The sequence below is a fragment of the Lactuca saligna genome, chromosome 1 (assembly GCF_052625555.1).
Source record: "Lactuca saligna cultivar CGN05327 chromosome 1, ASM5262555v1, whole genome shotgun sequence".
Lineage (NCBI taxonomy): Eukaryota > Viridiplantae > Streptophyta > Magnoliopsida > Asterales > Asteraceae > Lactuca > Lactuca saligna.
This window is the reverse complement of record NC_136417.1, coordinates 73425899-73497987: the sequence shown is the minus strand read 5'-3', so window position 1 is coordinate 73497987 and position 72089 is coordinate 73425899. Positions and strand designations below refer to the sequence as shown.

The following is a 72089-nucleotide window of genomic DNA, read 5'->3' as shown; positions in this document are numbered from 1 at the left end:
TCAATTTAGAGACAATAAACATAAAAAATGAGTTATTGATGGAATATTACTTAGAAGGATTAATCTTAACCAAGTGGTATTATATGTTACAAGGGTTTTGTACATATAAAGAACGCCAAAATCCGAGTTATAACGAAGAAGTTATGGTCCGTCGAAGTTTTACGGTAAAACCGGCACCACACCAAGAGACATAAATAGTGTATTTATGATAGAGGACTTTTTGGCCTTAGTGATCTAAACAAAAGTTGTAGTATATGTTAAACCGAGAGCGTGCATAAAAAGAACGCCCAAATATGACTTCGTATGAGGAAATTATGAATTTCTAAGATTTGGCAAGGCAGTGCATGGCCCGAAACTCGAATTTTAGATCGAGCGGTTTTTGTTTAACATCCAAAATTTCAAACCGATTTAAACTTTTTAAAAAATGTCAAGTTCATCAAAACATTACAACTTTGTTTTCAAAATATTAATTATCAGAGTATTTCCCAGAAACATAACATAACAAGAGGAGTTATATGATCATGCCTTTGCCTTGCCGCGATCTCTTGGTGTACCTGAAACAATAAACTGAAACTGTAAGCCCGAAAGCTTAGTGAGTTACCCCCAAAATACCGATACACATACAGTCCACATAATCATGTCAACAATAACATATCATTACAACTGAACAAAACAGCACACAACGGGTCCACAACCCTACAGACTGTAATACCCACGATCCCACAGTACGAGTCTCCTTTAGCACGTAACTGGAATGCTCCCGAGCCCACAGTACGAGTCTCCCTTAGCCCATAACTGGAATGCTCCTAGGGTTTGTTGGCTACCACACGAAGCAGTACAACATCGACCCATCCCATGTAACGAACACTTAAATTACAAGAATCGAGCATGCAATAATCATATAACATCACCGGTAGTCCTACAGACCTACCTACAGGCATAACCACTAACATGCAACACGAGAACATACTCAACATCTAACACAGCTCAATTTTACATATCAAATGGGCCGACCTTGGCGCCTTAGACCCCTTAGTATAGTGAGGATAACTCACCTCATAAATATCATCTCGGCAAATAAATCACAGCTCTCCAATCTCTCGTCAAAGACTCCACCACCTATTACCATAATACGGACATGTTCATAAGTCTTCATCCTCACAGTGTACTTCATAACCCAACTAGTTAACCCTGGTAAAAGTCAAAGTTCTTAGTCAAGGTCAACATTCCATGTTGACCTTAACTCGTCGAGTACCCTCGGCTACTTATCGAGTTCCTTGAAATCCTTACCCACTCGCCGAGTCACCGGGGTGACTCGTCGAGTTCCCATGATTCTCGATTAAGGCCTTATGCCACCCGTCGAGTTTCCTTTTAGTAACACGTCAATACACATGCATTCCTAACTTGGGGAAAACTCATCCGACTTGCCGAGTCTATGGCAATCTTCATCGGACTCGCCGAGTTGTTCATCCAACTCGTCGAGTTCACGGGTATCTTCATATGACTTGCCGAGTCGCCCTTGCGACTCGCCGAGTTCCTTCAGTCCTTAAGCCATATAGACCCATTTTAAGCCATGCAATGGCTCCAAATTACAGATCTAAGCTCCTAGGGCATGCCTTTCGTGTAAAGTTGCAAACTTTATGTGCATGCATGGTTAAAAAGGTTCTTAATGCCAAAACTAAGCTCTTAATGGGTTTCATGCATAAGGGGGGCCTCATTCACGACCAAGATAGGAACTTTATGAATCTAGAACTCGGTAAAGGTCCAGATCTGAAGTTACAACTTCAGATCTAGCTCATGCCTTGCAATATCACCTTATTCAAACCATAAAAACCCTAGATTTCCACCATATGAGATCTAGAAGGGAAAAGAGATAAAGATGTCGACTTGATACCTTCAATGGGTGCTAACTGAGGTAGATTTCGGATTTCCACTCCTTCCTCGCTCCTATCCCCTTGTTCTCCAAGTTCTTCCTCCCACAAAGCCCTCCTTCCAAGCTTACAATGCACAAGAATGACACAATACACGGTTTGGGTTTTCTATGAGCTCTTACTGACTGCAAGGAGGCCAAATGAGGCTTATGCCTCCTTAAATAGAGTGCAGAACCCGGGACATAGGGTTTCTTCTGCCAGCTCCTACTCGTCGAGTCCCTTTATGGACTCGGCGAGTAGATCACTAATTTCGCGATCCCGCGTCGACGCTACTCGACGAGTCGGGCATCCTTTACTCGTCGAGTAGGGCTTAAAAACTAAAGAAATCCTTAATTAATTTAATACCTGGGAATCGGTGCATTACAACTCTCCCCCACTTGAACTAGACTTCATCCTCAAAGTCCTCTGGAATAAACAACGTTGGGTAGTGCTCGCGCATCTCTGCCTCCGGTTCCCATGTCCAATCAGATCCCTTCCGGTGTTCCCACTGCACCTTCACCAAAGGTATTTCCTTGTTCCGCAAAATCTTCCTCTTCTTTTCTAAGATGGCCACAGGCCTCTCCACGTATTTCAGGTGATCATCAACCTGTATATCTGTTGGATAAGGTGTCTAAGTCCATAACTTATTTGGTATATACTTGACCCGACCCGGCATGGTCCATTTGGGTTGCACTTCACCCAAACTATTTATGGATAATTTTATGAGAATTGTATACTTACGATTTATTAATATATTATAAGTTATAATATATTAATATAAAGTCATGTTATTAATTAGTTTTAATCTTGAATTAATTATGAATTAATTTAAAAAGGAAGACTAATTAAATCATGGGCTATTATATTTATATGGTGTAGGCTAATACTCATTTGTTAATGGGCTAAGCTTATATGGAAGTCCATGGATGATCCATGGAGCTTTTAACCCATGGATCCTTGGAAAGGAAAAGACATGGGTTATTAGGGTTTCACCCTAACCATGCATACTATATAAACAAGCTTATGTTGCATGAAATAGCACCTTAGTGTGTGTGTAAGGTGTGGCCGATTTCTAAGAGTGTGTATACTCTCTCATAAAGTTTTCCAAGTTTGTGGTCATTTGTGATTTCCATTTGAGGCATTCACATTATTGGTGCTTGGCTCTCAAACTCCAAAGAATCAACACTCATCAAAAGGTATGTAATTCATCTAGTTCCTTTTATGTTTAAAAGTTCCCCATGCCATGCTAGATAAGTTATAAACCTTGGAAAACAAATTTTGCATGTATTTAGACAAACATAGATCCAAGGTTTATTAGGGTTGTATGTACACTTAGGAAGTGTTAGAATGCTCAAAATCCAATATTGGTATCAGAGCCTAGGCTTGTTTGTTTGATACTTCATGCAAAATAGTGAAAAAAGTCGATTTTTTTGTTGTCTGCCTGATGAACTCCCCGAGTCCATGGGGGGGACTCGTCGAGTTCATGTGTAAACTCATCCTACTCGCCGAGTAGGTTCGTGCACTCGACGAGTAGGAGCCTCATAATGCAGATTTTCGACTTTTGCTGCTGGAAATGGACTAGAAACATTACCCTAAACTGTTTTGGTGTTTTAAAACTTGTTTTAGTTGGTGTAATGGTTGTTCTAATCCATTTACAATAGCCTATATCAAAATTTCATGCTTTGTATGTGTTCATATAATTCTTGAAACTTTGATGATCATGTTCATGTTCTTATGAATTTAGAAGATGATAGGAATTATTTGTTGAATTGTTTAGGGTTAATTCTTGATCATTTATGTGTTTTAATGGAGTCCATAATTTGTCCTCAAGTTATGGATATCCAAAGGTCACTTCTTTTAAACACACATTTAAACACATAAGTTACATAAAAATGAAGAGTCTTCATTTTTATGAACCTTTAATTCATAAGTTATGAAATGAAAAGTTTTGGATATTTACAAAACTTGCCCTCAAGTTTTGGAATTTGTAAAGTTTCACACACTTTAATAAACTTTAATTCCAACCCTTAGAGTTTTAATAGTTAATATTCTACACTTATACTATTTATAACATTAATGGTTAATTATTATATATATGTATAAGAATAAGTCGTTCTACCATTAGTAGGCCTCATTCACGAAGCCGGTCAATAAGCGGGGTATAAGGTTGTTGCCTATCAAATGGCAGCTTAATGGGTGTCCACTCTCACCCACCACTTCCTTGATCGGTGGAGGGTCGTTAGCCGAACGGGTAGGACAATGACTTTAAATCCTCATTAAAAGTATAATGATTATTATAAAGTAACTAAATATTTTAATTCCCAATCTTAGTTACTTTAGGAAAAATGTGAACATGGTGCTAGTCCATGGAATTCACACTTCGTACCTTACCAAGTCGTTGGTGGAGCGTGTGTGGTTAACCAGCACACTAACTTGGACTAGTAAGGATCACGAAGGGTGACTTAATGTTTGTCATAGATCAATGGAGCATGTGTGGTTAACCGGCACATTGATTAGGTGATAATATTAAGGGCACCAAGTGAATTAGTATGGTTATTCACACCTTGTTTTGTGATCTTTGGCATCCCAGTTACAAAACTTGAAGGGCACAATCGAGATTAAAACATGCCATTGAAAAGTTCAATGAATCTAAAAAGAATCTAGGAATTTCAAATCCAATTAAAACCTAATAATTCAGTTCGTTTTTCATGGTGGAAATTGGTGAATCGTCATTCACCTACCTTTCAAATATGTTATTACTTAGATTACTGCATCCCTCTTCTAAGTATAATATATTGTGATTGGATCCTAGCCTTAATATTACATTTGGGTGTCTTATTAAGGACTCTATATATCTAATCTAAACTTGCTTTCTTCTTTCAGATGTCTTCCAACACCAATGCTTCGGGCTCTAACCCAACTGGCTCTTTCTCTCTCATGAATCTTTGTGGGAGAGTCATCTTTGATGGTTCCAACTTCATGGACTGGAGTAGGAACATCAAGATGGTTACTCGTTATGAGGACTAGGAATATGTCCTCGATAAGGAGTTAAAGGAGCTTGATGAGTCCATTGCTACTCCTGAGGAGATCGCTGAATTCAGGACACATGAGAGAGATGCTACTAAGGTAGCATGCATCATGATGGCCATAATGACAGCCGAGCTCCAAAAGTCCTATGAGGACTTATACCCTTTTGAGATGCACCAAGATCTGATGGAAAGGTACCATCAGAGTGCTCGTCAGGAGCGGTATGAAATAATCTCCTCCATGATAACAACCCGCATGAAGTATGGTGAATCCATCACGGGCCACAAGCAAAAGATGCAAAGGTATGTGGATCGTTTGCTCAAGCTGAATGTGAACTTCCCTGAGGAGTTGGCAATTGACATCATTTTGCATTCCTTACCTTCTTGTTATGACCAATTTCGTATGACATATCATATGAATAAGGAGGAAGTTACTCTTAGCAAACTTCAAGGACTCTTGAAGACCACTGAAACCGGTCTTAAGGGTAAGTCGGTTGTTACTCTACTACTCCTACTCCAACATCTACCCTTGTTTTGGCTATCGGGCAAGGCAAAGGGAAAAAGAGGAAGTCCCATTCGAAGGGTACCAAGAGAAAGTCTCTTGAAGGCTCCTCATCAAGGACCAAAAGCAGTTCTGTCACTCCTTCTGCCATTCCCAAGGATGCTGATTGCTACTATTTCCAAGACAAGGGGCACTAGAAGCGAAACTGCCCTAAGTACTTGCAGGATCTAAAGGATGGGAAAGTGAAACCCACCCATGCAGGTATTTACACAATATTGTCTAATTACTCACCATATTATTGTTGGATTAGTGTCTAAGGCTGTAACTATATTTGGTAAGTACTTGACCTGATGGTGCATGTTCCTTTTGGGTTGCCTTCACCATAGCAACTTGACAGGGTGATTTTAAGAGAATATATATTATTATTAATGTATTATAAGGATAATATGTTAAAGGAATAATAATATCATTTGATTAATATAAGTCATAAATTAATTAGGAATTAATTTGGTGACTTAAAGAGATTAATTGGATAAAGGGGCATAAACTGTCAAATGTGTGAAAGTTGTATTTTGAGCTGATAACCCTTATGGATATGGGTTGGATGATTTTAGGAATGTGGATCACCTAGAAATCGTCCAAGGCCTTATCTAGAAGGGATATTGGATTGCTTTGAGGCTAAGTTATCCAATTAGGGTTTTAGGGTGAAACCCTAGGAGCTCACTAGTATAAATAGACCCTTGGGGTTGTGGAAATCGGACACCTTGTTATTGGAGTAACCCTAGAGCCGATTTCCCTCTTCCTCATCTCTCTTAAATCATCTTCTTGCTAGTTGGTGTTTGTAAGCCATTAGAGGAGTGACATTTGTGACTCTAAGCTACAAGAAGAAGAAGGTTTCAAGCAAGTAACTCAAGGTATTATTCTAGATCTGTTTTTCATATGTCTTATTGTTAGTTTTTCCATTAGATCTAGCCATGAAAGTCTTGGATATATTGCATGTTTAATTAGAGAAACCTAGATCCAAGCTATAGGGTTGTATGTGCACATAGGGAGAGTTCTTATGTCTAAAACCCATCAGTGGTATCAGAGCCATGATTGGTTTCAATTGAATGTGATGCTTAACTGTTTTGCTTGCTGGAAATTGTTTTTCTTCACCTCTGTCCGACCCAACTCGGCGAGTCAGTGTTTGGACTCGGCGAGTTGGCCCTACTCGGCGAGTCCGAGCGTCAGACAGAGGATAATTCGGGATTTTATTGTTGTTTTGTCTTGGATTGATACCTAAATCATTTTATTATGTAAAAAAATCCAAATTTTAACTTAATTTAATGATTATCCTTGACATAAATATAGATAATTTCAAATCTTTTAAATATTGATTATTTATGTGATAAATATGGACTATTTAAGATTATTTGGTAATTATCTAATGACTAAAATTGGATTAGCTCAAATATAGATAATTATGAAATTAATTGTTTAATTTGAATTATTTGTTATTTGATCCCTATTATTTTGAAAAGGTTCAATATCTATCCCGAAGTTTTGAAATTTGAATTTTGTGATTAATAGTTTAATTTAGAAGAATTTAAATTTCAACCCCTAGAGTTTTACAAGTTTAAAATTCAACCCTATACTATTATATTATTAAAAGCTTAATATATATATATATATATATATATATATATATATATATATATATATATATATATATATATATATATATATATATATATATATATATAAGTAAAATTAAAATGCTAGTCTTACCGTTAGTAGGCCTCATTCACGAAGTCGGTCTATAAGGTGGGTATAAGTTTGCTGCCTATAAAATGGCGCTTAATGGGTGTACACTCACACCCACCGCTTGCTTGACCGGTGGAGGGTCGTTAGCCGAACGAGTAGGATAGGGCAACTCTCTCTCCTCATTAATAAGTATAATGAATCTATAAAGTAACTAAACTATTTTATAAAATTCCCAATCTTAGTTACTTTAGGAAAAGTGAATTGATGCAATCCCATGAAATTGCACTTTGCACCCTTGCTAAGAAGTTAGTGGAGCGTGTGTGGTTTACCGGCACACTAATTGGTTCTAAGAAAAGGTGGCAAAGGGTGATTCATTGTTTATCATAGTTCGATGGAGCGTGTGTGGTTTACCGGCACGTCGAATAGATGATTGTAACAATGAAGGCACCATGTAGATTTGCATGGTTATTCACAAACTAGAGGGGCATATTGAGATTTAAACATGCTATTGAAAGGTTCAATGAATCTCAAAGAAAATCTAGGAATTCTCAATAAAGCTTAAGGTTATGTTTTCAAGGTGAAGAATTAGTAAATCGTCATTCACTTACCTCCAAATTATTTGCATGTTGGATTACAGCATCCCTTTTCTAATATGTAAATAATGTTGTTGGGTCCTAGCCCTAATTTTTCATTTTGGGTGTTTAATTAGGGATCCAATTCTAATCAAACTTTTTCCTTTCTATTTGTAGATGTCGAACGCAAACAACGTTGCTGCTAACTAATTCACGTTAATGAGTCTTTGCCAAAAGGTGACCTTCGATGGTACGAACTTTAGCGAATGGATAAGATACATTCGCACCATTGCATGCTACGAGGACAAAGAGTATGTCCTCAACGAAAAGCTCGAGAAGGTCAACCCGGAAATCGCTACTTCCGAAGAGATGGCTGTCTTTGAGACACACGAACGTGATGCAACGAAAGTCCATTGCATCATGATAGCCACTATGAACCAAGAATTCCAAAAGTCCTATGAGGACATGTATCCCTATGAAATGCATCAAGACTTGATGGAGAGATACCACCAAAGTGCAAGGCAAGAGCGCTACGAGATCATCACCAACATGATCACCGCTAAGATGGGAAATAGAGAATCGTTAACCGTGCACTTGCAAAAGATGCAAAGATATGTCGATCGTCTTTGCAAGTTAAATGTTAACTTTAGGGAGGATTTGCCCATCAACATTGTTCTTCACTCCTTGTCTTCATGCTACAACCAATTTAGGATGACCTACCACATGAATAAGGAAGAGGTCACCCTAAGCAAACTCCAAGGACTGCTGAAGCAACCTAAAGGACAAGTTTGTTGCACCAACTCCCGCACCAACCACTGCTCCTGTTTTGGCTATAGGGCAGAGAAGGGGCAAGAAGAGGAAGGCTCCGTGAAAGAGCCACCGCAAGGGAAAGTCCCAAGATGGTTCCTCTTCTAGTGGGACCAAGGTTGATCCCGCTAAGCCCAACCCTAACTCGAAGGAGGCCGAGTGCTATCATTTCCACAAAATAGGGCATTGGAAGAGAAGCTGCCCGGAATATCTGCAAGCCATCAAGGATAGAAAGATCAAGCCATCTTTTTCAGGTATATACACAATTAAATCTAACAATTCACCTCATACTATTTCTTGGGTTCTTGATACAGGATGTGGTTACCACATTTGTTCTAATTTGCAGGGACTAAGAAGAGATAGAGATGTGGAGCAAGGAAGAATAAATCTAATCATGGGGAACAGAAGATCGTCACCTGTCACCAAGATTGGAGTGTATTCTTTAGTGCTTAGTAATGGATTAGGTTTAGATTTAAATAATTGTTGCTACGATAGATATGGCAAGAAACAACATTTCATTTCATGGTTTGTTTATACAAGGATTTAGATATTCGTTTAATAATATGAATGGTTCTATTTATGCTTATCTAAATGGTGTTTTATACTTTGAAGCAATGCCTTGTAATGGAATTTATAAAACTGTTCTGGTTGTAGATAACCTAGGAAATGATGTGTTGTGTATAGATTCTTCCAATAGTATGGATAAAGCATCTTTGTGGCATTGTCGTCTTGGACATGTCAACAAGAAGCGCATAGCACAACTCCAAAAGGATGGAGTGTTGGAGTCATTCGACCTTATGGAAGATGACGTGTGCGAGTCTTGTTTACTTGGAAAGATGACCAAGTCACCCTTCTCTGGCACTTGTGCTAAGGGTGAGGGTCTATTGGATATCATACACACCGATGTGTGTGAACCCTTTAGATCCACCACAAGGGATGCGAACTGCTTTTATGTGACTTTCACCGATGATTATAATAGATATGGGTATATCTATTTAATCAAGCACAAGTTAGAAACCTTTGAAAAGTTCAAAGAGTTTAAATAAGAAGTGGAGAATCAATTGGGCAGGAAAATCAAGATGCTTCGATCCGATCGAGGAGGAGAGTACCTAAGTCTTGAATTCCACGACTACCTCAACGAAAGCGGAATGTTTTTGCAATTAACGCCACCTAGGACACCGCAATTGAACGGTGTGGCTGAGAGGTGTAATCGAACCTTGTTAGACATGGTTCGTTCCATGATTAGTCGTGCTTCCCTACCTATCTCATTCTCGAGGTATGCCTTAGATTCTGCCGCCCATATCCTTAACTTAGTCCCTACAAAGAAGGTTGCCAAAACACCTCACGAGATGTGGACAGGGAAAGCTCCCTCGTTGGCTGAGGATGTTTACATGGCTCAGCCAGAGGGTTTTGTCGATCCGAAGCATCCAAATAGAGTGTGCAAGCTTGAGAAGTCCATTTATGGACTGAAGCAAGCATCTCGCAGATGGAATCTTTGCTTTTGCTGAGAAAGTCAAAGAGTTTGGATTTGTACGAAGCGAAGATGAATCATGTGTATATGTCAAGGCCAGTGGGAGTATAGTTAGCTTCCTCGTTTTGTATGTCGATGACATACTACTCATAGGAAACGACATCCCAACTCTGCAGGAAGTTAAGTCCTAGCTCGGGAAGTGTTTCACTATGAAGGACCTGGGAGAGGCTTCCTATATTTTGGGAATAAGGATAGTAAGAGAAAGAAGTAAGAGACTAATAGGACTTAGTCAGAATACTTACTTAGATAAGGTACTAAAACGTTTTAGTATGGAAAACTCGAAGAAGATAGAACTACCAATACAAAGTAATACCAAATTGAGTAAGACTCAAAGTCCGAGTACCGAAGCCAAGATAGCTGAAAGGAGCCGAGTACCTTACGCTTCCGCAGTTGGCTCGATGATGTATGCTATGACTTGTACTCGACCTGATGTGGCCTTTGCTTTGAGCATGGTCAGTAGATATCAAGGGAATCCTGGAAGAGCGCATTGGACCGCAGTCAAGAACATTCTTAAGTACCTTCGGAGGACCAAGGAATGGTTTCTAGTCCTCGAAGGGAGTGATGACTTAAAGGTGCGAGGGTATAGTGACGCCAGTTTCCAGACCGATAGGGACAACTACCGTTCGCAGTCGGGATGGGTCTTTACCCTTAATGGAGGAGCGATGACTTGGAAAAGTTCCAAACAGGAAACTGTAGCTGATTCAACGTGCGAATCAGAATACATTACAGCGAGCGAAGCGTCAAAAGAGGCAATATGGTTGAAGAACTTCATTGGCGATCTCAGAGTTGTGCCTGCTATAAAGGAGCCCATGGAAATTTTCTGTGATAATGAAGGAGCGGTTGCCTTGACCAAGGAACCGAGGGATCATGGTAGATCTCAGCATATCGACAGAAAATATCACTTTATTAGACATCAAGTAGAAGAAGGACACCTCGTGGTTAAGAGGATATCATCAGAAGATAACCCAGCAGATCCGCTTACGAAGGGACTGAGAAGGGTTAAGCACTTGCAGCATGCTAGGAGGATTAGGCTGAAGGATGATATTAGTTTAGATTAGATAGTTTTAGAAACATGTAATAGATAAATGTAATTGACATTTGATGATTAAATAAAAGAGTATTGTTTATAAGTAAAGTTACTGTCTTATGTTGATTGTTTAGCTATTGTTTCACTTTGCATGTTTTGACTTCCAAAATAATTGAGTTTATTAAGAATAATCGAATTATTTAAACAGTCCACAATCGTTCATATGTTGGAAGTAGGTATGAATGAAGATTGTCATGAATTGGTGTGTAGATTGTCTAAATGGTATTAGACACAGCAAAGGTTTGCTGCAACGTTCATGAGTGCTTATGAACAAGTTTTGAGCATTGGAATAAACCCGCACTTGCTAGAATCACTTTGGGCTGATCGCAAGACGATAATATCATATGGTCTTAAAACCTAGATATATGGTTTATTATTTACTAATTGGTTGTACATTGATAATGCGAAACCGCATCAGTAAATTGATGTCATAAAACACATTGTTGTGTATAGTTGATTAGTCGATAAGTAAATGCATATAAGTCGAAGTTTATCTGTTACTTATATCCTAAGAGGGTAAAAGCGATATCACGGCCTCTCGATGATTTGATTTGACTTATGTGCCGGGCCCGATCAGGACTGAATGATGTGTTCAATTAAGTTCTATGTCGAATAAATCTGAGATCGAGAAAATAATTGTTGGACGACAAGTATGACAATAGTCTGCACGATATCAAAACAGAGGACTGTACGATCCCTTATCTAAAGGACAGGTTATTGTTAAGATCAGAGTTGATAGCGTCTTTGAGAGCTACGATTGCTAATCGGATTGTGTTTGTGTTTATAGTATGTTAGATTAGTGTCTAAGGCTGTAACTATATTTGGTAAGTACTTGACCTGATTGTGCATGGTCCTTTTGGGTTGCCTTCACCATAGCAACTTGACAGGGTGATTTAAAGAGAAGAGATATTATTATAAATGTATTATAAGGATAATATGTTAAAGGAATAATAATATTATTTGATTAATATAAGTCATAAATTAATTAGGAATTAATTTGGTGACTTAAAGAGATTAATTGAATAAAGGGGCATAAACTGTCAAATGTGTGAAAGTTGTATTTTGAGCTGATAACCCTTATGGATATGGGTTGGACGATTTTAGGGATGTGGATCACTTAGAAATCGTCCAAGGCCTTATCTAGAAGGGATATTGGATTGCTTTGAGGCTAAGTTATCCAATTAGGGTTTTAGGGTGAAACCCTAGGAGCTCACTAGTATAAATAGACCCTTGGGGTTGTGGAAATCGGACACCTTGTTATTGGAGTAACCCTAGAGCTGATTTCCCTCTTCCTCATCTCTCTCAAATCATCTTCTTTCTAGTTGGTGTTTGTAAGCCATTAGAGGAGTGACATTTGTGACTCTAAGCTCTAAGAAGAAGAAGGTTTCAAGCAAGTAACTCAAGGTATTATTCTAGATCTGTGTTTCATATGTCTTATTGTTAGTTTACATTAGATCTAGCCATGAAAGTCTTGGATATATTGCATGTTCAATTAGAGAAACCTAGATCGAAGCTATAGGGTTGTATGTGCACATAGGGAAAGTTCTTATGTCCAAAACCCATCAATTATAACTCTTGGGTGCTTGATACAGGATGTGGTATTCACATATGTTCAAATTTGCAGGGCCTAAGAAGAAGTGAGGATGTGGAGCACGGAAAGATAAACTTGATCATGGGGAATAGGAAGGCTTCGCCTGTTCCAAGATTGGAGTTTATAATTTGTTGCTGAATAATGGGTTAAAATTAGATTTGAATAAATGTGTGTACTCGTCTGAAATGGAGAGAAATATTATTTCCTTTCATGGTTTGTACAAACAAGGTTTTACTTTTTCATTTGATAATGAATGTGGTGGTATTAATGCTTTCTTTAATAATGTGTTTTATTTTAAAGCATTACCTTGTGATGGTGTGTATGAAACTATGTCGGTTGTAGACAACTTAGGAAATAATGTATTGTACATTGATTCTTCTACTAGCCTAGATAAAGCATCATTGTGGCATTGTTGTCTTGGACATGTAAACAAGAAACACATAGGCCGACTCCAAAAGAATGGAGTCTTGGAATCATTCGACCTTAAATCGGATGATAGTTGTGAATCTTGTCTACTTGGAAAGATGACAAAATCTCCCTTCACTGGCACTTGTGAAAGGGGTGAGGGTTTGTTGGACCTAATACACACTGATGTATGTGGACCATTCAAAACCGCCACAAGGGATGTTAATCGGTATTATGTGACGTTTATTGATGATTTTAGTAGATATGGTTATGTCTACTTGATCAAACATAAGTCAGAAACCTTTGAAAGGTTTAAAGAATTCAAACAAGAAGTAGAAAATCAATTGGGCAGGAACATTAAGATGCTTCGATCCGATCGAGGTGGTGAGTATCTTAGTACCGAGTTCCTTGACTATCTTAAGGAGTGTGGGATTCTCTCACAATTGACTCCTCCCAGGACACCACAGCTAAATGGTGTAGCTGAAAGGCATAATCGAACTTTGTTAGACATGGTTCGCTCTATGATGAGTTGAGCTTCGCTACCAATCTCTTTTTGGGGGTATGCCTTAGAGACTGCCGCCCATATCCTCAATCTAGTCCCTACAAAGAAGGCTACCAAAACACCTCATGAGATGTGGACTGGGAAGGTTCCCGATTTAGACCACATCAAGATTTGGGGTTGCTAGGCTTTCGTGAGGTGTGAGACTCATGATAAGCTCAAACCCCAAAGTGAAAGGTGTATTTTCATCGGCTACCCACAGAAATCCTTCGGTTACCTCTTCTACAGACCCAATGAGAATGTGGTCTTTGTAGCAAGAAGATGGGTCTTTTCGTGAAAGAGAGTTTATGAGCCAAGGAGACAGTGGGAGGCAAATTGATCTTGAAGAAATTCAAGAATCAATTGGTGAAGGAACCTCATACACTAGCAATCAACCTGAGGAGGAAACTCCTGTTGATCCAGCCGATGAGTCTGTACCTCCGAGGCGTTCCACACGGGTTAGGAACACACCTGAGTTTTATTACGGTTTTCACATTACTACGGGAAGGTGATACATTTATCAACAATAGTACAATGGTAAATTTGGATGAACCTAGCAATGTTAAGGAAGCTATGGCAGGTCTGGAGTCTGCTAAATGGAAGGAGGCTATGGACAGCGAGATACAGTGCATGTATGACAATCAAGTTTGGAACTTGGTTGACAATGTACCGGGTCGTAAAACAGTCGGGTGCAAATGGATCTTCAAGAAGAAGACCGAAATGGAAGGAAAAGTTCACACTTATAAGGCTCGACTGGTTGTGAAGGGTTTTACTCAGACTCAGGGTATTGATTATGATGAAACCTTCTCACCGGTAGCAAAGATTAAGTCTATTAGGGTTATGCTAGCCATTGCTGCATTTCATGATTATGAAATATGGCAAATGGATGTCAAAACCGCTTTTCTTAATGGAAAGTTGGCTAAGGATGTGTACATGAATAAGCCAAAGGGTTTTGTCAGTGCAGAATACCCTAATAGAGTGTGCAAGCTTGAGAAATCCATTTATGGATTAAAACAAGCATCTCGTAGCTGGAATCTTTGTTTTGATGAAAAGGTCAAAGAGTTTGGCTTCTCGAGAAGTGAAGATGAGTCTCGCGTGTATGTCAGAGCTAGTGGGAGTATAGTTAGCTTCTTGGTACTGTATGTAGATGACATACTACTTTTAGGAAATGACATCCCAACCTTGTAGGAGGTTAAGTCCTGGCTTGGGAAGTGCTTTGCTATGAAGGACCTAGGGGAAGCTGCCTATATCCTAGGGATAAGGATATTAAGAGAAAGGAGTAAAAGACTAATTGGACTTAGTCAGAGTACCTACTTGGATAAGGTGTTGAAAAGGTTCAACATGCAGAATTCCAAGAAAGGAGATTTACGGATCCAAAGCAATGCCAAACTGAGTAAGACTCAGAGTCCGAGTACAGAGGATGAGATAGCAGAGATGAGTCGATTACCGTATGCTTCCACTGTAGGCTCGATCATGTATGCTATGACTTGTACCCGCCCTAATGTGGCCTTTGCTTTGAGCATTGTTAGCAGATATCACGGGAACCATGGCAAGGCTCATTGGACCGCGATAAAGAACATTCTCAAGTACCTACGGAGGACTAAGGATTGGATCCTTACCCTTGGTGGGAGTGATGACTTGAGAGTATTAGGGTACAGTGATGCTAGTTTTCAGACTGATATGGATAACTTCCACTCTCATTCGGGCTGGGTCTTTACCCTAAATGGAGGGGCAATCTCTTGGAAGAGTTCCAAGCAGGAGACGGTGGCTGATTCGACTTGTGAATCAGAGTATATAGCAGCGAGTGAAGCAGCGAAGGTGGCGATATGGCTGAAAAACTTCATCGGAAACCTTGGAGTTGTACCAGCTATTAAGGAGCCTATGGAGATTTTCTGTGACAGCAATAGTGCGGTTGCCTTAGCCAAGGAACTGAGAGATCATGGCAGATCCCGACACATTGACAGAAAATATCACTTCATAAGACACAAGATAGAAGAAGGACTCCTCGTGGAAAAGAGGGTATCGTCAGATGAGAACCCTGCAGATCCCCTTATGAAGGGACTGACGAGGGTTAAGCATTTGCAGCATGCGAGGCGCATCGGGCTGAGGGACGATATTAGTTTTACAGATTAGATAGCCTTTTCCGAAACTTGTAAAATGTAATCGCCATTTGATGATGAATAAAATTTGTGATTTATTTATGAGTAAAGTGTTGCTATCATTGTCAATTATTTACTATTGTTTCAGTTTTGCATGTTTTGACTTCCAAAATAATTAATTTATTCAAACCTCCACAATCGGTCATACGTCGGAAGTAGGTATGAATCAAGATTGTCATGAATTGGGTTTGTAGATGGTTAAAAGTGTTTAGACATAGAAATGGTTGCTACAACATTCATGAGTGCTCATAAGTTATGAGTATTGGAATAAACCCATGCTCACTTGTATCACTTCATGGAATTTATCTCGAGTGATCGTGAAACGATAATATCATATAAGTCTTCAAACCTAGAGATATGAGTTGTTACCTATGAGTTGGTTGTGCATTGATTGCACGTAAACGCATCAGTAACTTGATGTCATAAAACGTGCCTTTGTGTACAATTCAACAAGTAGTAGAACAAGCATATGAGTCGAAGTTTATCTGTTCCTTCTAGAAATAGAAGCGATATCTGAGCCCCTCGATGATTTTGTGTTGACCCATGTATCGGGCCCGGTCAGAACTAAATTGATGTGTTCAGTTAAGTTCTTTGTCAAACAAATCGGAAATCGAGAAACAACTGCCAGACAATAAGTAAGACATTGTTCCATGTATTTGTCCGGTTGATATCATGAGAACAGAGGACTATATGATCACTTATCTAAAATGACGCTTCATAGTTCAACAGAGTTTTCGAGAGCTACAATAGCCGGTTGGTTCCTGAAGTAATATAGGCAAATACAGTTATTAAACTTATCCAAGTGGGAGTGTGTTGGATAAGGTGTCTAAGTCCATAACTTATTTGGTATATACTTGACCCGACCTGGCATGGTCCATTTGGGTTGCACTTCACCCAAACTATTTATGGATAATTTTATGAGAATCGTATACTTATGATTTATTAATATATTATAAGTTATAATATATTAATATAAAGTCATGTTATTTAATTAGTTTTAATCTTGAATTAATTTAGTGATTAAAAGGAAGACTAATTAAATCATGGGTTATTATATTTATATGGTGTGGGCTAATACTCATTTGTTAATGGGCTAAGCTTATATGGAAGTCCATGGATGATCCATGGAGCTTTTAACCCATGGATCCTTGGAAAGGAAAAGACATGGGTTATTAGGGATTCACCCTAACCATGCACACTATATAAACAAGCTTATGTTGCATGAAATAGCACCCTAGTGTGTGTGTGTAAGGTGTGGCCGATTTCTAAGAGTGTGTATACTCTCTCATAAAGTTTTCCAAATTTGTGGTCATTTGTGATTTCCATTTCAGGCGTTCACATTATTGGTGCTTGGCTCTCAAACTCCAAGGAATCAACACTCATCAAAAGGTATGTAATTCATCTAGTTCCTTTTATGTTTAAAAGTTCCCCATGCCATGCTAGATAAGTTATAAACCTTGGAAAACAAATTTTGCATGTATTTAGACAAACATAGATCCAAGGTTTATTAGGGTTGCATGTACACTTAGGAAGTGTTAGAATGCTCAAAACCCAACAATATCATCCAGCGGTACTACCGCCTCCTGGTCCATGATGCACTTCCGTAATTGGGAAACATGGAACGTGTTGTGAATCTGGCTAAGCTCTTCCAGAAGCTCCAACCTATAAGCCACCTTGCTAACCCTGGCAATGATCCTGAATGGCCCAATATATCGAGGGCCCAATTTTCCCCTCTTCCTGAAGCGGATCACACCCTTCCAGGGCGAGACCTTCAGAAGCACCATGTCACCTACCTGGAATTCCAACTCAGATCGGCGTCTGTCGACGTAACTTTTCTGCCGACTCTGAGTTGTCTGTAGTCTCTGCCTGATCTGCTGAATCTTCTCGGTAGTCTGCAAGACCACCTCCGTCCGACCCATCAACTTGTGACCCACCTCACCCAAACAAACAGGGGTGCGACACCTCCGCCCGTACAACAGCTCGAACGGTGGGGCGCCGAGACTAGAATGATAGCTGTAGTTGTAGGCGAACTCCACAAGAGGTAGGTGAGAATGGTAACATAGCTTCATACTCGGTATCGGGGCAGCCTGACGATAATCCTTTGTATAGTGCCGCTCTTTGCCACACCTGTGGCACCCACTACTGGCTCGACATATCCCGGAATGAACTCTGCCGCACTTCCCACACGAGCGGCTCTGCTGACTCCCAGTCCTCAAATCAGCGATCTTAGGCCGCTTCCACAGGTCATCTTAGACTGCTCTGCTGACTCCCACAGGTCATCTTAGACTGCTCGGAAGCAAACTCTGGGCAGAACATCGCCCGCTCAGTGAACATCCGGGTGATCTACATCACCGAGTCTCAATCCTATCTCAAACTTAGAAACACCTATGCCCAATATTCCCGCTCAACCCGCAGAATGTAACAGGCGCGGAACATATCCCTGAACTGCTCCCAAGTAACAACAGCTCTCTGATCATCAGTGTATGCCCCAGTCACAAGTCTCCACCAGTCCTTGGCCCCAGACCTAAGCAGGTTCAGAGCACACCTGACCTTCTGGTCAACAGGACACGAGCAGGTGAAGAAACACCCCTCCACATCTAAAATCCATCTCATAGCCTTGATGGGATCCTACGTCCCATCAAAAGTAGGGGGCTTCATGTTATCGAAGTCCCGGTACTGAAAACCCCTACCAACTTCTCCCCTCGCCGCAGATACAGCTGATGCAGCTGCTGCGGTGGCTGTCTCTGCAAGGGCTGTGTAGCGCTCATCAAAATACTCGACCATGGCAGTCTTAATCGACCCGAACATCTCCGGCAACTCGGCCTGGAACAACGCAGCAACCTCATCATGCAGGATCGCTCGGATCCTGTCATCCATCTCATCTGGCCTCATCTGGCCGATCGTCTCGGGTGTTGTCAGCTCCCCTTGTTCGCCCTCTCCTGATCCTGATCCTAATCACGAATCGGATCCAGTCACAAAGCGCCTGGTCATCACCATTCTGAAACATAACACAAGGTATCAGACAACTCATACAAATAACTAGGGACCGATCCCCGACAAAACCCTAGGGGTTGTGATTTCCTTGTTACGTGTATGGATCCTGTGCTTTCAGTAGTACGGGCCCATACTACCTTCCACACCTACCCATATTTGTCCCAAGTATCATCACAAGGCCCTAACAATATACATAATCATATCGAGCACTCAAGCCTCACTCCTAAAAGAAGGCTAAATGCCTCGAAGTCGGCGGACTCTTCCCAAACAACCTATCCAGCCACAAAACTTCCACCAACCCTGCAACACTAGAGTATGCTAGCCATACATAATGCTGGACCCTATAGAATTTCAAATATTCAATCCTACCCTAAGCTCCCAATCAAACAAGAACAGAACATAAGGCTAAATCAAACATTCTCAGGCTATAAGATCTTAATTATGTATAAATGTGATGCCTACACTAGATATCTATAGTAATGATGTCAATTTCATGTAATGGAAACCCTAGGCTAGTAGGCATCATGTATCAGGCAATCCTATCATGCAATTCCCGAAGATACCTAGCCTAGTACTAGCATGTTGTTCTTAACACATCACATAATCAAACAACTGCATGGTATTTTGGAGTCTACTTACTGGCTCCGGCTGATCGTACACCCTGCATCCTCCGTTACTTATTTTGAAAACCATTTAAAGTCATTTTGAAATCTTTCCTTGATTTGAGACTGGATTCACACGAATGTTCCTCCAATTCACTCAAACCAAGGCTCTGATACCAACTTGTAACATCCGAAATTTCAAACCGATTTAAACTTTTTAAAACATGTCAATTTCATCAAAACATTACAACTTTGTTTTCAAAATATTAACTATCAAAGTATTTCCCAGAAACATAACATAACAAGAGGAGCTATACGATTACGCCTTTGCCTTGCCGCGATCTCCTTGTGTACCTGAAACAATAAACCGAAACTGTAAGCCCGAAATCTTAGTGAGTTACCCCCAAAATACTGATACACATACAATCCACATAATCATGTCAACAATAACATATCATTACAACCGAACAGAACAGCACATAACGGGTCCACAGCCCTACAGACTGTAATACCCACGATCCCACAGTACGAGTCTCCCTTAGCCCATAACTGGAATGCTCCTAGGGTTTGTTGGTTACCACACGAAGCAGTACAACCTTAACCCATCCCATGTAACAAACACATAAATCACAAGAATCGAGCATGCAATAATCATATAACATCACCGGTAGTCCTACAGACCAACCTACAGGCATAACCACTAACATGCAACACGAGAACATACTCAACATCTAACACAACTCAATGTAACATATCATATGGGCCGGCCTTGGTGCCGTAGACCCCTTAGTATAGTGAGGATAAGTCACCTTGTAAATATTAGCTCGGCAAATAAATCACAACTCTCCGATCACTCGTCAAAGACTCCACCACCTATTACCATAATACAAACATGTTCATAAGTCTTCATCCTCACAGAGTACTTCATAACCCAACTAGTTAACCCTGGTAAAAGTCAAAGTTCTTAGTCAAGGTCAACAGTCCATGTTGACCTTAACTCGTCGAGTAACCTCGGCTACTCACCGAGTTCCTTGAAATCCTTACCCACTCGCCGAGTCACCGGGGTGACTCGTCGAGTTCCCACGATTCTCGATTGAGGCCCTATGGCCACCCGTCGAGTTTTCTTTTAGTAACACGTCGATACACACGCATTCCTAACCTGGGGAAAACTCATCTGACTCGCTGAGTTGTTTATGCAAGTCGTCGAGTCTATGGAAATCTTCATCGGACTCGCCGAGTTGTTCATCCAACTCGTCGAGTTCACGGGTATCTTCATATGACTTGCCGAGTCGCCCTTGCGACTCGCCGAGTTCCTTCAGTCCTTAATCCATATAGACCCATTTTAAGCCATGCAATGGCTCCAAATTACAGATCCAAGCTCCTAGGGCATGCCTTTCGTGTAAAGTTGCAAACTTTACGTGCATGCATGGTTAAAAAGGTTCTTAATGCCAAAACTAAGCTCTTAATGGGTTTCATGCATAAGGGGGGCCTCATTCACGACCAAGATAGGAACTTTATGAATCTAGAACTCGGTAAAGGTCCAGATCTGAAGTTACAACTTCATATCTAGCTCATGCCTTGCAATATCACCTTATTCAAACCATAAAAACCCTAGATTTCCACCATATGAGATCTAGAAGGGAAAAGAGATAAAGATGTCGACTTGATACCTTCAATGGGTGCTAACTGAGGTAGATTTTGGATTTCCACTCCTTCCTCGCTCCTATCCCCTTGTTCTCCAAGTTCTTCCTCCCACAAAGCCCTCCTTCCAAGCTTACAATGCACAAGAATGACACAATACATGGTTTGGGTTTTCTATGAGCTCTTACTGACTGCAAGGAGGCCAAATGAGGCTTATGCCTCCTTAAATAGAGTGCAGAACCCGGGACATAGGGTTTCTTCTGCCAGCTCCTACTCGTCGAGTCCCTTTATGGACTCGGCGAGTAGATCACTAATTTCGCGATCCCGCGTCGACGCTACTCGACGATTAGGGCATCCTTTACTCGTCGAGTAGGGCTTAAAAACAAAAGAAATCCTTAATTGATTTAATACTTGGGAATCGGGGCATTACATTTTGGCCTATGTGACCTAAATGATTGTTGAAAATCTCTTTAATAGGAAGTCAACGATAAAAACTCAGACGAAAATAGAGTCCGTATGAAAGAGTTACGAATTTTTTGCGGTTATTAACAGTATAATCTCCTCCTACTGTTAAATTTAAGATCGCTCGAGAATTAGCCGACGACGTCAAAATGAAATTTGTAGATCTTATGTTTACCTACGTGTAGATATAAAGAACGTCAAAAATGGAGCTTGTATGCGAAACTTACGGATTTTAGAAGTCGGAAGTGTGTTGTGTGAAAATGGGTGACGTGACACAATCTTGGTCATTGCTTTCTCCCCAAGTCTTGCCACCAGATGGTGACATGTGACACCATGTTCGGCTATATTTCACCCGTTAAATAGAACCTCTCCCACCTTAATTTTCTTCACACATTTCCCATTCTTTCTTCTCTCTACACTCTCTCTAAACTTCCCAAACCTCCCCATGCGCTAGAAGAAAGCCCCGAAGCGCTTGACGGCTCCGAGAAGTAGAGTTTTCAGCTCGGAAGTTCTGCCCCTGCAGAGCCCGACTTCTAGCCAAACCCCCTCGTAGGTAAGATACACCTACCTAATTTTTAATATAGCTTTTATTTAAATATAGTAATGTTATTAGGACCTTATAATAATTATTTGAGCTATTATTATGCGTTATATAAGTGTCGTTATAATATCTTTTTAACCACTGCGGTACGGGGAATCCGGTTTGAAGGGCCGCCTTGGTTATTGGATTTCAGAAGTGCTATATGCCAAAATGATTGTGCCCTCCGATGTTTCATGTCTGGCCCCTATCTATACATAATGGGTGAAGAGTATTGTTTAACGCTTGTATAATAGTAATAATAGCTAGACTATTAATTAGTCTCGTTGAACATTAGACTAAACTCTAGTGGAAATGATACCAGGTTTTGTCAACGAAAATTTGTTTTAAAGTAAACGAAGTGTTGTCCGAGTACCGAGTCACCACCTTTGCAGGTCAGTGCATAGTCCATTTCATGAACATGATTTTAATACAAGTATTAATTAAAATATTAAATATATTTTAAAGAGTTTATGTGTGAGCCCCTTTCATGAACATGATTTTAATACAAGTATTAATTAAAGTATTAAATATATGTTAAAGAGTTTATGTGTGAGTGTATAGTACCTTTCATGAACATGATTTTAATACAAGTATTAATTAAAGTATTAAATATATGTTAAAGAGTTTATGTGTGAGTGCATAGTCCCTTTCATGAACATGATTTTAATACAAGTATTAGTTAAAGTATTAAATATATGTTAAAGAGTTTATGTGTGAGTGCATAGTCCCTTTCATGAACATGATTTTAATACAAGTATTAATTAAAGTATTAAATATATGTTAAAGAGTTTACGTGTGAATGCATAGTCCCTTTCATGAACATGATTTTAATACAAGTCTTAATTTGTTGAAACATAAAAGTGACCCTCTTGAACTAAGATACCGCAACCATCTACCTACCGCAACGGTTCACCATCCGCGATCATCTCAAAACCCGGAGTCAGTTCTTCTTCAGCATCCGAAGTCCATCGTTATGTTTTTCTTATCTTTATGTAATATACTCTATTATCCAGCATGCCTTGCACGACTGCTTATAGAGTAGTTGTTTAGTTCTGAGACTCTATAAATAGAGACTCCTTCTGATGTATTAATACAACTTCTTACTACTAAATTTCTTCTTCAACCATCTCTCTTATCACTCGATGACTTGTGAATTATTCTGAATAGATTTCTCCAAGTTATTTTCTTCATTTCTCTATCTTTCTATTCTTCTTACTCTAAATTGCTACTGAAACATATCAAACTATAATCTCTCTCCGGAGCAAGTCTTTTAGACTTAATCACTAAACTTGATCTTCCTTATTAACTCGGAGTGAATGCATTCCTTGTTATGAATCAGTTTAAGTGTATTCTTGATATAACAATTGTTGTCATTTATATTTCTTTACTTTCCGCAACTAAGTATCTAACTATCTAACCATATTATTGTTGAGATTTTAGATCCTTTGAGGTTAACTATTCCGCAATATACTTGTTCTAACGTTTGTTCAAGTGTGTCTCCAAGTTTTTCTCTCAACAATTGGTATCAGAGCCAAAGTGGTTGCTTTTTGAATATCGGAACTCTGATTTTTCATTAGGCCTTTTATATCACTAAAGCTCATTTCTTCAAAAAAAAAAAACAAAAAAAATGGCACAATCGTTATCTCTGAATGTCTCCAATAGTGTTGGTGGTTCTAACCGAGCTCCAATGCTGGTAGCAAATGAATATCATCACTGGTCACAAAGAATGGAGAGGTACTTAAGAAGAATGGGAAGAGATGTATGGCAATCCGTGGAAGAAGGACCACACATTCCAGTCCTTACACCAGTCCAAACTGATGGCGCGGCAACCAGGCTAGGAGGAGGTCAACCTACCATGAGCCGTTCCACCAAGGATGATGTCGATAAAATGGAAAATGATGTTGTTGCTTTTTATGAAATTTCTTGTGGTGTTGCTCCTGACAACTTTGATATTATCATAAACTGCAAGTCAGCAAAAGAGATCTGGGATGTACTCAAGAACCTGTACGAAGGCTCAGAACAAGCACAAGATAAGAAGCTCACTACCGCACTCAATGACTTCAACAACTTCAAAGCTCATACGGGTGAAAGTTTGGAAGACTCTTTCAAGAGGTTCAACCTGATAGTCACAAAGTTATCAAATGCTGGTACCATCCGCAGCAACCATGAAACCAATCTCCAGTTCCTTAATGGTTTAGGAAGACATTGGACTACGGCTAAGATGATAGTCCAAGGCGACAGGAAGATTCACTCTTTATCACTCTACAAACTCTATGGAGATCTCCAAGCACAAGAATCCACTCTACTCAAAGAATGTGCTAACTTCGGAGGACCGCTTGCTCTCATAGCACAAGCTCCACCGCAGTCACCATACTCTTCATCGTATGATACCCCACCGCAGTCATACGAAGCAGATTCTGAGTATGATTATGAAGAAGAATTTCAGAAGGCTATTGCTCTGGTTAGCCAACAATTCAACCGCATACCACCTTATTCTTTCCGCAAGAATCAGCAATTCAACAAACCTCCATTCAACCGTAACTTCGGTCCTTAGAACAACCATTCTCGATATCCCAAAGGCTCTCAGAACAATCAACCAAAGGAGGTACCACAGTCTCCTCAGAACAATGACTCCGATACTCAATCAGAAGACAAGACTGATGTTGTGATTTGCCACAAATGCAATAAAGAAAATCACTTCGCAAAAGATTGTAAGGCCAATGTAGTCAATGACAAAGCGTTCTATCTTAGAGTGGCTCAAGAGTTGGAAGAAAAAGAAAAGGCAAGGGCATATGTGGCTCAAGTTAAAAGAGACCATCAAGTTTGGTCATCAGGAGATGAAGAAGAGACCATCAGCAGTGTTAAAGGAAAAGGGAAAATTTGCATGCTGGCCACTGCGGATGATGATGGGTCAGCAATGTTGAACAAAAACTACTGCTACATGGCAAAGGATGGGACTCTAAGCATCATCGAACAGGTAAAACTCATGATCCAAACTTTAAATTATAGTATGCATGACTGTCAACCATACATAGATGATCTTAATGACACTTGTGCTGCCGTCCTTACACACTATAACAAAGCCTTAGATGAGAAGAACATTGCGTCCCAAGAGATGTTCTATGTGAGAGGACGACTGGATAACAAGAGACTTAAGATGGCAATGTTAGAGAAGGATTTAGAGTTAGAGAAAGATTCTAGAATGCTAAGTGAAACCCAATTAGAGATAGCTTTGAACTAGAGAGATTTAGCTCAGAGAGAAATTGTACGCTTAAATCTCTTAATTGAAAAATTATTTAATGAAAGTGAGGCTATTGAAAATTTGGTAAACAATGGAACCGTGGACAATACATATAATTGGGGTTGGTCAAATGGGTATCCTACAGCAATGGATTTCTCACCCTGGTTCAACAAAGACAGATTGTATGTCCCTCCTGATAGAGAATTTCATTTCCCTGTCAATGACAAGACTTTTCCCGAAGATATCAAAACTCACTTCGGTAGACTGCACAATTTAAGCAATAATTGTGTCATTGAGGAAATTGTGTCTGAGGATTTTGGTCACACATGTGATCAAACTCCTATCAGTGGCACCACCCATTCAAATTCTCAAACTTCATCTGTAGTTGATGAAGAAATTGTTGTTGAAAGCCCCGAAGTCTCAAAGGACTTTCCATCTTTGTCCTCAGACCACAGTGTTCCACACTGTAGTCAAATGTCCCAGAAGTGTCCCACCGCAGTTTCATCTAAAACCTACTCTGCGGTAGTTAAATCATCTCTACCAAAACCATCAGTTCAAGGAATCACAACTCTTCAGCCGATTTTTCATGAGTTACCTATAGAAAATTTTGAAGTAAGCCAATGCTCTCAAATTCCAGAATCCTCAAGTTCTGATGATTCAAGCCCACGTTTTCAAAATCATTCAAAAAAATTCAGGAAACCGCAGTTAAATAACAATGACTGCGGTTCACCAAAATCCTTGGCAAAAAGCGCTTTCAAAGAAGAAATTAGATCTCGAAGCACAAGCAGACAAAGTTTTTCAAAAAATAAGAATTATGTGAGAATTCCAAAATCTAAGAGTCCAGAAAAATTTGTTTTCACAAACTACATTTCAAAAAACTCTTCTTTCATGGAAACAAGCAAAAAAGGAAGTTCAGTTTCAAAAGTCATTCCTGCTACTTCTGACATAACCCAAAAAGGTGTCAAACTTGTAAGAAACTACGTTTTTCAGGTCTATTCCTCAAATGACCCTAATTGGAAAGGAATTTTACCCACTCCAACACTTCTAAAATCACATCAAACTTTCAACAAATGGAAGGGAATCTTACCAAATCCACCTAAAGGGACTCAAAGATTTACACGTGTTAAACCTCATTCAAAACAAACTTTTCAGAAACCAAACAACATGCATGTCAAATCTCACAGTCCAAAACTTCGTTCAAAACAAACTTTTCAGAAACCAAATGTCAAATCTTTCAGAAGTTACCCACCTCGGACCAATACCAAGTCCAATTCACTCTATAAACCGCTGACCAAGCATAGTGTCAGATTCAATGAGAAACTCTCTTTTTGTAAATGTCAGTGCAGCTGTCAAAAGGTTTTATCTCATGTCAAGTCAAATCAAAGTCAGAAACCTCGTACTTTTCAAAAAACTCGCAACAATCCAAATCTGAACAAACACCCAGGACTAGGTCTAAAAGTTGACAAAAGACCTGTCCATGCAACCTCGGACTATGCATCATATAAAAATACATCAATTGTCCCTGACTCCAAACTTATTTGGATGCCTAAACTAACCGTGTAATTCTCAGGCTTTGTGCAAGGAGGAACAAGAAGAAGAATGGTTAATTGACAGTGCCTGCTCCTTGCACATGACCGGAAGGTTAGAGTACCTTCGGGATTTTAGGCCTATATGCAATGGTGGAAATGCCACGTTTGGCAACAATGCAAACGGTGTCATCCGAGGTTATGGTGTTCTCACTACGGGGAACTTTTCCATTCAAAAGGTTGCTTATGTAGAAAGCCTTAAACACAATCTTATTAGTGTTGGCCAACTGTGTAAAGCAAGACATCGTGTTGAATTTGACGATTAATTCTGTTATATAATGACGGGTGATCGAAGCACTTGCTTAATCAAATCTCGCTCCGAAGGCACGATGTATCCTCTGGATGTTTCTCTCATCATTGGTAAACCACAGTTGTACTTCCTGTCCAAAGCTGTATCCAAAGTCAGCTGGCTATGGCATCGCAAGCTTGCTCATCTCAACTTTCGGTACATCAACAACCTCGTCACTGGAGAACTAGTCCGCGGTCTCCCCATTCTCAAATTCAGCAACGATACTTGTTGTCCAGCTTGTGAATGCGGTAAACAATCAAAAGCAAGCCATCCTCTGATAATGGATTCTTCTATCTCTGAACCACTGGAGCTATTACACATTGATCTCTACGGTCCCTCAACCGTAGCCAGTCTCCACCACAAAAAGTATATACTGGTTATTGTTGATGACTATACATGCTTCACATTGGTCTTCTTTCTTAGACTCAAATCATAGACACCGCAAATCTTCATTAACTTCATCAAAGAAATCGAACTTCAAATCAAGCTTCTAGTTAGACGCATCCCCAGTGATAATGGAATTGAGTTCATTAATCATCTTCTCAACAGTTTCCTGGTTTCCAAAGGCATCTCTCACAACTTCTCAGCACCCTATACATCGCAACAAAATGTTGTAGTAGAAAGAAGGAACCGCACACTCGTTGAAGCAGCCAGATCCATGCTTAACTTCGCCCAACTTCCTCTCTACTTCTGGGCTGAAGCAGTAGCAACCACATGCTTTGTTCAAAACCGAAGTATCGTGTGTAAATGCCTCAATAAAACTCCATATGAGGGTCTCAACAACCGCAAACCCAATGTTCGTTTCTTTCATATCTTTGGATGTAGATGCTTCGTGATCAACAATAGAGACCAACTCAACAAGTTTGCACCAAAATCTGACGAAGATATCTTCCTTGGTTATTCCACTAACAAGGTTGCATATCGAGTGCTTATCAGACGAATAAGGTTGATCATTGAAAGCTTTGATGTGAAATTTGATGATTCTCACATCTGCAACGCACCTCCATCCACCGAAACCACTGCAATCATGGAATGTGACATTCCAGCCGCTTCCGGACCTTTGAATCTAGTTGAAATCAACTATAATGATCTTTTTGATCCCATTGAAATGGCGAAACTATCCGAAGTTCTGGTGTCACCCGCAGCTCAACAACAACATGCCGATGTATCTGGACCATCTCTATTTGAAGTAGTATCGCTCAATACTTCCACCTCTCCGGTTGAAGGGGAAAGCTCTACTCCGGATCTAGTCGAAACCATTGAGGTTCCAGTACTTGATGTTGCTTACATTCCTGCCCGAAGCGAAGCTTCACCATCAAACAAACCTTCAGACTCAGATGATGAATTCATAGAAAATATTGACACTAGAACCGATCCTAGAATTGTCACCCTCCCATCTGAATTCCAGGGGAAACCTTCTCAGGTTCCAAAGGAACTCCCATCCGTAATCCAGGGGGAACCTCAACCTCTCCCGATTACTCAAGAAAATTTTGCTCCAATAGATCAAGATGATTCAGCAGGATGTTCTCAAATCCAGGGGGAATTGCCATCTCCAACCACAGATTCCTCTGACATCCAAGATATCCCTTCTACCACAGCTGCTGATCATCTGCTGCCACGTCTGCATGTATGGACGAAAGACCACCCATCAGGTCAAATTATTGGCAACCCATCCGCAGGTATCCAGACTCGGTCTTCCAAGGACTTATCTAATCACCGCCACTATGTAGCATTTATGTCCTCGGTAGAACCTAGAACGATCAAAGAAGCATTGCTTGAACCAGACTGGATAGCCGCAATGCAAGAAGAATTTGAAGAATTTGAAAGAAACAAAGTATGGCAACTTGTTCCCCTTCCACAAGGTCATACTATTGTTGGTACAAGACGGGTTTTCAAGAATAAGCTAGATGAATCTGGCTCAGTCATCAGAAACAAGGCAAGACTTGTTGCCAAGGGCTATAGTCAACTAGAAGGCATTGACTACGATGAAATGTATGCTCCGGTAGCACGCATGGAAGCCATCCAGATCTTTCTAGCATACGCAGCCCACAAAAATGTCAAGGTACACCAAATGGACGTTAAGAGTGCTTTTCTCAATGGGGAACTAAAAGAAGAGGTTTATCTTCAGCAACCTCTAGGATTTGAAAATGTTGAATTTCCAGACCACTGCTACAAGCTTGAAAAAGCAGTCTATGGTCTGAAACAAGCCCCAAGAGCTTGGTATGAGACACTCTCTGAATTCCTTGTCTCATCCTGGTACAGGAGAGGGGTGATTGATCCCACATTATTCAGAAAAGCAAATGGTGACCACCTTATGATTGTACAAATATATGTGGATGATATCATCTTTGGGTTATCTGATCAAGGCATGGTAGATGAATTTGCTAAGCTCATGACCAACAAGTTCAAAATGAGCATGGATAGAGAGATTAATTTCTTTCTAGGTCTTCAAGTCAAACAAATTCAGCAAGGAATTTTCATTCATCAAGAAAAATACACCACTGAACTTCTGAAGAAATATTCAATGGACAACTACTCTTCTGCTAAGGTCCCTATGGCCTTCGGCTATAAGATCTTTGCTGATCCCTCCAGTGAATCGGTGGATCACAAGACTTATAGAGGTATCATTGGTTCACTGATGTACCTCACCGCAAGCAGACCTGACATTTTCTTCGCAACTGTTGTATGTGCAAGATACCAAGCTGATCCAAAAGTGTCTCACATGACCACAGCCAAACAAATTCTTCGGTATCTTAAAGGAAGCAAATCAATGGGTTTATGGTATCCCGCAGGCAACGACTTTAGTCTTCAAGCCTTCACAGATGCGGATCATGCAGGATGCAAGCTCGATAGAAAAAGTACATCTGGTGGATGCCAATTCCTAAGAGGAAGACTTGTCAGCTGGTCTTCAAGGAAACAAACGTGTGTATCTCTATCTACTGCAGAAGCCGAGTATGTGGCCGCAACCAGCTGATGTTCCCAAGTTCTTTGGATGAAGACACAATTGCTAGACTACGGGTACAGAATGCTGCAGATACCAATTTACTGTGACTCTGAAAGTGCTATAGCGATCTCTCATAATCCTATTCAGCACTCCAAGACAAAACATATTGAGTTACGGTATCATTTCATCAAAGATCATATTCTGAAAGGTAATATTGAACTCATCTTTGTTCCTACTCATGAAGAGATTGCCGATGTTTTTACAAAAGCACTGGACTCTACAAAACTCAATGCATTCTTACAAATGTTGGGAATGATGAATCCAGACACACAATTCTTTATGAAGTGTTAGCTACCGTAGACCATCATTGGTCTCCATTGCGGTTCTAACTGAGAATTACATATGATAGTTGGCTTAGGTACCGCAACCATATGTCATATGTACCTCTCATAGGTTCTAATGGTCTCTTTCTAACTTTTGTACAAGTGTTTTTTCTCACAGATTCTCAATGCAATCTTTCCTTTGTTCATCCGCAATGAAGTTTCTCAACCGCAATGATGATTCCATTCGCAATCATCTTAAATAACTTCCAACAATTTCATTAACTCTCGAATCTTTGTGTGCTATTTAATGATCCTTCATTAAATAAAATACAAACATTCCCTTTAGAAACTGTCACCTTTCCTTTCTGAATAAACCCCGTATCAGACCTATTTTAGGGATGATGACAAAAGAATGATTCCCAAATAAATCCATCCTCAACTTGTCCTTTCCTCTCCCAACCACGTCCAATCAGTTACAACTTTCTCTCTCCTCACCCCACGTTTACCTGACATATTGACATGCGTCTAATCCTCCATTAAATGCAAAACCTTTTTGAAATCTCTCAAAATCTTTCTAAAACCCGTTTCATCTTTGTGTGGCTGAAATTTAATCCCAAAACCTTTGATTCCCCCCGAAAACCCCATTCAACTTCTTACCCTCTTCTATCTTTTACCTAGGGTTAAAATCCTTTTACCTCCTTTATAAACCCGTCTTCTTCCCTAAAATAGTTTATGCTCTCTGTTTAATCGATTGTTCTCTCTCAACTCTCAAAAACTCCTATAACTCTGAAGAACTCCATTCTCTTATCTCTCAATGGCGAAATCAGGTGCATCAAAGAAGCAACCCAAGGCTTCAGGCTCCATGAATCCAACTGGTTCCACATCTCCAACGATAGCTTCAAGCAACTTCAGAGCAGTTTTTGAAGATCATCCGTCGTATAATGCTCCAACAAAGCTTCTGATCAAGTTTCTCAAGAACCATATTCTGTTTGGTCCTTTTGATGCATTCACTGACGTTGTTCCTGTTTCTACGCTCTTCAAGTGTGCCTTTTCTGCATACCGACCATTGGAGAACCCCCAAGAAGTGCACCTCAACCTTATCAATGATTCTTTAGTCATCTTGACCAAAGAGAAGTTCTTGTCTGCCATAAATCTTTTGATTCATCCCTCCATCAAGATCTTCACACCGTCTTTATCTGACATAACCACCGCACTCTATCAGATGGGTTATCAGAAACTAATCTGAGGGATTGGTGAGTTTAAGAAGAACCAACTGCCTGCGGTTTGGCAGTTCGTATGCCATTTCGTCATCCGCTGTCTATCCAGCAGAACCGGAGGCATCGACAACATGGGTTTGAAGCTACTTGAACTAGTGTGGAGCATCTACACGGGCCACGATGTCAATTATGGTCAGATTCTTTAGGATGATTTCCTCCAATATATCCCCAAAGAGCACCCAAGGGAGAACCCAACCGAGCTCATATTTGCTCGATTCTGGTCCTTATGCATATCTGATCTACATGCGGATGCCGGTATCAACATGGGCAGTGACATCAACTTCTTTGTCACTAAGGGTCTCAAAAGGTACAATCCCTCTTCTGATCAAACTTTATTTGGACCTATCCGCCGGCTTCCCATTCACATTCTTACTTTGCTTAATCTTAAGACTGCTGATGTCTCAGATCATATAGAGGCCACGGAGGGTATTGTCCCATACCCTTCTACCCCACCTCTTCCATCTGCAACCATTCTCCCTGAGGGTACCGTAGCCCCCTCTACTACTACACTATCTAACCCTTCTCAATGGAGAAAAATCGTGACATCCAAAAAGAAATCTAGTACACCTAAGAAGAAAGCCCCAAAACAAACCGCACCCTCAAAGAAACGCAAAACCAAACCCACCACTGTATCGAGCAGTGATTCTGAGGAAGATAGACAACCAATATCTATCCTCAAGAAAAGAAAAACAACTGAAACCTCTGGCCAAATGCGTGACCGGACTGATACCGAAGCCTCTCAACAGGCTCCGGTAGTCCTTGGGATGGCCGCACATCCATTCAATACCACACTCGAATACCACTCAACCTCATCATGTGAGATTGTTTCATCCTCTTCATCATCTGAATGTGGAGACAGCCCCCAGTTATATCTCAAGTAGATAAATCTGGACATCACCCTAAGGTCTCCAGGGCTTCCCGACTGCACATTTTTTCTTCCGAGGAGTTAGACTCCATCCTTTTGAATGTATCCCAAACACTTCAAACACCAATCCATCCGCAGGGCATCTCTTTCGCCCATGCCAGAACTGAGCCGAGGCCAGACTTGACCACGGGTCAAGGAGACCAAGGAAGCCCAGGAAATCCTACTCTGCTTCCATTCTTTATAGGTGGTTTAGGCACGGTGAGCACACATGTGCAAGGATCCGTGAACCCAAGGGACACCTTGGTGCGTACACAAAGAATTGACGGCGATGACTCAAGTGATTCTTGGAGTCAGTATCAGCCAACTACTGATGCCAAAATCAAGAAATATGTTGCCTTTAAAAGAGCCTTCCAAGCTCGCAAGGAGCAACAGGTCAAACAACAACAACAACAGAAGGAACAGGAAATACTGTCCGTGGCCAAGTATTGGGCAAATGCCATCAGCAATGCCCATACTGTTGCCACAATCCAAAAGGTTCAAAACTGGATGGATCAAATGGCAGAAACTATGATGAAAGCTCAAGCTTTAGCCGCAGCCGCAACTACCTCCAAAGTTCCTCCTACTCCAACTCCTGTTCCATCTCCCGCAGTCAACCCATCTCAAGACGAAGAGCCGACAATTGAACTCAGCTCACCCCTACCTTCGGTTTTGATGATGAAGACATCCAAGAGGTCAACAAACCAAATCCTTCAGACGACGACCTTATAATGTTTGAAGAAGAAGAAGATTCCAGCGGTTCTCAACATTCCACTTCCAAGCCCAAAGAAAAGAAAAAGAAGAAGAAGAAGGATGCTGTCACCAGGAAGGAATTCCTAAATCTACAAGCCAAAGTTGATCAAATTTTGGCTGCGGTTAAACCTACCCAACCTCCACCTGAAGATATTCCAGGACCGCAGTCATTAATTGAACGCGTTGAAAGACTCGAGACAAGAGAGCGTATGGCTGCTGAGCGCATCTCTCTCAAGGTAGAAATGGGGATCCGGTCCCTTAACAACAACCGCAGGGCTGATCATCAGGAATTCATGGCTGCAGCAGAACGCCTCATTTCTGAGGTGACCACAATCAAACAGGATCTTCAAGCAGCTATTGCGGATCAAGCTTCACTGTCTCAGAAAGTGATAGATGAGACTCATACTGCCTATGAGTCCACTATCTCTGTTCTTCATGCCATTATCAACCGAATGCAGAAATCCCTCATCTCTAACTTCCATGGCCCTGAGATCCTCCAGCTTACCAAAGATATACACAAGCTGCTCTTCAACTCCTCCACCCCAAACAATTCACAGTTGGCCGAGACCATGAAAGCTTACTTTGCAGAAGTCTGTTCCAAGGTGGATGGACTTAAACAATGGCTTGAGGAAGCACTTATGTTGCATCCATCAAGAGGGGGAAGTGATGAAGAAGTCCACCACTCGGATACTTCCATCCATCAGAGCCCTCCCATCACCATAAAGAAAATTCCCACACCGCAACCCTCACCTCCACCATCCCACAATATCCCATCTCCTCACTCTTCACCAATAAACAACACCCTCAAAAGGCCTGAGACTCCTCCTCACCTTAAAAATCTTGAGGAAAATATGTCTTTAGCAAGCTCCACAGACTCTCCTGCCACAGCCCAAAGAAAACACGATTGGAAAGCGGCCAAGCTTGCTGAACTCATATGGAGAGAATGCGGATTTGATACTATGATAGATGAGTCGCTAATTAACTCATGGGTCAATCCGCTCCGCAGGCTACTGGATGAAGACTACACTCCACATCTCACATATGCTGAACCTCCTTCTGATGGATATTGGGATATTCCAATCTCTCCCAATGCCAAGTATTTTGCAGTTTTTGAGTCTTTTGACTGCATCCTCCTTGATCACAAACGACTGCTTATGGAATTTGAAAGACTTAATCACTTTTATGCGAAGCATGGCTCTTCTGTTGAAAACATATGGTCTAACGATAGACCATCTGCAGTCAAGAATTACAAGATGCGGAAGTTTATGAAGGCTGACTTCGTTCAGTACACCCTTACCAGAAGAGAGCATGACTACATACGCACTCAGGCATATTTCCCAAGCATGAATCCGGAAAAAATCTTCTTCATTTCCAGAGTATTCCAAAACAAGGTAGAAAAGCATCCGAAGATGCAAATGGCGCTTGACAAAGCCAAATCCTTTCTGAGGGATACAGTTTGTGACTTCGCCAAGATTGATGCAGATATCCACCCCACCATCATTAGGAAGTTTGATCTCCCCCCACTTGAACCGGTGCCAATGCCTACCGAAGGCTTTGAAGAAAGATCACTAGGTGCAACAAACTTTCCTGAACATGGTATCATATTCAAACGGAAGGTTGACAACGTCAAATACTTCATTCCGATGAATACTATGCACCGCTTGCCCAAGAAACAACTTGATATCTGCAAAACCGCAGTAGAAAGATCGAAGCATACTACCGCTGAAGTCAAATTTGAAATTTCTAGAAGAATCACTTGGCTTGAAAACGTCAGGAAGTTCAGGTGGATTTTGATCAAGTTCCTCAAACTTGATACCTGAACCGGAGTTAAAGAGGTTACTTAGGGGGAAATTGTTGAGACATAAAAGTGACCCTCTTGAACTAAGATACCGCAACCATCTACCTACCGCAATGGTTCACCATCCGCGATCATCTCAAAACCCGGAGTCAGTTCTTCTTTAGCATCCAAAGTCCATCGTTATGTTTTTCTTATCTTTATGTAATATACTCTATTATCCAGCATGCCTTGCACGACTGCTTATAGAGTAGTTGTTTAGTTCTGAGACTCTATAAATAGAGACTCCTTCTGATGTATTAATACAACTTCTTACTACTAAATTTCTTCTTCAACCATCTCTCTTATCACTCGATGACTTGTGAATTATTCTGAATAGATTTCTCCAAGTTATTTTCTTCATTTCTCCATCTTTCTATTCTTCTTACTCTAAATTGCTACTGAAACATATCAAACTATAATCTCTCTCTGGAGCAAGTCTTTTAGACTTAATCACTAAAAGAGGTACTCTGATTTTTATAAAGCATAAACAAAATCGGTCTTTTTTGGCCGTGGAAATGGAGATATCACAAAGTACATTGTTGTTTTGGGTTGTAATATAAGCATATTTTAGCCATAGAATCGATGTTAGATTTTGAAGCCAGTTCTGTTTTCCGATGACCTTTTTTTTAATTAAAGAATTTCAGTTAAGACGGTTAATTTTTGTTATAATGTTTAAATTAATAAGCAAATAGAATTCTATTTAAAGTACCACCAATTATTTTATTTACACAGGATAAGTTTATAATTGCATTAACCAATTTTCGATATATTTGGTTTGATCAATAGCTATATTTGAGAACAATACACTTAAAAAAATAGATAGTAACGGGTCCAACCCGCATCTTCTAATTTTCTTTAGAAAGTCAAACTATATTGATTTTTATAGACTCTAATGTATATACATAACTATTCCTTTAATGTCATATTTTGAGCCAAATATATTATAGATCTTGATACCATCAATGTTCTATATAACAATTATGTTTCCAAATTTCATTGATAGAAATCAAATTTGCAAATCCTAAAAAAAGTGAGTTGAGTTTTGAAAATTTCATTTTCATATATCTTGATGTGCCCCTAAAACTTCCTTTGAAATCCTATCTGACCCGATGAAAGTCCTCCTTAGCTTCCACTTCTTACTTCTATTCCTCACTTTGTCCTATAAATGGCTTGATCAACTTTTTCTATGTGTACGAGATTTATTGTTGTTTTTCCCACTTTATCCAACATGAAAAATATGGTTGAAAAATCAACATTTGCACTAACATGTGCACTATACTTGGTCCCTAATAGGGACTTCGTGCATTAGATACTCCATGTCTGAAAAGCAAACAAAGAGAAATGGAAAACAACTGACCAACAATTACACTATACCCAATCCCTAATATAGTAATACACATAAAAATCAATGGTTGGCTTGGGTTTAGAAGGTTTCTTGGACAAACATTACACACATAAATCAAAACATTGTTAGATGAGCAGAGTTGGGAATGACCATTCTACAATCATCAAAAATGCATGAAAAACAAAACAAAATTCAGGGTTTTTAGAAAAGCATTTTCAAGCATGTGAAAATGAAATTATATGCTTAAGACATCATAAACAAAGAAGTGAGAAGCTAGTAAGTGGCAATTACTCCAAAAAAAAGAGTAGGAGTCGAACTCGTGGTTGGTAGATCGTAGAATTAAATTGTAGAAATGGATCATAAGTTCAAATTCATTTAAAATAGTTCTCTTTCGATTGAAACAAGATAGAGAGAAGAGACAAGCAACATACATTACAACAGAAAATGAACAAAAATGGAAGGATACACCTATTAGTGAGAGACAGAGAGAGCACAATGGTCAGAGAGTATTTGAACTCGAGGTCTATTTAGCATAATCAGTGATGATATTCGTTTAGACATAGAAAGAGAAATGAAGATATATATTTGAGCAATTATAGTTACAGATGCAGTCCTTTCTTCAACAATATATCAAGAATAAGGTAGTGCCGATGGCAGAGCACGACAACACATGTATTGATGGATTTACTTTTTTTGGTTTTTACAGAAAGATCCAGAGGATGCGTGATTTAGGGTTTTTGGTGAGGAACATATATATATATATATATATATATATATATATATATATATATATATATATATATATATATATATATATATAGGGCTAGGTTATTTTGTTTTTTACATTTATTGTGTGCTAGAATGCACCAATAGAAATTTAGTAAATTAAATAATTATTTAATTAAATAATTATAGATATTAAATGATTTCCATAATTATATGTATATTAAATGATATCCATAATTATAATTCTCTTTTTATGGAAACTAATTAAATCTGTCGTTAATGCCAGCAATAACATTCTTTCAGAATGAATTTGCATCTAGGTTTTTATATACGAGCTCGTACTTTGTTTCAAGACTCAATCACTTCAAATACAATAAAGTTGTATAGAATATGAAGAACGAGAGTGTATTCTACTAGAATACACTCTCATTCTGCTGCAATACACTCTCATTCTGCTGCAATACACTCTCATTCTTCTAGATATGAATTTATTCTGAAAAAATATTATTGTTGACATTAATGACGAATTTAATTAGTTTCCATAAAAATGAGTTATAAATATAGATAGCATTTAATATACATATAATTAATACTAAATTCCTATTGGTGCATTCTAGCACACAATAGATGTGAAAAACATTTGAATTTACCTCTCTCTCTCTCTATCTATCTATCTATCTATATATATATATATATATATATATATATATATATATATATATATATATATGTAAATGTGAGAGACAAAATTGGGAGGGGTCGAGATTGGGGGAATAAAGAAGGAAAGTAATTAATATGATAAAATAGTATCGTTCTAAAAGAAGTATGTTTGTCAAGTTGTACATTGTGTTTATAAACTTGTACCTCTTAAAGTTTCAAGAAATATCAAATATGTTTAATAATAATATATATATATATATATATATATATATATATATATATATATATATATATATATATATATATATATATATAGCGTAAAAGATGTATGCGAGAAATGTTTTTCTGACCGCAGACTTTGGTCCATGTCTTTTTTTTTGTTTTTTTAGAAAAGGAGACGCAAATGTTGACATTTACGGTTTTCTAAAAAACAACGATCTGTAAGAACACACGTACATAAATGTCTTCCCTCCAAAAACATAAGTGCTCAATTTAAAAAAAAAATAAATAAATAAATACAACCTAGCTAAAAAAATCTATAATTGTAGAGGGTATTTTCCAAGAAGCGACATTCCCAACCATCCATCTCTACTCACTGATTCATAACCTGTAGTTGTGGATTCATCACCATCGTGTTTAGGACCCACTGGTATGGCATGTGTTTTTATGGGCTTGTGTTTATTTGTTCTTCAAAGATCCAAGTTTGATTTTAGTTTTGGGGGTGGAGACAAGAGAAAAAACGAGATGGTGAATCCATGGAGCATCGTTGTCGTGAGATAGCTCCAACCTCTCATATCCTTACTTAATAGTATTTTTTCTATGGCGTCAAACTAAAATTTTAGAACAAATGAATTCATTGTTAGAGGTTATAATTGATGTTTGATCTGATTTTGGGTTGTATTTTTCTTATTTTTATTTAACTGAATTTTATGGTTTTTGAGATCTTATTTTCATCAAATATTAGTTATGGTTTTTTCCCTTTTCATGAATTTGATTGTTGTGGGTATGAAGCTTGTTGGAAAGATCACGACGATGGAGGAAGGGAAAGCGGGGATCTTGTCGAAAAAGTGGGAAATAGGGGGTAGATGAGATGGTTATACACAAGTTTAAAGTGACTGTATGTCGGTAGTGTTGTTTAATTTCTTTTATAAAAAAAATATATAAATAATAAAATTAATTAAAAAAGATATTAATAAAAGCATAATAGTTTTTTTAGATAGGACATAGACCAAACACCTAACAAAAATATACTAACAAAAATATACTATAGGAATAGGAAAAGTAGGAGTTAAAAAAAAGTCAAAAGTCAAAGAATATAAATTAGCTCAAACCATAGGGACTATTTATGTAATTTACTCTTAAATTTATTTCAATCATAGAATCGCAAGTTTCCAAGCAAATTCCAAATCAAAGACATTTCTTATCAAAAGGAGATGACTTGGACTATCTTGGTATAAACCACTTTTTGGCGCATCCAGATCATAAATCGAGGTCTCAAATCAATCATACCTTCCCATTACTCATAATGGTTGATCTGTCAGAATTTGTAGAAGAACCTTCATCTTCTTCATCAGCTGATCGTCATAGATATGATGTATTTTTAAGTTTCAACGGGTGTGACACTCGTGATACTTTCATCGATCACTTGCATAAGGCCCTAATGGATGCGGATATCACTACCTTCTTGGACGATGAAATGATCAAAACAGAGGAAGATCTGAAACCGGAAGTGAAGAGTGCAATTAAAACCGGGAAAGTTCTAAACCTAGAACTGGAGCGTGCGATTAAAGAATCTAGGGCTTGTATTATAGTGTTGTCTAAGAATTACGCTAATTCGCCCCGGTGCCTTGATGAATTGATGTTTATCCTTGAGCAGCGTATGTCATCCAACAAAATTGTTGTCCCCATCTTCTATCATGTTGATCCCACCCATGTCAGGAAGCAAGAAAGCACCTTTGGACTTGCAATGGCTGAGCACAGACGGATGATGGAGGCTGAGATAGATGCAAATAAAAGAAGCGAATTGGCTGAAAAGATTGACCAATGGAAGAAATCCCTTACAGAAGTTGCTAATTTAAAAGGGAGGGATGTAAATGGCAGGTAACCATATGTTTTTACCCATATTTCCATGCTCCTTCAGTTTTTTGTGTATGTATGTAAATTGGATAAAGAAGATACATAAAATTTAATCTAAGTTTGAATTATGTTAAGCATAGAGTAAGAGGGATGTTAAGCATAATGAAATTTGGTGGCATGTTACTGAAATTGTGTATTACATTGTTGGCTCTGGTCTTATTGTACATAAAAATCATAACCTTTCACATTAGATACTTATATGTAAAAATTATTACCTTATTATAATATAATTATGATTTCGATCTTTGGATATGAAATCTCCTGGTCAGTTAGTTAATTATGATTAGATACTTATATGTAAACATTATGACTGTGTTTTGTGGTTCTTACTAAAATCAAATTTCAGGCGAGAGACGGAGTTTATTGAAGAAATTGTTAAGTACATCTACCGTAGATTACATGCACCCTTAAGGAGTGCTCTCCCACTACTTATTGGGATGGAATCTTCCATTAACTATGTCACTTCATGGTTGAAAGATGCATCCTCACATACAACCGATGTTCTCACCATTTTGGGTATGGGTGGGATCGGGAAAACATCTTTAGCCAAATATGTTTACAGGTCTCATTCTCATGAATTTGACACAAGCAGCTTTATTGAAGATATTAGTAGGAGATGTGATGAAAAGCTTAACAGAAGCAATTTTATTGAAGATATTAGTCCGAAATCTGAAAATTTTAATGGGTTGCTTAGTCTACAAAAACAACTGTATGATGACATTTCAGAACAAAGTTCAGTTCACGTTCATGATGCTTCTACGTACACCTCAGAGATAGAGAATGTAGTCGCATGTAACAAGGTGTTTCTAGTTCTTGATGATATTGATAGTCTTGACCAGATAGATGCATTACTTGGAAGCAAAGCTTTTCATCCAGGAAGTAAAATTATCATAACAACAAAGAACACATGGTTGATCGAGAGTTCTGCATTATTCCAAAAGAACGCAAAACCCAAGCATGCTCAATTCTTTCTTAACGGCTTAGATAAGACTGAATCACGGACACTTCTGTGTTTTCATGCGTTCAAGTCCAATGTTACCCATGCTGGTTATGAAGAGGTGTTAGAGGAGCTTCTGAAGTATTGTGAAGGACATCCATTGGCTCTTGCAATTTTGGGCAAATCTCTATATAATCGAGACGTAGTTTATTGGAAAGAGTTCATAGCTTCCCTAGAGAAAGATATTGATCCCGATATAATTAGTGTGTTGAGAAAGAGCTTTGACTCTTTGCCATCTGAAAATGATAAGGAATTGTTTAAGCATATTGCTTGTTTTTTTGTTGGAATGGATAGAGATGTTGCTACAACAATATTAGAAGCATGTGATATAGAAACAATATCTGGAATCACGAATCTCATGGACAGATGCCTTCTTAGTATTGGACGTGATAACAAATTGAAGATGCATCGGTTACTTCAAAACATGGGAAGATTCGTAGTACAACAAGAATCACCTAACAGGCCATGGGAGCGAAGTCGATTGTGGTGTCATGAGGAGTCACTCAAAGTGTTGTTGCAAAAAAAGGTAACATGCCATTGAAACTTGTTCAAAGTACTTTTTATTAACATTTTTTTTTAAAAAAAATTGGCATTCCATTTTTTCTTAGGGTACTGGAAATGTGCTAGGTCTCATCCTTGACATAAAAATGCTTAAGAATAAGAAGTTACGGGAAGCATATGAGCTGAAAACAGATACATTGAGTAAGATGGATAAGTTGATGCTACTACAACTCAATTATGTGCAAATCAATGGGTCTTATGAGAACTTTCCAGAAACATTAAGATGGTTGTGTATGCATGGGTTTCCTTGGAAGTCAATCCCTCCAGACCTACCAATGGAGAATTTGGTTGCTCTCGACATGTCTTATAGCAATATTGAATCATTTGGGATTTTTAATTATCCACAACGAAGTGATAAGAGGCTAAAGGTAACTTACCACTATTTGTTACTCTTCTATGTTGAGTTGATAAAATTCACTACTAAATTCTAACTTATCTCAATATCAGAAATCAATTGGATCGTCCTCAAAAGACAAAGTGTTGCTTGGATCATTGAAGATTCTTAATTTAAGTTTCTGTGATCAGCTTAGTAGTTTGCGTGGCTTTGAGGATCTCCCCGCACTTGAGAGGTTAATAGTTAGAAATTGTGTTAATTTGCTTGAGGTTTGTGAATCAATTTCGCATTGTGGTGAACTTGTCCACATTGATCTAAGCTACTGCAAAAAGCTTCAAAAGTTTCCTACAAGTCTAAGCATTTTAGAGAATGTTAATTCTCTACTTGTAGATGGTTGTAATCTTGATGAATCTCAAAGCACGGTTAGAATTAAGGATTCACCGTTAATGCTTTCCACGACCGCAATTCTGCATATAAGGTCTTTGGTAAGGTTGTCACTTGCAAATAATAATTTGTCCACCGAATCCTTTCCCATGGACTTCAGTTTCCTGCCCATGTTAAAACATTTATATTTAGATGACAATCCTATTGTTTCCCTGCCCAATTGTGTGAGAAGCCTTCCAAGACTTGAGATGCTTAGTCTGAGAAACTGTAAATCTCTGAAGTCTGTGGAGCGTCCTCCACAAAAGCTAAGAGAGTTGATCCTCCTGTTTGATACTAAGCCTTTGCTAGGAAAAGTTATATTTGATCTAGAAATGTCCCCACTCAAGTTATCATATGATTGGAGATGGATTATGCCTTCGTTCTTTGAAATTGAAGGCATTGTGAAAATCCAACCAATGTCAGGTGTTGAAGAAAAGGTATTACATAGTTTGGGCTGGACAAACCTAGATTTCCTCAACAAAATGCATAAGGGGAAAGATGCTTCCTATAGAGGGTCAAAGGCATCTGAAATCCAGGTTTGCTCTGGTTAATTACGTCTTTGTGTTAATATGTATATATAATTCATGGTGATTAATTAGAACGGTTGTATTTGGCAGATGTATTATGAATTTGGAATATTCAGCACAATCTACCAGGGAAAAGAGTTGCCCGAATGGTTTACGTATAGAAGCACCGGGTCATCAATATCATTTATCATCCCATCATCATCATCATCTTACAACCTCAAAGGACTGAATTTTTGCTATGTGAAGCAATTCCAAATTCAAAACAATGAGTCCCTTTATTTTCCAATTATTGAAATTCGCAATATAACAAAGAACCGCACATGGATGTACCATCATTCCTGTGGCAGTAATGTTATTGTAGATGGAGAGTGTTTTGTGTTGTTAAGCCATTGGATGTTTGGGATGAATGAGATGGAAGGTGGTGACCACGTTAAAATTACTATTAGTGTAACAAAGCAACATCAACTTGCAGAGGAGTTGGGGGTGAGTTTTGTGTATGATGATGGAAACAAAGATGAAGAAGAAGATGCGTTGGGTTATTACAAGTCATGGAATCACATCATTGGTGGGGATCTCTCTGCTTTTCAAACAACAACAGGAGTATACTTGCTAAACATTGAAGGATTCACACGGCATGTCATTGAAGTGGATCCATGTTATCATGGATTAATTGAAAGGAGTACCCGCTATAAAGGTACACATCATTCTTGTCATATATTGTCCTATGTATTATTGCTTCACAATTATCAAGTATTTCTGAACCAATATTTTAACGTTTTTATTGTGTGTGTGTATGTGTGTATACACACACATTAGGTTAGGTATCCGTGTATTACAATTGTTTGATTAAAAGAAAAAGTTAAATAGGAATGAGGAAACTTTGAAAATATGTATTAGAGATATGGAGGGAGGGAGGGCACATTCTTGTCATAAGTGTCTCCAAAGTTATATATATATATATATATATATATATATATATATATATATATATATATATATATATATATAGGTTCAGGTTCATTTGAGACCATGCTAATTTTGTGAGACCGTGAAACCAAATCTAAAAATAATTTTAAAATGCAAAATAAAAGGAAAAATCCAAAAATTCTTTTTTTAATTATTATTTTCGGAACTTTATTTACCTAAAAAAAATTTAAAAATAAATAAAAAAAAAGTTACCGTTTTTTTTGAAAAATACGTGAAATATTCTAATAGAATATTACACTGTACATATTCTAATGTGATTTTTAGAATGTTAGAATATTCAACTAGATTTGCCAGATATGTAGAATATTCTAATATTCTACTAGAATATGTAAAAAAATGTATTTTTTTTATTTATTTATTTTTTTGGAAAATATATATTTCGAAAATAATATTGGAAATTTTTTTTTTCGAAAATTTTCAATTATTTTGCATTTTAAAAATGTTTTTGTTTTATCTATTAAATGAGTGGCTATGATTGCGTCTCACGGTCTCACAAAATTAGGCCGTCTCACATGAACCTAACCCTATATATATATATATATATATATATATATATATATATATATATATATATATATATATATATATGGAGACAAAACTGCAAAAATGGTACTTCTGGCTTCTCCTTTTATGTGGTCAAGGTCCAAACCTTTGAAAAATTGTAGATTTGGTCATTTTCAACAAGTTTTGTTGTGATTTTGGTCCCTCATCTGTTAACTTTAACAGTTTGGGTGTTTAACTTTTTTAAAATGATTATTTTACCCTTAGGGACCATTTCTGCAATCAAACTACAAGGAGCATTTCTACATATCTTCTTTTTATTTTTATTGAGTTATTATATATTAATAAATGTTATTTTTAATATATACTATTTATATACTAATAAATATTGTTTTATTAGATTATTAATTTCTTTTAATTAATTTTTTTTTACTTTTTTGTTATTGGATATTTTAATTGGATTATTATATATGAATAAATATTATTTATAATATATAATATTTATATATTAATAATTATTATTATATTGGATTGTTAATTTAATTTAGTTAATTTTGTTTAATGGAATAATTCTTCTTTATTGGATTATTATATATTAATAAATATTAATGGATGATTGAGATCTTAATTGGGTCGATTATATATATATATATATATATATATATATATATATATATATATATATATATATATATATATATATATATATATATATAGGGAGAGGATCAAATGAGAACACCTAAAAGGTTGAGAACGCGAGAACAGTTCTAGACCAATCATTTTATAAGGGTATATTAGTAACTTTATATAAATATTAATTAATGATTTCCTAAAATCTAGGGATAATGATTTTAATTACCTAAAAAAATTAATATTTCCTTTTACTTAATGAAATTTATATAAATATTTTATTCTTATGATTTTTACCAAAAACAATGAGTAACAAGTATGTATGTGTATGAGCAAACAATGAGTTCTCAACCAAGCCTATGATTGAAGCCCTATCAAGATCTATGCTTATCGTTCCATAGATTATATGGTATCATGCACTCCAGCAATCGGGCGAGTGAGGAGTTGTCAATTCCTAATAGCGCTATCCACAATGACCATTGGCTCAAAGAGTTAATGGTTAGAGAAAAGTGTAAGGGAAGGGCCTTAAGACGATAAGTTCTCATGTTCCGTGTTGCATAGACATATATAGAGAGACATAGCAATAAAATAGCAATCATGTTTGATACAAATCAATTTAAATACAACGAACAAATAATAGTTTTTCGGGACATGCTTTTCCACCCCAAAACATAAAAACTGAAAATAGGGGAGTGCGTGAATACTCACAATATGAAAAATATAGCAACCAAGTTTATACGAGTCAAATAAATACAACGAATAAAAATAGTTTAGGACATGCTTTTCCACCCCAAAACATAAAAACCGAAAATAGGGGAGTCGTGAATACTCACAATATGAAAAATATAGCAACCAAGTTTATACGAGTCAAATAAATACAACGAATAAAAATAGTTTAGGACATGCTTTTCCACCCCAAAACATAAAAACCGAAAATAGGGGAGTCATGAATACTCACAATATGAAAAATATAGCAACCAAGTTTATACGAGTCAAATAAATACAACGAATAAAAATAGTTTAGGACATGCTTTTCCACCCCAAAACATAAAAACCGAAAATAGGGGAGTCATGAATACTCACAATATGAAAAATATAGCAACCAAGTTTATACGAGTCAAATAAATACAACGAATAAAAATAGTTTAGGACATGTTTTTCCACCCCAAAACATAAAAACCGAAAATAGGGGAGTCATGAATACTCACAATATGAAAAATATAGCAACCAAGTTTATACGAGTCAAATAAATACAACGAATAAAAATAGTTTAGGACATGCTTTTCCACCCCAAAACATAAAAACCGAAAATAGGGGAGTCGTGAATACTCACAATACGCATTGAGATGATGCAAATGATGCCTTGATCTACGCTCCACTGGTACCACTATCGTTTTCCTACAACGATGTTACACACTAATGAGTCTCTAATTGAAATCTAATACTAGTATACTTACTACTACAATAGAATTATGCCAATAATGTGTCAAAATTTAATATTGATAAGTTACAAACATTTTTCTGTGAAAATTAAATTTCAAAGAATCAATTGTTATATAACAATTTAAGTGGAAAATTCCCATTATTGAAATGTTAATATTTAACATTTTAAGAGGTGTTCCAATGATTAAATATTCAAAAACTAAATCAATTTAGTTCTAAACTTTCCCAAACTTTTCATTTCAGTTTTAATTGAAGTCAAAGACCTTAAGATAATTTTTCTTGAATTTTTGATTTGTCTAACTATTTTTCACCATTTAATTCCTTTAATAATCATAAAATCATGGAAAAATAGTAAATTATCATGAAAGTCTTATAATTTTTGTGTAACTGCTTTACAGTGTACATAATCTGGGAAAAATATTAATATGTGTTTTTTAAAAGTTTAACACAATTTTTCTAATTTTTGTGTATTTATTCTATAAAAATAGAAATAAATATATAACAGTTTAAAAAATTCACCAAACTTTTATTACAAGTGTTATTACACATACTTAAGCTGGAAAAAATATAAAAATGGATTTCCAAACTATTTAACCTAAATTTATGATTTTTGAGCATTTATTCGAATAGAAATTGAAATAAATAGAAAACAGTTTCCAAAATTGCCCAAAATTTTTGTAACACTGTTATTATACATGTAGAAGCTGTGAAAAATATAAAAGATATTTTTCAATTAGTCTTTTTATTTTTCTTTGTTTTATCCTCTTAAATAATCATTAATTGGAGAATAATTATTAAACAGTTAAAGTAAATTACCAAAATTTTTGTAAAGTTCATTTACAGTGTAGATAATCTGGGAAAAATCCCAAAGGTGGTTTTTATCAACTGGAATCCGATTTTGTGTATTTAAGTGTATTTAATCTTAGAAAATAGGAGAAAAATAGTATACAGAAGAGAAAAATCATCAAAATTTGTATGTAGCATCCAAATGTACTAGAAGGTGTTCTGGTAAATTTTCATGTATTTTAGATGAGCAGAACTATTTTTTCTATTTTTAGGCCATTATAAATACAAAAATCGGGGAAAAATAGGAATGCATTATTAAAAATTCTGAAAATATTTTGCTGAGTCTTACACCTCTAATAGAAACTGCGAAGATTATTAGATACCATTTTCAAATTGTCTAAAGTGGTTTTATGATTTATTGGGGCTAAACAAAAAGAAAATTCAAAACCACGCTAAACAGTAACAAAAATCGATGAAACGTAATGAGAAGTCATTATTTAGCATAGGGGTCATCCACAAATTTACCTAGGATTTATAGACCTCAGAAAGTATTTTATATGAATTATTTCCCTAATTTATTGCATTAATTATAGTAATTCGAGAAAAATGAATTATTTTCTGAAAATTTGTAGAACATCTCATTTTGTTGGTGGGAATCTGGGAAAAATCGGATTTGGTCAGAAAAGGAGTTTTAGATATTTATTTGGAAATAAATCCTTCATGAACATATTTGAAAGCTTTTAACAACAAACTTTGATCATCAAGCATCTAAACTTGAAGATCATCACATGCATGTTGTTTTGAAGACCATTCATGAGTTTGAAATGTTCAAAAATCGTTTTTGATAGAAAACTTAGGGTGCATGTGGTGATTTTTACCCAAAACTTGTAGAAAAGTGCATTATGTTGATTTTGACTTAGGTTTTGGTCCTTGGATTTCACCATTAACAACTTGCATGTTGTTTTTGGGTGAAATCCTACCACCATCATTATCAAAACCGTGAGTTTGTGTGTGTGTATGTTTATGTGTTCTTGATCTTTCATTAGAATGGAGTAGAAGATGGAGAAAATCCATGAAAAACAAGTAAAACTTGAAGGAAAAGAGAATGAAAATGAATGATTTTCGGGTTTAGCTTTAAGAACACCTCAAGATGATTAAGATTTAGAGTTCATGGTGTGTTCTATGACCCATTTTTTGGAGAATTTCGTGGTTGAGGGAGAGAGGAAGAGAGAATAGAGAGAAAATGAAGTGAGGGAGTGTGAGAGAGAAAGAGATGGAGTGGGTGAGTGAAATTGATTAATGACTTGGGAAAATGGTGTATTGGGGGGGGGGGGGGGGGATGAGTCCGATTTTTGGGAGGAGGAGAGAGGATTTCTCTCTCATAAATCCCATTCAAATCATTTCCCCCAATTTTTATAAATTTTTAAAGTTTTTATAAAATATGCTTAAGCTTTACATTGTTTTATAAAATCCTTGATTTTCCTTGATTATATTTCCCAACTATAAATTTCTAAAGTTTTTATAAAATATGCTTAAGGATAAATGTTGGTACATTAAACTATAATTTCCTTGATTATATTTCCCAACTTGATTATTTTAAGATAATTTTATAAGTTTCATAACTATTTTTATATAATTCTTGATGTTAAACTTTATAAAATTTTGGTTTTAGGGTTTTTAGGGTTTTTGAGAGTTTGTAAATCTTTGGATATCAAATTAAATTGAATCTTTGAGACTTCAAATTATCTTATGGTATTATAACTCTTTTATAGTTATAAATAATGTTTGTAATTTATTTTTAGCGGTTTATTGGCATTCTATGTAGTGATTCCGAGATTCAAGCGAAATTGAGGAATCAAGTATACTAGTCCTACTCTTCAACTTTGACTTAAGTTTCTATGAGACTTTGACCTAATTTCTACTACTAGGTCAAGTGCATGATGTGTGTATATGATTCATGAAAAGGTGTTCGAGTCAAAGAGTGACCCAAATATGGATAGTCACTACAGTTAAGTAGTAGTAGAATTCACATATCAATGTGAAATCTAAGTACACTATCATTCGGTCCTACTTGTTTCCAAGTTTCTAGTAGGTTATAACTTAGCTTCTAGTTACTAAGTCTATTATGTGTCGTGCCTATATGTGCAACTAAGTATAGTCAAATCTAAAACCGACTCGAATTTTGACGGTTGTCATATATATATATATATATATATATATATAATTAACATGTTTCTTTTTATTTGTTTTAATCAGAAGAGCAAGTGTATTTCAGAGCTTTATCCCAAAGGAAGTTTGGCAAAAATTTTCAGACACCGAAGGTATATCTTTTGACATCAGACCTTTCTCTCATCACATGATTAAAAGCATAATTGTCAAATTGTGACTCGAAATATAAATTCTCTACTTGTGACTCGAATCCTAATCCTAAGAGTCATGATATTGAAAAAAATTATATGTAAATATGTAATACATGTATAAAGACATAATATTTGTTGAATATTAATGCATATTTATAAATATATGTGGAGCCTAAGATTGTCTCTCCAAAAGAGCTCTTGTGGAGAGAAGGGGAACTCCAACATATATAGTCACTTATATTACAGTGTCGCACCGATGTGGGATACACTAACAATATTTACCTTTATTTCTTTAAATTATGCCAATATATAATATACATGCAAATACAATTACAAATTAAATAGATTAATACTTTAATATATGTGTATTACCCGCTGGACAACGACATTACCCACAGGTTATTTGACTTGTCCGAGTTGGCTCGACCCGAACTACCGAGTCGGTTTGTTTAGGGTTTGAAATAACTCGTACGAGTCGACTCGTAACTTGTACGAGTTTGACAATTTTTAATAAAAGGCAATTAGCATTATTTCTGAAAATTTCATAAAAGGGAATGAATTGATATGGCAAATGTTTTTTTTTAATCTTTCATTTTGTTCAAGTGAGCATCCTCTCTTCTTCTCTCAATTATTTGTGATTTACTCCCAAGTTATCCTGCTTGTTCAATGTTTTCAATACCAAAGATTGTGTGCTAAAAGAGATCAATATAGTTTGACAGATTTTACATGCCTTTGTCATTTTTTTAGACAATTTCTCTAATGGTACCTGTGGCATGTTGAGGATATTTTCAGAAACGTTATGGGGGAGTGGTTTTCAAAAAATTGCCCAAAGATTTTGCATGGTTGGCCATTCAGGCGTTAAATCTAGCTTTTGAGTTGTTATTTTTTTATATGACCAATATGCCCTTGGACCGAATCTGAATTATATAATACACCTCAGGGACCATTTCTATCATTTACTTAGAACTTTGGTTTACTCATTTGTTCCGATTTGGTTTCCCCACCATGTTCGGATTTGGTTTCAGATTTGATTCAATTTTTTATTTCGCCACCAAGTTCCGATTTGGATTTAAACTCTCAACACCAACGACCTTTTTAAACATTTATTGCAGATTCTACCATCTCCATCCACCGGTTCCTTCTCATTGAAGAATCTCAGCAGCAACATCCAAAACCATGAACAGAGCATCGAAAAAGAGCAAAAAAGCTTCACAGATTTCTCTTTTCAGCAACCATCAAATCATCAAACTGTAAGTTTTCATCATTCTGGGTTCTTGTGTTTTTCATAAACAAGAAACGGACAATAATTTTATTACGAATTTCAGGAGCAGCTATGGAATCATCAGAAACCCAGAGAACAAGATGAAAAAACATTTGTGCAATCAGAACACCCATCTCAGTTCCTAACTTTCTCCCCAGAAATTTCCACAATTACAACCGATTCAAATTCGCAGATGCAAAGCTCTCAATTGGGTTATGCAGGCAGCAACATCAATTTCGAAAATCAATCATCGCAAATAAAAACAGATGATGGCTATCGTTGGAGAAAATACGGGAAAAAACAGGGGAAAGGAAAAAATGTTAGAAGCTATTACATGTGCGTGTCTCCAAATTGTACGGCGAGGAAGAGAATAGAAACAAATTTGGACGGTCAGATTACAAAGATTGCTTACAAGGGTAGCCATAATCATCCAAAATTTCAATCTACTCGAATATCATCAGCTTCAAATCATTTACAGATGGCTCAAGCTTCTAGTAATCATGAATTTGATAAGTTTTATGGTTCTCATGGATCTAGGCAGTTCGATTCCTTTGCCACCCTGGAGAATTCATCTATTTATGATGACCTTGACCGGAGTAGCTCCGGTCGGCTCAAGTACGATGCCATGCCTGATTCCAAAAATGGGTTTATCTCTGACGGCAGCTACGGTAGCTCCGGTGGGGACGAGCCTATTAGTATATATTAGCTTAGCCCATATTTATTATTGTATAGTCGAATGTTGTATTGTACTATATATTTTTGTTAATGAAATCATTCCAACTCATGGGAAAATATTTACCCTCATATGGTAGCAAAGCTCCCCACCATCTAACCCTAATTTCCGTCTCTCCCCCTTCCATCGACCTCTTCTTGGCTTCCTTCTCTTGCTTACTTCTTGCTTGATCGTTTCTCATGGTGGGTGATGATAATACCAACCCATACACCGAAAACCTTAAACCCTATTGAATCACCAACATCAAGGCCTTCGTTCCTCTTGTGCTTGATCTCTCCCAACTCAATTATGATGCTTGGAGTGTTCTTTTCTCTACCCACTTCAAAGCTTATGGGGTTATGGGTCACTTGGATGGTACCTCTTTTTCGACTGCCTCCAACAGTGAAGAATGGTCCAAACTTGACTCCTTGGTTGCTATATGGATCTATGGAACACTTTCCCAACCTCTCTTATAGTGGTTCTCAAAGAAGGTTTGACCGCTCACAAGATTTGGACCACACTTGAAGAGTTGTTTCACGATAATAAAGAAGCTCGAGCCATTCAACTTGACAAATGAGCTCCGATCCATGATGCTTAGCGACCACCCCATCATAGATTTTTGTTCCAAAAAGAACTCAACCGCCGACTTGTTTTCAAACATTGGTTCTCTGGTCAAAGAGGACTCTTGTCACTCATCTCCTCAACTCTCTCACACCGAGGTTTGACAATATTGCTACCCTTATCCACCACCGGTCTCCATTCCCGACTCTATTTCAAGCTCGTTCCATGCTTTTGAGGAATCCCGTCTCAACCGTGATTGACCCTCCCAACCAATCCATTCCGATCACGCATCATCACCAAGGATACCACACCGGCTCGACTACTCAATCTCATTATTTTTGTCCCAACCACAGTGGTAACAATCAGCGCAACCAACCTCACGGTCAACACCGCCAATCGACTAATCATCGCTTACAGCAAGCATCCGCCGTCGTCTTTTCATCGTGACCCACAACAAGTTGTGTTGTGGTTTTCCCAACAAACCGTCCACAATGAACCACTAACATACCATTCCCTCATGAGCACCAGACTAAACAACATACTTCCAACCCAGATTATCTTGATGCTTCAATAGGAACAAAATTACTGATCATGAACAACTGCAGAACACTACACCTGGCAGAAGGCTTAGATAATCCTTCGAGTAGAAGATTCCTCCCTGCGATGGTTAGACTCATACGAGAGTTGTGCAACAGGGTCCAATCAGCCACTCTGAGATTACTTAATCCAACTGCAGGCGACTTAACATATACTCCGAAATACAAGCAACTCTTCGCATGAATCCCAAATCACTGAAACCACTCCGACTCATCTTGCTGCCACCTAGCCGCTTTCCAAAGGTAGCCGAGACCTCCCTGGTCCTAACTTGTCTGGCAACTATCTGAATTACCAGAGACTCCTACCCGATTCCTGAATCGAAAGACACACAAACACACATTAGCCCACTGCCGAGAGCAACCTTATATGACGATAATACCCCCAAACCACCTCGACACTAAACATGCAGCTAAAAGAATGCCACAAGACAAACTACAGTCTCCTATCATACCCGGTCTCCAACGACCTACCTTCTCCTGATTCTAAACACGTTGTGGCCATCTCGCAGACAGAACCAACCCAAGACACAACACAACGGCTCGATTTTTATCAAAAATAAACACATTCATTACCCTTGAACCCTGCGATTGATTCCCTTGGCATAAGGATGCCCCAATTCTTATTCTACTGGAACGCAAATCCAGCACAACACGCGCGATACTAAACTCGAGATCTTACCGTAAACCATTTCTATACTACACTCACAACCCGAGATCCACGAATATGCACTTGCATTTCACACCACAACCTTCTGATTCCCGAAGACCCCTAACCTGACTAATAAATAATTACTCTCACACCATCTCTGAGACTACCCGTCTCGCACCTGGTCCAACCACCAGGTTCCCAAGAGTCCAAACAACAAGGCTACCCAACCTGAAACTCCTTTGCGCCACACACTGATCCCCCACATGGACCTGTAACTCAAGACCCAATAACTTGACCCAACGGTCTCTACTAAGACCCACCTGATCTACCATAATCACACGGGCCTCGCCCATGGGTCCTACTCATCTAAAGCTATACTGGCCCGACTCCGCCTTGGACCTCAATGGTCCTCAACCTAGACAGAGAATAATTCCCCGACCATCCAGGCTGGCGTACCCAAGGCACGAACTCATTCTTCTTCCACGCTCGACCATCCCTACTGATAGTCTACCTCGAACTGATGAATGCTACGATCCCATCACAATCTTACAACCCTTCAAATCAACCATGATTACCACCCATGGCCTCATCACACTCAAACCATCACAATACCACACATCCTGAGCCGAATCCTGCAACCCCTCAGGAGTTCGGGTCACACATTCGAATCCCCCAGGTACTATGCATAACCGAAGAGATGCCAACCTGCAGATGGGAGTTTCCTGAACTCCCACTAACTCAACCTTAGCCTGAACAACCACTTAATTCTCCCCGACTTGGACTCGACGGTGACCTCTCACCTCTTAATCCTTATGGATCTCTGATCCATCTCCCTCAAATATGAACCGCCCATACCTAGCGTTAAACAATACTAGCATTCCATTGCTAGCCAACTCCATGACCACCCAACTCCTGAAACCCTGAAGGTTGCTCTTGAAATCTTAACTAATCTGCTAATCCATATCACCTCCCTTGACACCATTCCTGAGTTCTTATACTAACGACTAAAACTATAACCCTTGCCTTGAACCGACGAATCCTTATCCCAACTTCCATTCTCAAAGAATTATTGAATTCTATCTGACTACTACCATGCGAATATAAAACTCCTCTGACACTTCTGATGACCAAACAACCCATGCAACTGACATTACTACCTTCCTGCCACCGCTCCTCTCCTAGCAATAGCAGTGCTTTAACCCAAAAGTTCTTCCATAGGCAACCGCCGCTCTCACCGAAACAAATACTAGAACCACCGAACCCTGACGATTACTAAAGAACTAACTCGTTGAATACTAAGTCCTAACCATATACCTTCCACACAAACCCCCTCTGAACCGATCTCGACCAAACCCAGAATATCAACTGGACACATTGGAACCCACTACAAAAGATACAACCCCTCAATAGCCCACTAATGATTCATGGCATGCAAAAGATATAAAACAATTCTCGAAGATATACCCCAACGATAACATATAATTAAACCAAAGATAATGCTTAACCGAACCAATATAAAATTCCAAGCAACATGAGTATTGATAACAACCGAAATGAACACAAAAGATAACATACCCACAAATCACCTGACGGAGCATGGCCCTCCCCTGTCTGACACTGCAATGACCGACTCTTCTCTGCTGGGGCTCTTGCCCTACCCTAACGACTATTAGAGATCTACAAAAATAGCCGGAGCAAGCGCACTCACTGCTCCTCCCCTTCTCCTCGGACATATGACCCTCTTGTGGCCTCACACCCTGAAATACTTACGAACTCCCTGATATCATCTCGCAGCATATCATGATACCTCACCTTCTTCATTTCTTCATCTTTTGCATACTGTGGTATCAGTAAAGCCCTATCCCGGAACTTGGCAGTGATCTCAGCCACAATCTCAGTAGTCTAGCGGAGATCCTGAAACTCTCGCGCCAACTACTGCACCTTAATCTCTAATGCGACTCAGCTTGGAACCTGGTCGATAAGTCATCCCATGACATAGTATCCACAACATCATCACCCACCTCACGACCAATCTCTTCCCACCAATCCCGTGCCCTGACCTTCAATAGGCAGGAATCATATTTGACCTTCACCTCCTCGGGCAGAAACTCCTCCTGAACATGTTAGCGATATCCGCTAACCACCTCCTACTGGCAACGGTCCCTCTCCCCATAGAATGCAAGAGCTCCACAAGCACGAAACTCATGGAAAGAAATAGTGCAAGCTCCAACGATAGTCATAACCTCAGCACAGAACTCTCCCTAGCACTCATCCAAGATCTCCAAAAAAACACTCCTTGACCGAACCAAAAATCACAGGAGTTCCAAAACACCGCGGGTAGTCTCCGACGAGATGAATTCCCGCATCTGCTTGCTAATCGGCTTAGTACCCTTTCTTGAGCCGGAACCAGAACCTAAACCTCATTCTTGGAAGCTCATCACCAAACTGAAATACAATCATGCAGAAGATCATAACATACTTAAGAATCCTCTTCCACAAGCTTCTTAGATTCTCCAAGACTCTCCCCGGTTCGAGTATGGATCCTGTTCTTTCAGTAGTACGGGCCCAATACTACCTTCTACACCTATCCATACTTTCCTCAGGAATCATCTTGAATCCTCTAAGTCACCCACTCCACGGATACAACAAAGCTCACTAAACAACGTGACTACAACCCCTGCAGCACTCCCTAGGCTCACCTAGGTTCCCGACCTCACTCTGCCATCAACTGCTGAAGAACTCCTCATAATGTCAATCATCCACCTCATGAATACCATCATATTCACTTAGTAGCTGACTCCAATCATCTAAGAGTTCTATAAAGCACAAAGCAAGCAACATTAATGCAGTAAGTCTCCAATCCATAAAACTATCATATAACATTCAACCCACACACCACCACTTATGCTAGAAATTCCACCCTTACTTCCGGTTTCCTTGTGCATGCAAACTATACATAGAACATGATGAAATAGACTGTCGAATAACAGACTCTACCCTAGAACCACAACCAGAAAAGGAACAGGAAATAAGACCAAATCAATTATTCTAGGGATATAAGATACTAACCGTATACAATTTTTCAAGAATACATTTAGCAATTACTAATTCCAACAGATATTCTCATCACATCATAGCATCCAATACACCCAACGCAACAAGGTATCACATATCAGATCAAACTACCACTAACTAATCAGCACTAGCATGCAAGTCTACCAGCCTATACGCTATGCATACAAATGCATCTCTCCTAACATTCTATCATGCAAGAACTGAGTAGATCCTTAGCCCTAACTAGCATGTAATTCACAGACTCATAAATCAAACCATAACAGATAACATGTATGGGTATTCTGGGAAAACATACTTGAGCTCGGCTGATTGCATGCAGCCATGCACCACACCCTTCTCTTATCTAAGAAAACTCTTTTTCTTGAAAACATTTTTCTGTTGAAAACATTACCAATCCACAGCTTGAGTTCAGACACACCTCAGAGTATGTTCGAATCCCTTAAACCAAAGCTCTGATACCAACTTGTAATGCCCCAAAAATCATGACATAATTTTTTTTTGTTTTTAGATGAATAGATCGTTAATACTGTTGGATTAGGTGTCTAAGCCCATAACTATAATTGGTATGTACTTGACCCGATAGTAGCATGGTCCATTTGGGTTGCATTCACCGGAGCAATTCGATAGGAAGGATATTTGAGAAAGAGGTTATTTTTGATTTATTAATATATTATAAGAATAATATATTAATTGAGAAATCATATTATTTAATTGGTATTAATCAAAAATTAATTTGGAATTAATTTAGTGATCAAAAGAGACTGATTAAATTAACAGGGGCTGATTATGTAAACCAGTGATATATATATATATATATATATATATATATATATATATATATATATATATATATATAGTTTGGGCTAATGATCCATGATGGATTAGTGATGGACTAAGATTATGTGAGAGTCCATGAAGTGTTAGTCCAAATGAATTATTGGATCAAAAGCCTAAGTGAAGGGATTAGGGTTTACAAGTGACCCTTGGAATTCTACACTATATATGTAACCCCTGAGCCCCTAAAATCGACACACAAAAGTTCCAAGAAGAACCCTAGCCGTTTTGGTGCCTCCTAACCTCTCTCTCATAATCCTCCATTTGTTTTTGGTGTTTTGTGACTTATTTGAGGCATCGCATTTGAGGTGCTAAGCTCTTGTAAGGCCAAGTTCTACAAGAGACAACCAAGAGGTAATCATTTAACTCGTTTTTATGTTTCAAATATCAATGTTGTATGCTAGTTAGGCTTCATGCTTTGGAAAAATGAAAATTACATGTATAACTAGTGAAAACTTAGATCCAAAGCATTAGGGTTGTATGTGCACCATAGGGATGTTATAGTGCTCAAAACCCATCAAATACATGCCTTCCCATAAAACCATTGTAATTAAGTTTTATCAAAACATTGACAAATCATAGTAATTCATAAAAAAATAGAAACATGTGGTGTGTGCTCTACAATCATCTCGAGCCCTTCCATTTGAAAACCGGAGTAATTGAAACATAAACTGAAAACCCTAAGCACGAAGCTTAGTGAGTTTTCCCAAAATACCATACAACATACAACCACAAAATATCATGCAACATACATATAGTTGCCATGGGCTCCCCCCTGGTCTTTATCTGGGATGACATGACCCCCTTGGTCTTAAACCTGGAATGCCATGAGTTCCCCCCCCCCCCTTCCTCCACATAGTCTGATATCCAAATGCCACGGGCTCCCCTGTGGGTCTTCCGTGTAAGTATCACAAAGACAACTAGCATACCACATAACATATAATGGGCCGAAATTGGTGCCTTCGACCCATGGATATAGTGAGAAGACTCACCTCGCATTGCTGAATCATACAGAAACACTCTTGGCTGCTGGCTGGCAGATCTATGAACTACCAATAGTAAAACAACTGGGTTCCAATCCATAACCATGACTCCATACCTGGGGTAAAAAGACCATTTTACCCCTAACCTAGCCTTGTCTAAATCTAAGACCCAAACTTATAATCTAAAAGGCCCAAAGGCCAATTAATCAACCAATGGCCCAATTTTCCAAATTGGGCCCAAACCCCTTACATGGGCCTTACCTTAAGGCCCAACCATTCATTCTAGTCCAAAACACTTTGTATTCCGATGACCCATTAATAACTTAAACACTCAAGCATAAAATACCAAAAACTACTTGTCCCAAATCATGGCCCAATTTTCCAAATTGGGCCTAATGCCCTTCGTGGGCCTTCTCAAACTCACAATCAGACCATAACCTAATGGCCCAACAGGGCCGAAGACAAATAAGCCCAATAGATGGCCTACACTGAAGCCCAATAAGCAAAACTCCCCCTGACTGAGTACGCGGGGCGTACTCAGCTGTATGCTAAGCGTACATGTTGTTTGGCTTGTACGCTACGCGTACAAACGTGTACGCCCAAAGTACTCCTCCATTGAGCCAAAACCTTCATTAAGCTCTTAATGATTGATCCCATAAGTCCAAACCTTAGATCTACTTCTAACTGAACGTCTAGAATTACTGAATGGACATCTACTTTCCATAAAAGCCCGAGATGACAAATTACTGAAATGCCTTTTGACGCAAAAACTCAAATTGAATACCCGAGCATCCAAGATACATTATCCAACTCCAACTGGGTCTAAAACCCAACTCCTCGAGGATCCGAAGCCAGTTAATACCCAGTCCTTGATCACCAACCCAAAATGGGAACAATTCGAAACAAGATGTTACATAATAAGTATGGAATTCAAATCTGGGAAATTACGACTACAGTGGGTTGACCATAAAAGTCAAAGAACATAACAAAATCTCAAGAACCGATTTTAGATTTTTGAATTTCCATCATTTTTCCTTGGTTTTTCATTTGTTTGTTATAAGAGTTTTAAATGTTTTTTTTAATTCACTAGGAGCAAATGAGGCTTTCCCCATTAAGTCGTGACTTTTTACAAATTTATATTTTATATATATATATATATATATATATATATATATATATATATATATATATATATATATATATATATATATTGAAGGGTTTTGAGCATTCTAACACTCCTAAGGTGTACATGCAACCCTAGAAACCTTGGATCTATGTTTTACTAAGATACATGCAAATTTGATTTTTCCAAGGTTCTTAACCTAACTAGCATGGAATGGGGAACTTGAAACATAAAAGCTAGTAGAAGAACATACATTTTGTCACACCCCCGAACCATAAGACAAACGGCGGAAACGTCCGGGGGTGGATGACGTCATACGTAGTATCACAACAATTGCATCATAGTAATCAAAGTAAACACAACCATTACATTATAATATGAACATTTACATCTGTTTGAAAACATAGTTTATATACACCAAAAAGAGACAAAAGTAAAAGACGAGACTCCAAAATGCTCCGTCTTCTCCAAAAGCTAACATAGGTACCTGTCTATTGTTGTTCTGAGAATACAAGCGGTTTTGAAAACGCATCAACATAAAGTTGGTGAGTTCATAAGCATGTTTTTGTAATGAAAACTAGTCACTGAATTTGTATAAATGATTTATTTTCATTATATGTAAAACATCATTTGTATCGAAACCCTGGTTATCACCAGTATGTAAAATGTATTCTGTTTGAGAACCCTGGCTATCACCAGTATGTAAAGTATTCCGTTTGAAAACCCTGGCTACCACCAGTATGTACTGTATGTTCTGTTTGTCTGGGAAAATCCCTTATTTTCCCTGGTATACGTGTGTTTGTTGATTTAATGGTTCCGAAATCGTAAGGCATAAGTATCACACTTATGTTAGTAAAGCAATTGTTTATGAGAGGTATATTATTACGTAAAAGAGTCGTACGATTGGCGAGTTTTATGACCATACTTAAACTTGATACGACATGAAACGGACGCCGATATCCTTTATGACATTTGTCACCCGTAGACCTGCCAATCCGACTATAGCTAGCAGCCAGGTGCGGGATAGTCAGTCCCGTATAGATCTATACACAAAAGCCACACTTTCCCTCCAGGAAATTCTGGTCCATAAGGGTAGTCCTCCACTTAGTTAATGTTGTAAGCGCCCAAGGACGTGTCTCCCAATTAGGTTAACGACTTTACGAGTAATAATATGTAAGCGTACTGTTCTTTCGTATGTAAAACCGATGTATGTTTTGTAGAGTAAAAATAATTATACTTAAATAATTATTAGGTGTTGTACTCTTGTAGTAATGTATGTTATAAACTAAATCTGTCATAGTTTATACGTTTAACCATGTAAATAGTTTGTATCAGTAAAACTGGTAAAGAGTTCCCCAAACTATACCTAATATAGTTTGACTGGAAAGCTATGTTCATGTACTGTTCTGAAAACTATGCAATTATGTTTAGAAAAACGTCCCTTATGCTCCGCATAATACAAAAGGGAATAAATGTCTATTTGTTTTATGAAACGCGTTGGGTTGTATTAATTGCATAAGTTTTAACTTGTTGAAAACATTTCTATTTTAATTCACAAAATCCTTTGTATTTGGCTTGTATTCCCCCCTGAAAACATTTAAAAACCTTAAAAGCATAGGGGTATGAACTCACTGTTTGTTGGATGCAAAGGATTGAACTGGAAGATCCTCGAGTCGATGTACGTGGCACTTAACGGAATCCTAATATCAATAAATACATATATGTATCTAAATTAGCGATTTTGTTAGATAAAGTGTTAGAAAAACACTCGTTTTCGGTTAAGGAATGTTACCGGGACTTGGTTGAATCGAGGGAATAGGTTTTTCACCACTTAAGGGCTTTTTACAGCCGTGAATGGAGGTTTACGGCCGTAAACTTGGTTTGCGGCCGTGAACAGGGTTTACGGCCGTGAACTATCCTTTAAAGGGTTTACGACCATTGAAGATTTGAAGAGTTTACGGCCGTAAACTCAAGAACAAGGGTGCCTGATCTCGACGAAAACGTGTTCCATACGCTCCCAAACGGCCCCAAATGACGATTTTTGGTGTTTTTCGGAAGAAAGGAGGGGTTTTAGGTGTTTACGGTCAAGAGAGTTAGAGAGAGAAAGAGAGTGTTTTCGGCCAAGAAGGTTCAAATGAAGGTGGGGGTCCTGTATTTATAGGCTGGAGGGTATGGTCGGTGGTGGGGTCCACCTGGCACCAACCGCAAACGGGTTTACGACCGTACACGAGTTTACGACCGTAAACTCGTTCCGGCCGCACACACGTCATTTTTGGAGAAAAATGCAGGTTTTTCGCGCGATTTTTGGTTTCCGACTCTTATAGAATTTTAGCTATAACACTCGTTGATTTTCTAACCCAAGAAGTTGACGGGAAAATCAATAAAATACAAATTCTATTAACGGAGATTGGTTAGAAATAACGGAAGAAATTTCGGTGTGTTACACCTTTCTTGTTGCTTGGATTCCTTGAGAACTTTGTGAGCCTAGCACCCCAAATGTGATGCCTAAAGTGTTTCACACAACAACACAACTCTTGTAGTAACTTTGAGAGATGTACATTATCACTCAAAATCGGCTAGCCCTCTTGTTCTTCAGTTAGTGCTAATTTTGATAGCCCATGGGGTCCTTTTATAGTTGTGTCACAAGTAGGGTTACACCATTTAAACCCTAATTGACATGGCTTTTCATTTCCTCCATGATCCATGGGTTTTAACCTCCATGGACCATCCATGGAGCACCATATGGGTTTTAGCCCAATTCAATAAACCATGGATCATTAGCCCACTATATAAGAATGGATGATTTACACAATCAACGCCATATATTTAATTAGTCTCAATTTTGATCACAAAATTAATTCCAAATTAATTCTTGATCAATACTAATTAAATATATTATTAATATATTAGAACTTATAATATATTAATAAACCATAAGTGTCCTTTTCTCATTTTGTCTATCCAAGTGTCATGATGCCATGCAACCCAAATGGACCATGCCAACCGGGTCAGTACATACCAGAAATAGTTATGAACTTAGACACCTAATCCAATATATATATATATATATATATATATATATATATATATATATATATATATATATATATATATATATATATATATTCTTTCATTTTATCAAATACATTTTAAATTTTTTTATCGATCATTGTGTGGCCCTTACCTATATTTATTACAAAAATTTGGTCAATAGACTAACTAAATTATTATAGATACTGCAGATATATAAACACTTTTTTCCTTCAAAGTTTTGTACAATTCTGATTATATCTTTTCATTCCAAACATTATTGTATCATATGATAAGACAGAAAACAAGCACTGCAGAGAGGTGCAGCCCAAAAGTTGGAAAGGATAACTTGGTGCAGAAGAGTTTTCACCAAAGAATAAGCATGGAAGATCCCTATACATTTGTGCTATATGCGATGAAAGAGGTAGGATCAAATTTCTCAATTTCTGGAATTAACTGTAACGCCCTGTTCTGAATCGCTTTCCTAATTCGGGACTGTGGCCTGAAGATAGGTTATCATAAGACTTAGGGCTTTTGGAAAAGAGAGAGACCTAGACCCATTTAGGTACACATAATATATTTGAGGTGATCCGGGAGTTTGGGTCGTGTCTTGGAGCCAAGGGGTATATCGGTAAAGTGGCAGTTTGAGCTCTTTATGAATTTTGGATTTTCGTTTGGAAGGTTTTGAGGTGAGGTTAAGTTGATAGATGTGTAGAGCTTCTCACCACCTTTACGTGGATATAAAGAACGTCAAAAACGGAGTTGAAATGAAGAAGTTATGATCGTTTGAAGTTGGAGTAGTTTGGGTGAGTGATCATTGACTTGTTGACCAAGCTCATTTAAGGCTCACGACGTGAGCATGAAGTGCTCACGAAGTGAGGAGCACCTGATGCACCAAAACCCTAATTTTCAGGTATTTAAAGTTATAAGATGATTAGGGTTGCTTCTCCTCAGCCTCTTTTACTCCCAAGACCTCTAGAAACCTTAATCTCAGCCCCTATTGAAGTCCTTGGTCATTCTTGGTGTTATTCATGAGATTTTGAAGCTTTGAAGCCCTTTGAGGAAGAAGAAGATCATTGGTGGTGCATTTGTTAGCTTCTTGGTTGCTTCATCAGCTAGTCCTGGAGCTTTTGGACCTTTGTAAGTCATCAAGCTCATGCCTTTCTTTTCCTTGCTTGCTAGATCTAAGTTTCCATGCATTTTATGGCTTGTAATGTTTGTTAGCATGCATGGAATCCATAAAGTTGGTAGCTTTATGGATTATGATGGTATCTTAAGTCATATAAGTTCTAGATCTGAATTTTGATCATGGTTTTGGACTCCAAATTTGAGTCTTGGACCTTTTTCCTTCATTTTGTGCCCTAGTTGATGTTGGGACATGTATTGGATATGCATGTCCAAAAAGCTTCGATTTTAATGGTCCTTTGGGTCAAGGAAGACCCTTTAGACTGTCCCATGTCAAGGCTTAATGGATTAGGAGCTTAATGCTTATTTTTGGTCAGATCTGGACTCACGACGTGAGGGATAAGACCTCACGACGTGAGAGCATATCCGAGGAAGTTTCTGGGTAGAAATCATGACCTCACGACGTGAGCCTAAGGTGCTCACGACGTGAGCATCACCTGTGCAAATTTTGGACTCTTTGATTGTTGGCTAGCTTGGTATTGGACTTATCCTTTGGTTTGGGCTCATAATGGACTAAGAATTTTAGAGTAATGGACTTCTGGTTGGGCTTGCCTTGCTGGGCTTGCCCTAATGGGCCTTGGATGATGAATTGGTCCTTAATGGGCCCAATATAGTTAGGCCTTGATTGGGCCCAATGGGCTTGGACCTTTGGGCCATCGGAAAATCATTGGTTCAGAAAAATAAATGGGCTTTAGGGGAAGGCCTATGTAAGGGTTTAGGCTCAATTTGGAAAATTGGGTTATTGATGGGTTTTTATGGATTTGATAGTTTTGGGCCTTAGTTATGAGTCTTGTTGGACCAGGGGTAAAATGGTCAATTTACCCCCACGTAAGGGTTATGGAACATGGTTTGGAAACTAATTGCTAATTGGGTGACATTTTGGTATTGATAGCTCGGGGAGTCGGCAGGGCTGCAGCTAAGGACTTCGTGCAGTGAGCTTCGGCATCCGAGGTGAGTTTTCCTCACTATACTGACAGGGTCAAAGGCACCAATGCCGACCCTTTTTGGATTGTTATCCTGGTTATTGCATAATGCTATGTTAGTGACCAGTTAGGTCGGTATCCTGGTTATAGGATGTTTCTATGTTGTTATGATCTGTTAGATGGGTATCCTGGTAGATAGGATGTTGCTATGCTTAGTGATATGTACATCGGTTTGACTGTTTGTAGACTGTTTTGTGATTATCTGGTATATATGCATATGTGTGATTGGTGGTTGAGGCTTTACTGCTTTGTGCGTAAGCCAACAGACCGAGGCATTCCAACCCGATGGTTGTGGGCCGAGAGTATTCCATCCCGAAGATGATTGGACTCATAGTATGTGGGCATTCCAACCCGATGGTTGTGGGCCGAGAGTATTCCATCCCGAGGATGATTGGACTCATAGTATGTGGGCATTCCAACCCTATGGTTGTAAGATGAGAGTATTCTATCCCGAGGATGATTGGACTCATAGTATGTGGGCATTCGAACCCGATGGTTGAGGGCCTAGGGTATTCCATCCCGATGGATGATTGGACCCATAGTTTGTTGACATTCCAACCTGATGGTTGAGGGCCTGGGGTATTCCAACATGATGGTTGATTAGACCCATAGTATGATGTTCGTTGGTATATGTTATCTATTTGTGTGTTGGTACTTTGGGGGAACTCACTAAGCTTTATGCTTACGATTTCAGTTTATTGTTTCAGGTGCTTCAGATGTTTTAGCAAGGCGAAGGCTTGACCGTACACACCCTCGCGTTTTGGGCTTATGGTTTCTGGGATACTCTGATATGAAACTATTTTAAAAACATTTTGTAATAACTAATGGCTTTTGGATGTTTGAAAAAGTTTTAAATTTTACTGAAATTTTATGGATGTTACATTTGTTGGATAAGGTGTCTAAGTCCATAACTATATTTGGTATGTACTTGACCCGAGAGTAGCATGGTCCATTTGGGTTGCATTTCACCGGAACAATTTGTAAGGATGGAATTTTGAGAAGAGGTTATTTAAGATTTATTAATATATTATAAGTTCTAATATATTAATATGAAATCATATTATTTAATTAGTATTGATCAAGAATTAATTTGGATTTAATTTTGTGATCAAAAGAGACTAATTATATATATGGGGATTGATTGTGTAAATCATTCATTCTTATAAAGTGGGCTTATGATCCATAGTTCTTTAGTTGGGCTAAACCTATGTGGTGACCCATGGATACTCCATGGAGGTTAAAACCCATGGAGCCTAAGGAATGTGGAAAGTCATGCACATTAGGGTTTGTATGGTGTAACCCTAATCATGACACACGATATAAGAAACCCTCTAGCTCATGAAATTGGCACTAGTGAGTCTTTGGAAGAGCATATCCGATTTTGTGTGCAAGAAACATTCTCTCAAGTCCGCCAATTGTTGGTGGTGATTTGTGGTTCCATTTGAGGCATTCACATTATTGGTGCTAGGCTCTTAAAGCTCCAAGTTAACAAGCTACAACAAAGGTAAGTCATCTAACTAGTTTTTTGTAGTGTATATACCTCATAGTATGCTAGTTAGGATGATGCATTGGAAAATTGAAAGTTTGCATGTATAATAGAGAAAATATAAATCCAAGGTATCTAGGGTTGCATGTACACCTTAGGAGTGTTAGAATGCTCAAAACCCATCAACATCAACCTTCCACATTCTTCAGTCATTCGTTGTTAAACATAAGGATCTCTAGCTCCATTGTCACCTCTCTCATAGTAGGTATATTTTCTCTAGCTAAGTCAACACATCTCTATGCAGGCTCAGTTACTACCTATAACCGTTCAACACTCCCTTCTCTCAACACTCTTGGTTCAATAATTTGCAAAAGACAGAATTCATTCATGGAGTTGTCAAAGTCAGTTTAGGCCTGTGTACAAGGTATGACATATAGAAATTACTTTCAGTTATTTAGTACCTTTATATATAATTTAGTTATAAGCCGTAGTAACTTGAGAATCTTAGCAGGGTAACCTTCCCAAAGTTTAAGAAATTTCAGTGACGAGGTTGTCAAGCCATTCTGGACAAGGTTTAGAAGAGTTTAAATTTAAGGTTATGGACCAGGCTTATCACCTATTATTTATACATATGATGGAAATCCCCTGTATTCAAATAACATATATATATATATATATATATATATATATATATATATATATATATATATATATATATATATATATATATATATATATATATATTACAGAGAACACCTTGGTTGGGAATCTTTTACATGTGCATGCCAACAGAAGTTAACATAGGTTATGTTTATGGTGGATGGGTAAGTAACATAGGTTAACATAGCCGATCAATTTATTTGCCCTAAAAACTAGAATTACAGTGGTGGGAAGTGTAACGACCCAAATTTCCCCTACTATTAATGAGAATAGTATTTTGTCAAAGTTTATTTATTAAACTAACATTTTCCTTGGTTTAAAGTTAATTTATGGGGCCAAAGTGTAATAAAATGATTCTTATCATGTAAATGGGTTAATGAATCATTTTATGATACTTTGAGGGCCAAATATGAACCTTATGGACTATTTAAAGAGGCTAACCCTAAAATATGGGTTTGTAACCCTATTTCCAGCCAATAACTCAAGTTAAAGAGTATTTATGGGAGTCTTTGGAGTTTGTAGTTGATTCAAGTGAAGAAGTGTATTTTTGAAGCTTTTATAGTGAAATTGGTGTTGGATCCTCCTCATTCAAGCTCTCCTAAAATTACTCAATATTTATAGAGTTTAGTAATCTATTTTAAACCTCATTTATATATGGAAGTCATGGAATTGGTATGATGTGTATTGGTTGAGTTTATGCACAAATATGGTGATTTTGGCAAAAGTTAGAAATCTGGACATAATTGCTGACTTGTCTTGCAAGGGATGCAGAGGCTAATCTGGATCGAATTGAAAAAAATAATTACAGTAACAAAGTTGTGGTAAATTGCGTCTAGTTTCCAGAAAGTACGATATCATCCCATTTAGATTTGTAGATTCTATTTTATGCTCAAAACACTGAACATGGATTGGGCTGGAAAAATATTTAAACTCAACTAAGTAACATGAAATGTAGTCAAGGTTGTGCAATTAGTACTTACTTGATAATTGGTTTTTATTTGTGTACTATTAGGGAAAATCTTGAAAACTTCAAATGAGTACAATACTTGAAGCGGTCAAAGGCATTTGTTAAGGTTAAGGTGAGTCAATCTTTGTTGCAAATCTAGTAAATAGCTGAGAATTCGCATGCCTTAGAACGTATCAGTTGGTCTAAACTAGCTATGTTATGTTGTATGTCACTGTTTGTGTGTGATATATGTGCTGGGTATTAGGATTTTATTCAAAAAATTTTCAAAACACAAAGATAGCAATAGAAGACTTTAATTTTGAACAACATAAAACTAGTTTTTATAACCACCAAATAGTCTACTTGCAAAGTTTGGAAATAAAACAACAACCATAGAAAATGAAAGAGTTACAACCTTTGAAGTCTCTGGTTCCTTTTGGCAATTAGGAAGTTGATGAAGATGGGAAACTACTCAAAAGAGAGCTTCTCTAGAAGTAACCATCAAGCAAGAGTAAACCACCATAGATGCTAGTCTTCACTTGTGCTCTTAAGCCTTAGAAGTATATATCCCGACACGAAAACTTCCCAAGGGGTCACCTATCCATGGATTGCTCTCGCTCGGGCACGCCTAACTGCGAAGTTCTTATGGGATCTGCTGCCCTTACGGCTTTAAAACACGTTGTGACAAGGAAGGTATCCACACCCCTTATAAGGAAATGTTTCGTTCTCCTTCCAAGCCAATGTGGGATCAGGTGCAACCCACCTTCACCCCCCATTATAGGATTCGGCGTCCCCATCGAACACAACGACCCGTGCCCTGGCTCTAATACATTTTGTAACATCCCCCTCTGGCATGTATCATAATATTGTCCGCTTTGGGCTCCCGGCACGAAAACTTCACAGGGGGTCACCCATCCGTGGATTGCTCTGGCCCGGGCATGCTTAACTACAGAATTCTTTTGGGATATGTTGCCCTCACAGCTTCAAAACGCGTTGTGACAAGGAAGGTATTCACACCCCTTATAAGGAAATGTTTTGTTCTCCTTCCAAGCCGATGTGGGATCATGTGCAAGCCGATGTTTCGTTGTATCATCTATTTTTCCAGAAGGACCCTTAAGAAGTAAGCTTTGCTCTCAAGACTTTGGATACAACATCTCCTCTTCATTGTGCACCATTTGGAGGTATGAAGCTCCAAAATTGGTTTATGTTTCACAAGATCTTAGTTAAGTCTTGATTTTCATCTTTTTGTCCCAAATACAAGAGCTTGGTGAGTAGAAGGTACTCCAAAGCCTTTAAGGTGTCCTTTTAGGCATTTCATGGCATCTTAAGTCATAAAAATGCAAGCTTGGACCTTGGTTTGTTCCATGCAAGAGTTATGGAGTTAGAATGGATTGAACAAGTTAGGTTTTTGGTGTTGGGCTCTTTGTAGCCATGCAAAGGCATAAAGTTTGAAACTTTATGGCCTTAGAGGTCTTAGAAAGCCCAGATCTGAAATTTGGACGTAAGCTCTTAAGGCATTAAGACTAAGGTCTCCCAGCCCTGCATCGCTCGACAACATCCGAAATAAGAAATTCATCCTACATCATAGTTGCCACTTACACATACTGACGCATCAGAGAGGAATCCTAACAAAACCCGACAAGCAAGGCTAACCCATACTTCCTATCAATCATGCTGACCGACATCTACATATTTGATCGGTCCTAAATCTACTCGGCCAACTGGCGCTATACTAACCCTACATGAAATGCACCAACATAAAGGAACCCAAAAATCCCATACAAGACTGGATCGAGCTCCTACTCGGCTCTAACATCCCTACTCAATTATCTACTGACAATACTCAGGTTCACCCTTGATCCACTAATCGACAACAGTAATGGGGTTTACCCCCGATCCATTAACTAACAGCAACACTCAGACCTACCCCCGATCCAATAACCAACATCAACACTCATGCCTAACCCTGATCCAATAACCAATCAACAACACTCGGGCTCAACAAGACTTAACTGATCCTACCAGGTCTTCGGGCTGTGACTCGGACCTCCAAGCCCCAATCAGACAAGAACAAACAAGGAAGCCCTCATCACAACCCTTAACATGGGCTCCTATCACCCTAGAGTCTAAAGCACAAACACGCCTTACATATGCTGCCACAACTAAAACTAATACGACTTGAAGGGAATCCAACAACTGACAATGATCTTGACACGAAACCGAAAGATTCAGAAGCTGTGCGGAAGTCTTGGTCCTAGAGAGATTCAACTTAGGAACCGAACCCTGGCACAAGGATTTCTTGTTATGAGGTACCACTCTCCCCCACTTGGGATATGCTAGAGTCTGACAACGTCACAATCCTTCGATACATAGAGTAACTTGAACTCCACCACTTGATCCTAACCACTAATGTCCTGATACATAAGAGGATCTAAATCCTCACTACATTCATAAATTTCAATGCTCCTACATTCAAGGGCAAAATGATGAATCCATTCATCACAAGAAATCAACTTAAACAAAGCTAAATCAAATAATTCCATTCAACTGAGCATCCCATATTACAACTAAACTTGAAACACAAACAAAAATTACAGATGGCAGCCAATACCACCACAACTGCTAAATAGGAGCATTGCCAACTCAACCTTCGGTCCTCGGGACTCCGGTCGTTCCAAGTCGACCGTTGGGTAACTGCCAAGCTAGGGGTGTGGGGTCCAACACCTCACCGAAAATGAGAAAAGAAGAACAAGCTCGGATGTGGCCTTTCTGGCCGCAATGGAAACAAACCCGCGTACTCTGCCTGCAGTCTTTACCAAATTGGCCCTCCTCGTCACACCTGTGACATACAAAAGATTTGTGCCTCCCTCTAACTGTTCCCAAACTCTGGTCGATGGACATGAACCGCTTTGGTACAGGCTGGGGCAGATCTGAAGCCTGACACTGCTCCCTCGCCTGAGTCTCTATCTCAATCTCTCGCCTCCTTGCGGCATCCTGAAGATCAGCGAGAGAACCCTAGCGCTGGATGGACACGAACTACCAAATATCCATATTGAGCATCCACAAATACCCAGTCATCTGAGCCTGCTACGAAGCAGCAAAATCAGGACTGAACAAATCCCTCTCAGCGAACATCTTGGTGATCTCTGTCACCGACTTGATCGTCTGCCTCAAATCCAAATACTCCCGAGCCAACCTCTCCCTCTCCATCAGGGGAACATATCTCGCACGGAACATCTCCGAGAACTGCTTCTAAGACACCGCAACGCTCTGCTCAAGAGTGTATACACCAGTCACCAATCCTTCGTTCCCAACCTGAGAAGGTTTAGGGCACACTTGACCTTCTGGTCATCCTGACAAGAACACGTGAAGAAATAACCCTCCACATCAGACAGCCATCTCATCGCCACAATCGGGTCCGAGACCCCATCAAACTATAGGGGCTTCGTATTATCGAAGTCCTAATACTGGAAAGCTCTCTCTCCTCGATCCCCAACAACAACAACAGCCGTGGTAGATGCAGCAACATCAACATCAGAAAGTGTAGCATAACGATCATCGAATAACTCAATCATGGCGGCCTTGACCATCCCAAACAGTTCTGGAGTAGCCTCCCTGATCGCCTCAGCCACTTCTGTAATAATGATTCCACAAACCTCCTCCTCACTTAGACCTGCTCTCTCGGTGATGCCCGCTCCTAATCCTGAACCCCTAATAGCCGTCAGACTGAAAATACATCAAGGAAAGATCAGACATCCATAATACAGTGATCGACACACCAGGCCCTACTCATATTAGTTCCTTAGTAGCCTTGAAATTCCTCCTGAATCTTATATAGATCCTTTGCTTTCAGTAATACAGGCCCATACTACCTTCCACACCTATCCATAGTCGATTCAGAATTCATGCCACGGTCCTAAGTTACTGCACTAGACCACCCCTAGGTGTGATAACACCCACTTATCCTGCGAGCTATAATTAACTTCTTAGGCACTCCTCCTAGGATTACCCTCACTCCCGCACCACCGGTTACTTTTGTGCATGCTTGTTGTACACAATACGAGATCAGATAGATTGTCGAATAATTGACTCTGCCCCAAGTCCACAACCAAACAAGGAACATGAAGTAAGGCTAAGTCGATCATTCTAAGGCTATTCAATCCTGACCATATAAAAATAATCAACATACACTCAACAATCACAAATCAAGTAATATATATCAGGCAAGCAACTCCCTATATCATAAGGCACCACATAAATCAAGCATTTCTATACAACAGTTTCTAAA

The 72089-nt window shown here is 38.4% G+C and overlaps 2 protein-coding genes across 3 annotated transcripts; both read left to right on the top strand.

Annotated features, from left to right (window-relative positions):
- The first annotated feature begins 27255 nt into the window (after positions 1 to 27255).
- LOC145008406 (uncharacterized) lies at positions 27256 to 30240 on the top strand. The gene is made up of 3 exons (XM_078967035.1): positions 27256 to 27632; positions 28092 to 29569; positions 29633 to 30240. Exons 1-3 carry the CDS (start codon positions 27256 to 27258, stop codon positions 30238 to 30240), a joined length of 2463 nt encoding a protein of 820 aa, XP_078823161.1.
- Positions 30241 to 39433: 9193 nt separating this feature from the next.
- Positions 39434 to 51782, top strand: LOC145039941 (disease resistance protein RML1B-like). Of its 2 annotated transcripts, XM_078987939.1 has the most exons (8): positions 39434 to 40132; positions 40515 to 41691; positions 41774 to 42094; positions 42174 to 43019; positions 43101 to 43704; positions 49614 to 49678; positions 50830 to 50967; positions 51043 to 51782. In XM_078987939.1, exons 1-8 carry the CDS (start codon positions 39558 to 39560, stop codon positions 51682 to 51684), a joined length of 4368 nt encoding a protein of 1455 aa, XP_078844065.1. In that variant the 5' UTR covers positions 39434 to 39557; the 3' UTR covers positions 51685 to 51782. The 2 variants fall into 2 exon arrangements, 1 of the variants encoding a protein (XP_078844065.1); XR_013679843.1 differs by lacking the exon at positions 49614 to 49678 and having other exon boundaries at positions 51043 to 51157.
- The last annotated feature ends 20307 nt before the right edge of the window (positions 51783 to 72089 follow it).

What these genes read in the sequence shown, in the direction of transcription:
- LOC145008406 (XM_078967035.1), top strand. Translation starts at nt 27,256, where the DNA reads ATGACGGGTGATCGAAGCACTTGCTTAATCAAATCTCGCTCCGAAGGC. An exon ending in GCCAGTCTCCACCACAAAAA is followed by an intron (nt 27,633 to 28,091) that starts GTATATACTGGT and finishes CTTTGGATGTAG; the next exon opens with ATGCTTCGTGATCAACAATA. An exon ending in ATTATTCAGAAAAGCAAATG is followed by an intron (nt 29,570 to 29,632) that starts GTGACCACCTTA and finishes TATCTGATCAAG; the next exon opens with GCATGGTAGATGAATTTGCT.
- LOC145039941 (XM_078987939.1), top strand. Translation starts at nt 39,558, where the DNA reads ATGGTTGATCTGTCAGAATTTGTAGAAGAACCTTCATCTTCTTCATCA. An exon ending in AAGTGTTGTTGCAAAAAAAG is followed by an intron (nt 41,692 to 41,773) that starts GTAACATGCCAT and finishes ATTTTTTCTTAG; the next exon opens with GGTACTGGAAATGTGCTAGG. An exon ending in CAAAGGCATCTGAAATCCAG is followed by an intron (nt 43,020 to 43,100) that starts GTTTGCTCTGGT and finishes TGTATTTGGCAG; the next exon opens with ATGTATTATGAATTTGGAAT.